The following is a 71540-nucleotide window of genomic DNA, read 5'->3' on the forward strand; positions in this document are numbered from 1 at the left end:
ATGTTGTTAGCATAAAATTACAACAAATGAAAAATAATAGCAAATTCTTTTCTGTTTTCCCCTAAAGGGACCTTTTAACCTCCTAAGACCTGAGCTTTGGTTGGGGTTGCATTTTAGATTTCTTCTAGTTATTTGGGATAAGAAGTTGCCAAAAAATATAATAATGGGATAATTTCTAATATCCGATTATTATATTTATGATATTTTATTTACATTATATTTATTATTGTTGTTGTTATTTTTGTATTAAAATAATTATCAATATTATCATGAACAATATGCTCTTTTTGAAAAAATATGATACGTGGACGCCACATCTTAGGAGGTATTTACAGCAAACAAAATGCTTTCCCAAGTTGTGATTTTTCACATCAGAGAGACAAGTAAATAATATTCAGCCCACATGCATTTTTGGTGAAATACTCCCTTAAATTTAATTTTACAGGTAGGAAAAAGGTTCATCACTTGAGAAACGAGCTTCATATCAACAAACAGTACCACCAACAACAGTCATGGCAAAATAATTACTATTATAATAAGATAAAAATAAGGGATCAGGACCACGCTAAAAGGAAGAGAAGGGTGAAGATTTGGTGTGACCTGAGAAAACTACATCCGTAGAAATACGACACAACTGTGTATAAATAAGGACTGACTGAACTTCATGTACATCTACAGCATCACCATGGCAACTGCATGGCTCCAGGGAGGAAGGAGAACAGGGTAATAGAGCCAACATGGCTGATGCTCACACCAAAACGTTTATGACACTGGTCAAACTCACAGGGAAGATACTTAGGAGGAGATATCTGACAACCTTCATCTCTATGTTGTGGGAGGTGGGATGTGATGCTTCTCAGTTCTTTACGAAGAACAACTAAAACAGCAGAACTGTGTCCAAGGAGAAGAAAAGGTCCGACTGCAACTGAGGGAGGGGAGGAAAAGAAGAAGAATGGAGTAAAGAAGGAGGAAGCAGACTAGGGAAACAGTCCTACGCGGTCATTTCGATGTGTACTGCGGTCTGTCCGGGGCTGGTGCAGTTAGCGCCCTCTGGCAGTGCCCCGGCAGTGCTGCAGCTCCGGATGCCATCTGTGGAGCCCACACTGGAAGCAGAGTGGGTCCTGGAGCGAACCAGTCGGGTCATACCAGCAGTGGGCACTGAGAGGCGACAGAGAACACACTGTTAGTAACAGCACAGATCAGTGTGGGGATGGCCAATGTGCACATGGAAGCTGGTATGATTTGAATCGTCCACACTGTGACTGAGCAGCTGGATTCAAATCTGATGATGGAGAGCCTCTGGCTCTGTTCCCACTGAGGCTACAAATATTTCTCATTTAAGCTCTACTGAGTAGTTTTTAGTATCTTATAGGAAGCAAAGAACAAAGGCTGCAAACGTAAATCTGCTTCATCAAATCTGAGCATCAACATTAAACCTATGGAACCACGCACGCACTAGGAAGTTTAAAAAACCTATTATCTTAAAAAATAATGTTAAAGAAATAATAATTTGACCGTTTTTTTAGAGCCAGAAACTGTAAAAACATCATTGTTGTACTTTCAGCTTTCTGACAGTACCTTGACACTAATCCCTTCAAAATTGTGATATTCATCATTTTATTCTGCAAAACAACAATCCTGCACTCCTCAGAATGAAGAGGCCATGAGTGATGCAGAGTTGACCAACAGATGACTGACAGCGTTGCATTAAGAACAAACAGCATCATTTATCAGAGTGAACTTGAAAGCATCAGTTTTAGACAAATTTGTGCAGCTTGTGTAAAGGTGTTCATTATCCGAAAAATATGTTGTTTCTGTTCTGGGAGGTAAAGCTGACATCTTCATTCTCCCTGTGACTACTACACTGTGTGCACAGAGAGGAGGGGCTGTTCATAGATATGTCAGCTGTCAACATGCTGTGACACAATGAAATACGATTTTACTCATTTTAAACTGCAAAAAAACAAAACAAGAAAGCAAGATTGCTGATAATAGGTGAGCCGCCACAAATAAATCAGCCTATAGGAAACACTGATCTGACACCATCAGACTCTTTTTCTAAACAGTGTTGGACACCTCTGCTAATATATCAGCAATCATTGTTGGAATGACGGAGGCTGGTTGGAAAATTTTAACTCATCGCTCAATCCTATGCTGCGCTTTCATAGGGTGACCATACGTCCTCTTTTGCCCGGACATGTCCTCTTTTGAGAGACTGTCCGGGCTGTCCGGCCGGGGTTTATAAAGTCCTTCAAATGTCCGGGTTTTTGATCTTGCCTAGCTTGAGCGCGTCACAGACCAGTGTATTTATCATCATGGTAGTGTCTACAGATACGGATCCGTACCCGTAGCCCGTGGCCTACGGATACGGCACCTTCCCTTGTCATAAATATTAATGAGCCGTACATAAATATTAATGAGCCGGCTGATGAACGCGCTTCGTGATTGGCTGGTAATCCGACGGACATAAATATTAATGAGCCGGTTACCATTCATGTTGAATGGTTCTTTTGGAAACACGCTCTGAGAGGCGGAGTTTGAGCCGAACCCCGGAACGCTCCACACTCACTCCTCGCAGGCTGACAGGCAGGTAGGCACACTGCGAGAGAACACTCGAACCGAAAGAAAATACCGAAACGCAAATGTCATTTCACTGATGAAATGCGAAAAAAGTACCCCTGTTTTCGTCCGGGTCGTGTCAAATGGGAGGCAGAATGTACAGTCTGCAAAGCTGGGACTTATGTCTCTGTAGCTAATAAGAAAAGGAAAAAGACGGAAAAAAAGGACTGTTCACTTGAGGCATTATTTCTATATGTTTTTCATTTGCCATTAGACACATTATTTTGAAGAATGGGCTAACTGAACATTGAAGAATAGGCTACCTCTCTTTTTTTCTTTTTGTTTAATATTTTGAGGCATTATTTCTATTTTTACATAATTGATAATTGGGAGGTTATTTTGAAGAATGGTACTCTACTTCACTTTTCCTAAATAAGGTGTAAGTGTCAGACTTAAGAGAGATGATTATTTCTTATTTTGTTAAACATCTGAATACATGTGTTCCTACACAACTTGAGTCAATAACTATTAAAGACTAGAGCATGCCATATTTGTATGTGACTGATTATATTGTTAAGGAGAATTGCTTTAAATTAATAAATATATTATTTATAAAGCAACTGTTTGTGAGTGTTTTGGGCTATTTTCTGTATATCCAGGTATAGTGTTCTTTCTGGGGAATTCAGAATATCTGTTTAACTGAGTTTGAAGCACAAAGCCCCCTGACCCATGGAAAACCCCTAAAAATGGGGGGGGGGGGGGACTGAAAATTTTCGCGCGCGAGCTGGAAGTGTGTCCTCTTTTCAGAGAAACAGAATATGGTCACCCTAGCTTTCATTCATTCCTGTTGTAGAAAATTCAAGTTAATTCCTTCTGTTAACGTTCCTCCTCTACTGGATTTCAGATCCTGATAGTGTTTTTGAGTTTTACATCCTCAATTTCCCAACTCTGAGCTCTGAGCAGCAGCTGAGAACTGAGCCTGAACGTCTGCAGTGTGAACAGAGCTGAAGAGTTGGCATGCAGCGCAGCCTGCTGGTCACTTCAGCTGCTGAGGAAAAGAACATTTCAGCTGATCCACAGCATGCAGACAGACACACAGAGACACACGAGGGGAAGGACTGATGAGAAATAACGGCAAACGAACAGACATGGAGGTGAAGGAAGGCAAGATGGAGGAGAGGTTTAGATTGTGGTCGAAATCCTGATACCTGATTGGCTGCTCAGGTGGTTTATTACAACATGAGGGACTGGAGGGAACAACAGGAGACAAAGAGAAAAACAAGAGCAGAGAGGAAGGAATGCATCGTAACACACACACATCACACAGCCCTGTAAGACAGTAGGTGTGTGTTAATCTGAAGGCAGGTCATGCTGTGCAGCGTATAAAACTGCAAACCGCTACTTACATCAGAGAATAGCTAGTGAAGCTACAGGCAAACAAGCACAGAGACACAGCTTTTGACTGCGAGAATCATACCAACTTCACTGTAAAGGCACCTAAAACTGTTAAACTGATACAAAATTGCACACCTGTTAATTGTTTTGTTGTGTGTATAAGACACTAGGTTGCTACTGGAGCCTAACAAGCACATTCTGTTTAACTGCAGTTCAAGTATGAATGTTTATTCACACAAGGTCTAGTGGTGCTACTGTGACAGCACAGGGCTTAATTTTGAGTTCTTTAGTTGTCAGTATATACCAGGTAAGCATGTCTAAAACTTCCAGTCTTAAGTTCTATTTCAGTAGCATCCACCACTCACCGCTCCCCCTTTCATGTATTGTTGTGATTTATGTCGCTATTTCAGCAGCTGCATTCTAACATGTAAATCAGCTATCAGGATATGAAACTGCTGTGAATAGTTAATAACACTGCAGGTTGTTTACTGTGGAAGACTGCTGCTCTTTTGCTGTGTTTAATGATTTGTATTCTGCCAGGATGATCACTGAACAGCATTTTTCAATAAAGTCGTTATTTCTCTGCCGTTTAATTTATGATTCAAGTAATCTGGTTGGAAGTATATTAGTTCTTCAAATTCCTATTTTCCCATTATCTTATTTCAGATTGATAACATGGCTGACTATCAGTTAAGGAAACTGTTTGGCATTTGCATTTCTAGTAGATTCTTGCTGTTGCTGACCTGGACCACCCCATGACTCAGCTTTGGTCCTGTAAGTACCTGTATCTGATGCTATGAGAACTGTTTACTTAACGTATAATATGTCAACACGGTCTCGTCAGTTTTTGTTTCGGTTTCGTGCGCACCAACACGATGTCGTCATGTTTTTCGTGCCGCTCACCACGAGCGAACCCCGCTGTGGTAATCACATCTGAAAGTGGTTTATACCGGCGGATTCATGACGATCTAAGCTGTCCATCGGCGTTTGCGGCCGCCGCTGCGGCCGCCGCTTCGGCCGCCGCACATTCTTTTAATTCCTATGCAAATTCGGCGGATTCATGACGATCTAAGCTGTCCATCGGAGTTTGCGGCCGCCATTGCGGCCGCCGGACATCCAGCCGCAACAGCCGCCGGATCACATCTGAAAGTGGTTTATACCGGCGGATTCATGACGATTTAAGCTGTCCATCGGTGTTTGCGGCCGCCTTAGCGGCCGCTGCTGCGGCCGCTGCTGCGGCCGGATGTCTGGCGGCCGCAAACGCCGATGGACAGCTTAAATCGTCATGAATCCGCCGAATTTGCATAGGAATTTAAAGAATGTCCGGCGGCCGAAGCGGCGGCCGCGGCGGCCGCAAACGCCGATGGACAGCTTAGATCGTCATGAATCCGCCGGTATAAACCACTTTCAGATGTGATTACCACAACGGGTTTCACTCGTGGTGAGCGGCACGAAAAACATGACGACATGTGTTGGTGCGCACGAAACCGAAACAAAAACTGACGTGACAGTCACGAATCCCCGTGAGACCGGGCTGAATATGTCGGGTCATAATGTTGTGGTGCATGTATAAACTCAGTCAAAAGGAGAATAAACATCGAGTATAAAATTGTCTTTGAGTTAAATTATGTTAAGCACTAGAAAAAGGTGTAATGCAATGTGATTAGTTTTTGGCCTCATGCTGTTACTCTCAAAATCACATTATCGACATTATCTGTAAAACCTAAGCAAGCAGTTGAACAACAAAGATCAAAATAACTCCAAATTCAGCATGGTCAGGACAGTGTTAACATCACAGCAGAAAGAACAAGAGACAAAGACAAACAGGAAGTCATAGATGTATACTGGAATCATAATCAACAAACAACTTGTTATTTGCAGTCACTTTAACCCTGTAAACCCCAGAACAAACGGTCAGGTTTCAAAGGCATGTTTGCTTTAAGGACAAAAACAAATTGCAGAAAACATATTTCCTTGAAGTACTCATCTGTGTCGAGTCATTCTGTTATTTAACCAATTAACCAAATCTAAGCTGTGAAGTCCTGATATTTCACAAATTTGTCAGTTAAAAAAAATTGCTAATAACTCAACTGTGTCTAAAAGTCAGGTCAAGTCAAAAGTTTAGTGATTTTTCATTTTAAACTGCTGTGTTTACTCAAACCAGATAGGAGACAAGTAGAAGAAGTAATTATTAATCAGATTGGGAGGGAAAAACATACTAATAAAATAAATGCAGCATGGATCTCAAACAATATACATAAGAGCAAGTTGTGAGCCAGTAGATTCAGCGTAGCAAAATATCTTCCCAAACTGATGTGCAGAGTAATGTGAAAAGTGGCAAGTTTGTGTAGACTGTGAAAACATAAGCTGGAAAATATCTGTAGAGACCCCATTTTATCTGGTATTGGTAACATTGGTAGACCCTTAATAAATCCAAGAAATGTTTTTCATCTTCATGATGTATGGCTTTATTAATGTGCGCTCAATTTAGACGGTCGCCAGGTCGCTGTGAGCGCCGGGAATGATAGGAGGCTGATGACATCATACAAAGAGGTTGATGACATCATACAAAGTGGCTGCCTCCATGAAGAAAACATGATACGCGGTTCAGTCCACTCGAGCGCTCGATTTGGACGGTCTCTGGGTCGCCATTTGCGACTAAAAACGTCGCAAATGGCGACCCGGCACTCGCAGCGACCTGGCGACCGTCTAAATCGAGCGTACACAATACATTTTTGAGCGCTCTTGTCTCAAAAGCTAAGGGGTCAGACGGTTAATGAAAGGATTTTTAAAAGCTGCAGAAGTGTGTGATCCAATTACATGTAAAAAATACTTACTGTAGCCCATCCCTTGGACGAAGTACTTGAAAGCCTCCGCTAGTTTTCCAGGCTTTTGGAAGAAAAACACACTCCTCAATTGAAACAGCTCACAGACAGTAAGATTCTCAAAATGTAAAGGAAATGTAGTGGTAGTGGCTAACAGTAATTAAAACAAAGTCATGCTATTTTCTTTATTTCTGAAGTAAGGGCATCCTAAAGGGGAAGGAACAACAATGGAGTGAAGAACTGACTCGTGAAGAAGATTTTACTCAGTTTTTAGGTCTTCACTGTGAGACAGCAGACGGCTGAAACTCACCTGAACCACCTGAGGAAGTCCTCCACAGTCTGCCATCTAGTGAAAAGTCAAAGGATAACAGATCATCTGGTGAAGAACATAAATTCTTACATACAATCAGAATTCATTGATGCAGTTTAGGGCTTAGCCACGAACAATATTCAAACTACAAACACAAACCAGGAGTTTTAAGTCCCTTTGGATACCACAAAGAATCCACATCATCAAAAAAGTAGACACAAAAAGCACAACAACTGAGTGAATTAATGAAAAATTTTAACACATTTTTGTCAGTACTTCCCTGCTGTATCTAACAATAATTGCTAGTTATATAACTCAGCTGCAGAGACAGTATTTGACCAGAACTCCATTAAACAGATCAGACAGCCTCCTGCAGCACAGTTCACTGCCACAACAATCCTACATATAGGATAACTATTAGATGTGTAACATCTCTTGACAAGCTACAACCACATAGAAAAAACTGACTATGTAGCTGCTTGCAGCAAGCAAGAAGAAAAAATTCAGAAGCATTTTCACAGATGATTATAGCATCTGACAACTGAAAAATAAAAATGCAGGGTTTGTGTTCTCAGGGAGACATTGAAGAGAATCCTTGGAAAAGTTGGAAATCAGTAACAGTGGTGAAGATCAGACATGAACTCATAATGCAAGGTCAATGATGCAAGATATTTATTACTTTTATACATGCATTGATCTGCAACAAAAAAACAACAAACAAACTTGCAGATCCTATAAATCCTGGAAGTCCATGTGAGGTTTCCATGGATCGGACTTGGTTTTCTAACACATTACACAGATGCTCGATCAGACTGAGACTGATTCAAAACCTGGAACTCTTGTCCAGTTCCTCCACTCATTACTGAACAATGTCTGCAGTGTGGCAGGGTGCAATATCCTGCTGAAAAAGGCCAAGCAACATCCACATGAATACAAGCACGTAAGGTTTCCAAGCAGAACACTGTCCGGAGCATCACACTGCTTCTACCATCTCTTCCCCAGCTAAAAAACACACCTGACTGTCCACATTATGTAAAAGAAAACATGATTAATTAGACCAGGCCAACTTCTTCCATTCAGTTCTGACACTTGCATGTCCACTGTGGGAGCTGACAGCAGCAGACAGGGGTCAGGGTGGATATTCTGTCCGTTCTACAGCTATGAAACATCGTATACTGCAAGCTGTGTGTTCTGATGCCTTTCTATCAAAGAAGCATTAGCTTTACCAAGAGTTCATGCAGCAGTAACCTCATAAAATAACAGCAATCTAAACTCTGTCACTGCCTGTATTGTAAAGGTCGGACAGTTCTCAAAACTGGTGGCACCACAGACAATTAAATCTGTTATTAATGACTCAGGGGTGCAGTTTAGGCCTAACTTCTCTGTGTAACCTATGCCACAAAATGAAAAGATAAAGAAGAAAATAATTAAATCATGTATATTTAAAGGGATATACTCAAAAGAAAGACAGTAACCAAGTCAAATGTAGTTTTGAGCAGCTCTTTCAGTCTCTTCAATAGTGTTCACCCAAACTTAAGAACAAGAGAAATCACAAATAATGTTTTCAAGAAAATGTTTCATCTCAAGATCAAAACAAACCGGTATCCTGTCTTCTTACGTATTCTTACGAAGTTCTTAGTTATAGCACAGTCTCTTAGGTGTCAGCTGTCAGAAGAGCAGGACTGTGAAGATTAAATAGATATTGTGCAACTACATTTACAAGAGCTTGTTAGCAACATTGTTTAACCCTAAGTAATTTTGCATTCATCCCCTGTTCATAATATATGCATTACTATAGTGCAAGCCCACAACCTACGGTGTTTCTTACTTTACTTTTAAAATGTGTATTGCTTTATGTGATTGTTATACAACAGAAAGAAAGAAACAGTGAGCAATCAGTTTTATAAGCTTACTGTGCAGACATCAGTGAATGGCACCAACCACCACAAATCATACAATTAACATTCAGCACTTACTGAGGGCATATAAACACACCAAAATAGTAAGACATCACTAATTAATTCTGTAATTTTAAGATCACACACTTATGACATCAGGCTGACAGGTGAGCAGGCACAGACAGACCTTGAGCAGGGATGTCTTGATGGGATTCATTCTGGAGTTACACTCCACCTGCAGAGCAAACACACAAACTGTTTTTACCACAACGTGACATCACATAGCAGGTTTCATGGAGACAGGGTAGACACTCACCACTGCATCGACGGCAGGTGACGCATCTCCGACCACCAGCAGAGCAGGACACCTAAAAACACAAGGTTAGACTGAGTAACAGATGACAATCAGACATATCAGCGATATAAAAAAAAGAAGAGCTGATACCTGGGTGTGGTGGCTACGGTTTCATTCAAACCAGGGACCGGCCGCTCCATCTGCAACTCAGTACGACTAACACAGACACACAGACAGACACACAGACACACACAAATAGATATTCACATCACCATTCCTGGCAGCCACTACAATATCAAAGTCCTTTTAAAAGATATTTGCACAAAACACTCAAGAATGTAAATGTGCAGACAATAAGGGATCTTATTTCAGCATTACAATGTCACAGCTGTTCACAGCAGCAGCAGGAATAATCAAGGGTTTTTGATGGAAAAATGTTGAAGACTGTATTATCTCCTGTTGAGACGTGTGTCAACTACTGTTGAGAATTCTGCTTACCTGTCTCATAGGAGGCCAAAGGTCTATGCCAGAGTGCATTAAAGGAATGTGTGGAGGAGCCTGAGAGGAGACAGTTAGACTCCCAACGGATTTTGGGTAGAGAGTGTTACACTCCTATGACAGTTCAGCAGAATTTACTGCTATGATACAACTGTATAAATACTGTTGTCCCTCTTGTTTGTGGAGCTCCTCTCCCATAACTTTGTGCTGTGTCAGATTTGGTGCAACGCTTGAATGTAGAGACACTGACTTCCACATCCTCCCAATTTTACTGAATGGTCCTTGTTTAGGCTAACATTATCTTATTGTGGCTATTGTAGCGGCTATATTATCTTTTTAGGCTAATGGTGTCTTATTCAGGATAACACAGTGCTACATTACCCTTTTCAGGCTAACATTTCCTTGTTTAGGCTAATAACATGTTGTTCAAGCCTTCCAGTCATTGTACAACCAAAGTGTGAGCTGTGTTTGTATTCTTGGCACAAAGTCAAACGCCTTTTCAGTGTCTGCTGGATTTCATAAATTGTGTCCCTTGTCTCCGATCCTCTTTGAGATCTCTGTTGCTTACAGATGACCTTCAGTACACACTGGGGTGGTTTACAGCTAAGTGTGAGGCAGTCAGGAGAAGAGACAGCCCCTCCAACTCTGAGGCCAGTGGTTTGCTCTTTTTTGGTTGAGGGTGAACTGCTGAGCCAAGCAAAAGAGTTGGGGTATCTTGGGATCTTGTTCACTTGTGATGTAAAAATGGAGTTTGAGATGGACAGATGGATTGGTGCAGCATCAGCATTAATGCTACAGTGTTGTGATGAAGAGGGTCTCAGCCAGAAGGCCAGGCTCTCGATTTACACACGGATCTACGTTCCAACCGTTAACTCTGTTCATGAGCTCTAGGTGGTAACTAAAAGAATGACATCTTGGACACTGGCCCACCTTACGGAGGAAACTACATAGAGAGGCTGAGCTCAGCCATATCGATAGGATGAGGAACTTGGACATCTGTAGGAAGCTCGGAGTAGAGTAGCTGCTCCTTGGTGTAAAAAAGGAGCCGTGGACGAGGTGGGTGGGTTGCATACTTGCTCATAACAGAAGGTAATATTTCATTTTACAGTGCCATGAGAGAGAGAGGTAGGGGGAAGATGACTAATCTGAAAGTAGCGTAAATACAGATCATGCAGCAGGGAAGTCTCTTCACCTACACAAAGTGATCGTGGCATAAATAAACTCTGTAGTTCAGACTGGATGTCTTAGCAGGCTACACATTTCCTATGCTCATTTCCACAAAATATTAAGGATAAATTCTGTGAAAAATTCAACTGGCAAGCTGCTTTTTAATGACAGTCAGGCTCTGCACTTTAGCGGTACACTGGAAGAGTGTGAAAAAAATATTTGGTTGCACCATTCATTGAGGTCTGTCCTAACACCTGGGTTGGCAAAACACACAGATGTGCTCCAACAGTAACAAAGCTTTTATCTTTCCTGGCTTATTCCTAGATATTAGTGTACAAAATATTCAGCAGAATATTAATAGCAGGAGCTTGTTATTTTTACTGGTTACAACAAACACTGCCAGAAGTATATAATAGCAGCTGTCAGCTTCATTATTTGTATCAAGTAGATTGTGAAAATAAGGGAGCCCAGTTTAGAAGGTTGTAGGTGGTATTTCAGTGTGTAGCATACATATTTAATCAACATTTTGGTCAATATAAGTAATGCATCAGACTCTGAAATGGTAGACACCAAATACAACACATAATGTAGGAGCTTAGCTTGTATTTAATTGTCAGTGTTATTGTACTAGACTTTGCTTACCTGTCATAGCTGCTGAAGAACATGGCCAGGTTATCCAGCGGTATATCCTGAGAGATGTGGAGTCTGTATGTCTGGACGATCTCCTTATTCTCCGTTAACTCATCCTGCTCTCACACACACAGTGGATATTATAGCGGAGGTTAGCAAATTGTTCTTATGAAGCTTACAACAAAGTACTGTCTCTGTCATCCTCACAGTGCTGAAATGATGTCCCATGATGGTGTCCACCAGGTTGCTCGTCCAGCCGCTCAGCTGCAGGAAGCATAAATATCTACTTTTATTCACCGAATGCTTGATTGTTATTTGACAATTTCACTTGTTTTCATCTGTTTCTGGTTGCCTGGCACCTTCCCTCTGTAGTGAATCTGTCCCGACCACGTCTCATTTATGTAAATTGGTAATAGACCAGCAGTCATTCCCATGCTTGTATCCGGTTTGAAAGTACACCTGATGTGTCAATCACAGTGGATGTGTTCTATTACTAGCACTTTGCTGCTGTGCCTCTCACTGTGACGTACGGTTCTGTTGGAAAACTTGACCAAATCTAAGCTGAGAACTGATACCAACGCTGGACAAAAAGAGTCAAGTGATTCATCTAAATCCCCCTATCACCATCTTTTACCACAGCTTGTGACTGAAGAGGAAAGTCAACATGTCTGATGAATTGTAAACAGTGCACTGCAAAACCATTTTAACAGTAAGTTTCCACACACATCCATCAAAGGGTTGTTATTAAAAGCGTGATGTGAATGCTGCTTATATCGTGGACAACTGATGTGACCCCAGAGGATTCTGTGAGGTTTTCTTTTTTAAACTACACTAGAAGGAGTGCTGCTGCCTTTGTGTTTTACTTTGGGTAAGACATTAAGTTGCTTTCTGTTGTTGTTAATTCAGCAAATTGGAGTACTGTTGTCTTTTGATTGAGCAACTCCCACAGGTCCTAATTTTCCTATGCTACACAACTTTAAGCCCAAAACAACTGGTTAAATGTCACTCCTCTTTACCCTAGTGGGGCTGGAATGGAGCACTTCTCTGTGTCAGTGTTGGTATGCAGTGTATGTATGTTACCTTAGAGGCAGCCCAGTCCATCCAGCCCTTAGCACAGGGGTCAATGTTGATCAGAACCAAACCCTCCACCAAGCTGGGCTCATTCAGCTGAAACAACAACAGCAATCATCATTCTCATCCACATCAACAAAAGCACACAGTGAGCTGCTGAGTCATGCTCCAGGTTGAAAGACCAGCAGTGTGTCCTGAAGAACACCTGACTGCAGCTCAGCTTGTTGGACACTTACAGCAAGTTTGGTGAGGATGTAGGCTCCAGCTCCCACACCGATACCAATCACACTTTTCACCCTGATAACACAGAATTACAGGCAATGCTGAGTTCATCAACAACCTGTCTGGAAGTTCCTACAAAAATACCCACAATATATTTAATTGTAAAGAAAACAACCCGCTTACTGAAGCTGTGTCAGGACGGATGGTAGAATTTCAGCCAGCTGGTCCATGGTAGGATACTGGTACCTGCATAAACAGTGTTTACATCACTTTAGAGGATATTACGTTTAGCTAACCTCACTCCAACTTGAACCGTCTAAATTTAAAACCTACAGCAGGCAGGTCTGACACAGGCATATTAATTTTTTATTTTTTAGAGGACTCATGCACAAATGTGTTTGTATACAACAGAGGATAGTGTGGATGTGTGTGTTACCCAGTGGGGAATACAGGAGCATTCTCCTGCTGTCCTGGAGCATCAACATGCACAACTGAGAAATGCTGTGTCACTTCCTGCATGTCCTCATAGTTAAAGAGGCTGTTGAAACAAGATTTATCTAGACACACACACACAGAAAAACAAATGATGTGTTAAGTATTTGCTTGGATATATTTTGTACCTCTGCTCTACTGTAACATCACTAAATGCACGTTTCACTCACGGTTGAGTCCGATGTCATGGTAGGTGAGGATTGTGGGTCGGTTGCCCTTAGCAACTCCCCTCATGGTAACGTGAAGCACACCGTGGGTTGTCTCCACATCGTGCTCCTGAACAGTGAGCAAACAACAAATAAATATCATCCTGTCAGCACCACCAACAACCATGTAAAGAGGAGCCTTGAGGGTAAATTAATTAAACTCATTTCATGCTGTAAAGTGAATTATCAGTGAAAGTGCACATGGGGCTTGCACCATGTTCTCTTTACAGCTCATGTTAAAACACCTGAATGCACACTTTATTCTACATGTCTCATTTAAAGATCTGACAATAATAAACCGGCTGTTGTAATCAAATTATGCAAACAATAAATGTGTTAATATGTAAAAAACAAAACATTCTGCAGACATCGATGCAATTGTGAAGTCACTAATGACTGTGACAGTCATGTGATGAAAATTTAAGAACTTCTACGATGAACTGTGCTTTGTGTTTACACAGAGCAGAAAGTAGACATGTACGGAAACATAATAAAAATGTAAACAGAAAAATATCTATAGTATATTGAGTAATCATTTTGCCCAATATTGTTAACACCTGTGTTGTAATGTTGCATATGTTGATTCCAGGTTCGCTGAATATTTACAAAATAAGTGATCAAAGAAATTCCACTTAATTTGTTTTCACATTTTTTGTGATTCATGGCATTATAACTGTGTCACTCTGCACACAAGATATTTTTGAGTTCTCTGTACTAGCCATGGTTGTGCAGCTTCCTTAGAGGTGTAGAGTTTTACAACGCTGTGGAGCAAAAAACATCCACAAACTGCTTAGAGTTCAAAGGGTTGAAAAACGATTTATTAGGTGGAGCATCATCAGCCAAGCGGAAAGAAGATGCTGTGTCACCTTCACGCGTGTTTGTATTTCCAGGCCATAAGCATTCAAATGTAGACACATTAGGACAGTACATCCACAGTGCACATGAGTGCACCTCATCATAAATCTGGGACATGGCTTGGCTGAGTCACTTGTTCAGAAATCGAAGTGTGGAGTGATCTGATTTCATGTGAAACAGCAGCATGGCACAGTTGGGCTCACAAGTTTTTATACTCGGGCAAAATACATGAAATATTGTTCATTTTAGTAGGAAAACATGTTTGATCAAAGTTTTTTATTATCATGCAATTGTTTTTGCTCTGATCATTCATGTTTTCAATAAAGAATGGTACATATTTTACAAATTCTGCCATAGTATGTAAACGTATGAGCACAACTGTACTAGTGGTCTGTGGATGTGGTTACAAGCAAAAACAGAGACAGATGAATGGCTTATTTGTTTACAGGCTGCAGTGTTGTCTAGTAATCTTATTAATGAATTGGCTGTGGCAAACACCTGTCAGATCCCATCATCGGATCTTAAGCTCTGCCACTCTCTTGCTCACACACGTGCATGTGCACACACTACAATATATTCTAGAGATGTCACAAAAATTCAGACTTAAGAGATGGTACCAAAACATGAGCATACCGGAGATAGTGATTTGTCTGCATGACATCATTTAGGAGTGTATGAATCATGGAATCTAATGAATCTGTGAGATTCACACTTAAGATGTTTCTCATAAACAATTGCTAAGAAGTCAACTGGAAATACAACATTTTAATTTTTAAACAGTCAGATTTTTGTATGCTGTTAAAGAAGGAAAAATTAAATGGCCCCTTTCTACCTAAAAAGAAAAAGAATTTGTAGGCATACATCCCACTGCATGATATAACAAAAAAAGCACTCAGAGAGCGCAGTACTCGCCAAGGCTGCTCAGTTGTTGTATGATTTCCAGCGGATGAAATCTTTAAAGAATTTGTGGTCCACAGCGGTTGATTTGTAAGAGGACTGCAATCATGTGATCGTAGTGTTCACTTGTAGTCATAGTTACAGTGACACCCTGCTGCTATCTCGCAATGATGCAGAAATCTTTAACAAACATGTGGATCCTGACTATAAGCCGCATCACTGCTAAAATCCAATCACTTGGTCCTTGTGTCATTTCTGACGTTCCCTGAAAATTTCATCCAATACCGTAACAGAAAAACAGACGGACTATACGTAAAAACTAGACGTGTCAAATTGCCATTTTCCAAAGACTTGTGTGGTTACTACAAAATGCATGACATACTTTTGAACTTAAAAACATGCAATCAACACATTTTTTATTACATATAAAACGTGATGCCTAATGAATTCAGCCACCTAAAGTCATTCACTACTTCAAGCTAAAGGAGAACATACTATACAAGTTTAAGAATATTCTCCTTGAAAAACATCAATTTCAACTAAGGAATTTTCCTTTTATAATCTTGTGTTAACAAATGTGTCAAACAAACCAACACTGATCGTCACACACGTTCCTTGGCAGAGTAATAATGATATCAAACAGGTACTGTTGAACAACAACATAATATGCATGTTCAGTAACATTAACTGAGACAGCAAAAACTTTGTAGGGGAGTAAATCTGGGTAAGTAATAGCCAAACTAAAGAGGTAACAAGTTTCATCTAAAAATCTTGTGGTTGAGTGAGGATAGCAACAAGACATTAGGTGGTTTCCTATATCAGCAGAGCTAGTCAGCCAATAAATATGGCTGCATCACAGGAAAGACACCAAGCGGACTTCCCTTAGAATGTGGAAGATGCCCAGCAGTGCCTCAAGCTCCGGACTGACAGACACAAGTGGGATGTTGATACAGGGATGTTGATACAGAAATCAGGTCAGAAGTGGTTGTAGTGCCAGTGACTGTGGCCGGTCCACCAAGCAATTCATTTTTGTTCTGGATTGAGGAGTCAAAATTTGAACTATGTGGCTCTAATAAAAGCCGCTTTGTCTGCCAAAGCACTGTACAACTACAAAGATGAATGTGTATAGCTAACAGTTAAGAATAACTGATGTTCACTGGAGGTTTGTAAATAATGCCAGGACATGTGGTGTTGAACGTGCATCCAATATCATGAAGGTCACGTCTTATCGGTCCGATATCACTTCTGCAATACAACAATGTGCCAAAACATAAAGGCTCATCTCATTTCACTAAATTTAGCCTCCTCGACTCCTCCTAGGAAGCAGTCTTGGTGAATCATCCCAAAGGACATACTTATTCCCAAATTGCATCTTGAGGAGAGAGGATCAAGGGTCAAGGAGGCGTGCTAGAGGAGCAATGAGTGAGGATGCACAGGTGTATCCTCACTGTGTCCTCGAAGAAGTCTTTTCTGCACCCGGGACATAAATGGTGTGAATCCTCAAGAATCGTGGTTTTCTAAGGTTACTCCACTTGTTACAAAGGTAATGAATCAATTTTAAAAAACCTTGGTACTTTTTATGACTACTTTTGCACAGCAATGCATGTAAACCTAAAGCACTACAAACTAATTGGCTGGAAAACAGCGAACTTCCTTCCAGCTAACAGGATGTAGATAAACAAGGTGAGGAGGCTACGTAATGAACTGGCAAACTCACCACCCCAACTCCTAAAGAACAAGAGATCTGGTGCAGATCCAGAGAGTCAGACATCCTGACAGAAGATGGGAGGAGGACAAGGAATAGCTTAAGAGAGTATCAAATTTAGATTTCATACACAGAAATAGAAAGAAAGGGAGGTCCGTCGTGCTGTTGTCCTTTAGCCTCCTACCTAGTGAAGAAGGAAAGAGAAAGTAGATGTGGTGTGATTGGATCAAGAGGAATAATCTCTGTGGTCATTGGCCAAGAGGTGGAAGGTCCTAATGCCGAAACAGCCAACCACTTGCTGCCCTCCGCCTTTCCTCCTACTAATCTTTATTTTCCCCTTCTCAGCTCGTCCCCTTACACAGAGAAGCTAAATCTCACAGCACACTCCTCCAAAAAATATGGTTAAAAATCAAATCGGAATCCTGTGAGAGGTGTGTGGTGCTTTATCTTTAAAGTTTTATCGACTGCTGTTCTCACTACTTGACTTACGATTTCCTGAAAATAACTATTTATAAAGTTTAACCCTTAGAACCCTACACAGTTTTACTCATTGTAGGCTCCTTATTCACGACAGTAAAATCTTACAATTCTATGGAAACAGCACAATCATGACTAGAAGTAGAGAGCAAAGTCTTCTGTATAGCATGAAACAGCTGTAAAAAATTTTAAAAGTTGACATTTTAAAAATATATGATAACAAAAAAACTGTATAAAACTGGAATCAACATGTAAAACCTTTTTTTCAAAGTCCTAACAGGTGTTAATAATAATACACTCAACAAAAATATAAACGCAACACTTGTTTTTAAAAGTTTTTCCACATACACAATATCACCATTTCTCTCAAATATTGTTCACAAATCTGCCTAAATCTGTGATAGTGAGCACTTCTCCTTTGCTGAGATAATCCATCCCACCTCACAGGTGTGCCATATCAAGATGCTGATTAGACACCATGATTAGTGCACAGGTGTGCCTTAGAATGCCCACAATAAAAGGCCATTCTGAAAGGTGCAGTTTTGTTTTATTGGAGGGGGGGTTTGTCCACTCCTCTTCAATGGCTGTGCGAAGTTGCTAGATATTGGTGGGAACTGGTACACGCTGTCGTATACGCTGATCCAGAGCATCCCAAACATGCTCAATGGGTGACATGTCTGGTGAGGATGCTGGCCATGCAAGAACTGGGACGTTTTCAGCTTCCAAGAATTGTGTACAGATCCTTGCAACATGGGGCCGTGCATTATCCTGCTGCAACATGAGGTGATGTTCTTGGATGTATGGCACAACAATGGGCCTCAGGATCTCGTCACGGTATCTCTGTGCATTCAAAATGCCATCAATAAAATGCACCTGTGTTCTTCATCCATAACAGATGCCTGTCCATACCATAACCCCACCGCCACCATGGGCCACTCCATCCACAACATTGACATCAGAAAACCGCTCACCCACACAACGCCACACACATTGTCTGCCATCTGCCCTGAACAGTGTAAACCGGGATTCATCCATGAAGAGAACACCTCTCCAACGTGTCAGAATGTGAGCATTTGCCCACTCAAGTCGGTTACGACCATGAACTGGAGTCAGGTGGAGACCCCGATGAGGACGACGAACATGCAGATGAGCTTCCCTGAGACAGTTTCTGACAGTTTGTGCAGAAATTCTTTGGTTATGCAAACCCATTGTTTCAGCAGCTGTCCGAGTGGCTGGTCTCAGACCATCTTGGAGGTGAACATGCTGGATGTGGAGGTCCTGGGCTGGTGTGGTTACACGTGGTCTGCGGTTGTGAGGCTGGTTGGATGTACTGCCAAATTCTCTGAAACGCCTTTGGAGACGGCTTATGGTAGAGAAATGAACATTCAATACACGAGCAACAGCTCTGGTTGACATTCCTGCTGTCAGCATGCCACATGTGTGGCATTGTGCTGTGTGATAAAACTGCACATTTCGGAGTGGCCTTTTATTGTGGGCAGTCTAAGGCACACCTGTGCACTAATCATGGTGTCTAATCAGCATCTTGATATGGCACACCTGTGAGGTGGGATGGATTATCTCAGCAAAGGAGAAGTGCTCACTATCACAGATTTAGACAGATTTTTGAACAATATTTGAGAGAAATGGTGATATTGAGTATGTGGAAAAAGTTTTAGATCTTTGAGTTCATCTCATAAAAAATGGGAGCAAAAACAAAAGTGGTGTCTTTATATTTTTGCTGAGTGTACAAACAAGGTTCAATACCTACAATAGTGTAGGTATTGAACTGTACATTTATAAAGCCTCTACAAACTCAGGATTTTGCTCACTGCTCTGCACATCAACTCTAGAAAGATATTTCACTGTGCTGAATGTATCTTTCCCACTGAAACACACATCAGAAATGATTTGTTCAATGACTGCAGCAAAGTTGAAAACTAGCTCAAAAACGTTCATCATGTCTTCTTGTTGATAAAAGTTGAAAACTGACAATTCTTTCAGTGATAGCACTTTCTGGCTCTGATAAATGGTGTAATGTTGGTGATGTTTTAAAGATAACTTTTCAATCTGCTATTGGGTTCTGGAGTTCAGGGGATTAACGCAAGACTTCATATATTTCATGAGACAAAAAGGCATGATGGGAAGTTCTAAACTCTCCATAAAATCCTGTGCTATTCCTGAACATTGTGTTCAGTACATCTGAGTAATAATCACGCTGGCACTATGTTACAGCCCATGTATAACAAAAAAGTTGTAGCATGATGAGCTGATGTTGATTTGCTTTAGTGAAAATTGCACTTCCTGCATGTGCACAACTTAGCGTCAATGCTGGTACAGTTGTGTAGCCCTATTTAAGATCCATATGTCTTATTTTTAAACTGGAACAAGCTTTGCGCTCCCTTTTGTGACATCATAAAGCTGTGTTTATCGATTTAGGCATTAAACTCTTTTACAGAATATGTTATTAGTGTTACTGTAATGCAAAAAAATGTAGGATCTACTTAATTTTCCTGCACATTTATCCAGTGAGGCTGGCAGTCTGCAGGCTGCTCTGTAAAACATTCATAGGATATTTTGGAGGCTGCACCTCAGTGCTCTAATTGAAATTATCTGTGATCAGAGTCATTGACACAAACTGACCTCCTGTACTGACATATGCCAGCAGTTAATCAATAACTGCTGATGATTATCACACCAATTTCAGCATCATGTTTGACTAGTGCAGTTTTCCCTCACACAATTTCTTCTGAATATGTCAGACTTATCCATTGGAATCTACTTTTTTCATACTGTAAAAACCTTTTTTGCCAGCCTCTATGCGAGGATGCTCTTGTTTCCATGTGGCAAATGATGATCAGTTAATCAGTCTCACATCAGCAGTATTTCACAGATTCCCATGCATGTTGTCACATGGTCAGTCTTCTTTCTAGGTCACGGTGTATGTGCCCTCTGCTGAATGCATGAATGAATTCACTTTCAAATATAGTGTCATGCACAGAACGATGGAAAGTCTAAATGGACTAACAAGACAACATGAAGCAATATAAGCCAGGACCAGAGTGCAGAGCTTAGATTTCCAAACAGCAGAGAAAGTCTCAAGATTAAGAAGCAGCTTGAGCATCTTTCACAATTAAATCTTCACATTAAAACAACACAAAAAAATGTAAATTAGAATAAGCACAAATTAATAATCCCTCTTGCCTTTTATTAGGTTCTTGATACATAAGCAGAAATCCTAAAACAGATCAAAATGTCAAAACTACGGATCATCAGTACATCAGAGTATCTTAGAATTTGTCAAACCATTTGATCAGAAATGAACTCCTAAACCATTCTCACAACTAGACAATAAAATCTGGATTGCACTATAATATCTACCATATATTCCTGCTCCCAAAAAAGGCAAATACATCTCTCTTAATCCAGTCAAAAGCCTTCTGAAAGTAAATCAAACATACATACAAATGTGTATTTGCCTTTTTCCAGTTCTCGTTCCAATTACAGCTGGCACTGAACGTAGTTAAACAACACAGGCTTGTATCTTTCTAATTTTCTAAATCAATTCTGCTCACCATGGTACCCTTTCAACACTAAACACTGTGCGAGTCTGTTCAGGGTGTTAATACAAGCAGCACATACTGTGTTATGAAGACTGCCTCTTTAATTAAGAAGTGCTCTGTATGACACAGTGATTCTGCTCCCTTCTCTGGAGATTAAGGTTATCAGACTTGTTCGACACTACTGAAATCACTGCTTTACAGTAAAGCCTGTTGCAGTGAAACCTGTATGGTCAGCCCTGTGCGTTACTGCAATATATTGTTATGAGAAAACTTCATCAAACACAACACTTTTAACTGGTTTTAACAGTTTTAACTAGGTCTGGTGTGGCCAGACGGACTTGTTGATTGATTGGTTGATACACTTTTCCGCGATCAAGTTCTCATTGGTTGGTCAATCACCGACATTGTTTTCATAAGAAGAAAATCAGAAAACCAACACTCTTCCAGGATTAATCCATTATTTGTGGGTTGTGAATTAACCAGATTCAAATGCTTTAAAACACTGCACATATGAGCATTTTATGTTTTATTTTAGAATTCAGTTTGGTTTGGTTGGATCTAGACGGAGTGCAGATTTTTGTGACCAATCACTTAGTTGATCTCAACCAAGATATTGGTTGAGATCTTGGTTGAACACAGAAAATCATTAGAGCACTAGTGAAGTGTTATTCTAATCTCTGTTGAATTGAGCTAAAGTGTTGTGTGTTGGTGCTGAACTTACCTGACAATCAAAGTCCTGGAGATTTCCCCCGTTCTGAAGAGACAGAGAGAAATATTTAGTGACTACCTCAATTATTAATGTGAAAGGAAAGTACGTATCCAGAATATGAAGCTGACAGTAAGTATTCATCATAGAAGCGGGGCTGATGAAGTCAGAAAGATGTAAATAAAAATTACATTATAAAACAAAGAGGAAATGCAAATTATTTCCTTGGACCCAATCGTGTACAAGTTTACAGTTTATGTTATTATAACCATGTGAACCCCAAAATCTACCAACAGGTTTGAAAGGCATAAAAAAAGATTAAATAAAATCCCAAAATGACACCATTTATTACATTTCCACATTTCTGACAGTGCTTTGACAACTCATCTGTGAAGCATCCTTCCATCCCAACTGTTAACCAAATCTAAGGTTAAATTTGGGACATTATATCAAGATAGATTTATTGTACTTCTTTCATTTAATCATTTTCTAAAAAAAAAAATCAATTTGCACCAGTTCCTGAAAAAAACACTGCATTTCTCACCACAACCACTGAATGATTAGTAACTCAGCTACAACCAGAAGACTTGTGACAAAAAAAGCAGGGACTTTTCAGCTGCACTGAACGCTGCGTTTACACAGAGCAGATAGAAGACAGGTATGGAAGCTAATTAAAAATGTAAGTAGGGAAATATCTATAGTATGTAATCATGTTTTTTCAGTATCGATGAAAAATGTCATACATAGTGATTTCAAGTTTTCTCAACTGTAAAAAGACTCAGCTTTTTTCTGCTTTTTATTGTTCATGGCATTATTACTGTGTCACACTGCAAAGAAGACATTTTGGAGATCCCTCTAGTTCTACTGATGGTAGTGCTGTTTCCAGAGAGGTGCAGGATTTTATACAATCTGAGCAAACTGTGATAGGAGCAAAGAATGCCCAGAAAGTGCTTTGGATTCAGATGGTTAAGTCTTCTACATCCAGCTTTCTCAGAAGCATGTGAATGCAGACAATTACTTGGGTCAGGCCCCACCCCCTCACCTGTCCTGTCAGCAGTGGTTTGATCTCAGTCAGCTGGACATCATGAAGTTCCTCCATCATAGGACTGATTTACTGCCACTTGACCTGATTAAAGACACCTTTGAGACAGACAGATGGAAGAAGACATAAAGAGTTAGTCTTACAGCCAATAGACAATATTAATAAATACATAAGGACAAAAGAGCAAATTATAACGTCGGACCTTCAGAGAAAGCACTGACAGAAGGCAGAGAAGCCAAAGACAGATACAGAGTTTGTGCCGAACCACATAAAATACAAAATATAAAATGCCAATAGCAGATGGAGTGAAAGACCTCATGTTTCTCTAGGGCCGCAAAAAAATCTTGTGCTAGTGATTGGCTGCAGGTTATTTTACACTGAAAAAATGACAACAAACTGAAAATACAATTGTCATTTGGCTATTGAGGAGTATAAAACAACCAAGTTGGTAAATTGTTTGTAGATTCCTTTGACATGGTGTCAGTTAGGTTGGAGTCAACTCCAAGTAAACGTTAAGCAAACATTAAAGATTTTAGATCAAGCAGGTTGGGTCAGTTCAAATTTGTGAAAAGGCAAGAGTGTTCTAAGGCAGTCTGTTAATTCTGCCACCAAAGTAATGGATCGCTCCTGGAAGGCTGTTGATATTGTGTTTTTCTTCTTATTAAACTAACACCGGTGACAGTGAGATTTCAGCTGAATGAGAGCCTATCCACCAACCAATCAACCCGGAAACTGCAGACCTGTATCTCTGAATAACATGTGTTTGCTAACTGGAGTGCTCAGAAACCAGTAAACTATGGTATGTAAACACCAAATTCATTTTTTTACCACTATCTTAGTAGTCTGTGAGCTTTCAATCTGCTAATTAAAGAATAAAGTGCTAAATGACGCAGTGATGGCCAATATCCAAAATAAATCATGTATTGGTTAATGCAGAGCAAAAATACTGTCACCTCTTATCAAAGAACAATACAAGAAGAAGCTTAGAAGAGGTGGCCAGACAACTAAACTAGACTGTGGAGACTATTTATCTGGTTTAAAATGAAAGCTGTAAAGACTCACAATCAGAAACCCGGTTTACATTACCAGAATGTAAACAGGAGGACAGGTATGAACAGGTCTGCACTCACTGCATTTAATTTAACTCCTTTATTTCGTGGCTAGCACTGGATAATAGGAGCAAAGATTTATGACAAAAATGAGCGATTTTGTGCAGTTACTGCTGGATTTACAATAATACTCTAACAGTGCATCTCCTGGTCTGTTCAGTGTGTACTCGATCTGTCTCTCCAGTCATTTGGTTATGTGTTTGGGTCTGAGCCAGATTGCCCACAGGAAACTCAACATCCATCCAAGCTACTCTGCTGAAACGCTGTTATCCAACCTGTCTGCCCACACACACTCACACACACACACACACGCGCGTGCACACACACATACACACACACACAAACACACATATAACTGGATGGCCTGCTGCCAATGAGAGATCACTGTTTCCATTAGATTCACACAGTTGGATAACACAATGTGACATGCCACACAGGTAGACGGTGAGAGAGGCAGACTGGCACATAGACAGAGTAGATTTGATTCTAGTTTCTAGGTAAACAACATTTTCAACTTAAACAATGTATTGTTGATGTGAACAGAATTGGTAGATTCTTAAAAAGTCTTTAAATGTCTAAAAAGCAGATGTATGTTCCACTAAATACATCATCTGGCTTTATTTCTATCTCTAATTGACAGAATTAGTTATTTTTCCACTACATGACAAAAGCAGCTAAATCTGGTGTTGCTCATTTTGCCTTTACAAAAGCAAACATGACATAGACGTGATCAGTGCTGCGACTAATGATCATTTCCATCGGTGACTAAGCTGTTAATTGTTCTGGGTAAATTGAATGTTGTTTGGTGTAGAAAATGCTGTGTTTACCAAAGCCTAAGATGAAAAATGTCTTGCTTTGCACACAACCCAAATACATTCAGTTTAGTGGCACTGAAGAGGAAAGAAAACAAAAAAATATTTGCATTGAAAATGCTGCAGTTAGAGAATTTAGACCTTTATTTCTGAAGAAATGACTCAAATGGATGAATCAATTATCAAAAGTTCAAGACTAATTCATTAGCTGAAAACTAATTGAGTAGTGAATTCATTTTGCAGCTCTACATGGAAGATCATTGTATTTTGACAGTCACATTCAGTCTTTATATAAAAAAAACACACTATTGACACACTGGACATTTTATAAATACAGAGTCGCTTAAGCAACTCCTTTTCCCCTTTTTGTGTATTTATAGGAATGATTCTAATCATCTCACAAAAACATTTAATAAATTAATTGGTCTGTCATCAATGGAGAAGATAGGAAGCATAAGGACAAACAAATGAAATGAATCTGCAGATAATCAATTAATCAGGTTGAGTAAAAATTTCTGAGAATAAAAGTTATTTTTTTCTGATTCCAACCTCTTAAAGGTACATTTTTTTCTTGTTTGTCTTCTTAGGCTGTGGAAAACACTGATGCACTTTTTTTTTTACTATTTACTGACACTTCAGAGACCAAACAACTAACCAAATAATTGAGAAAAATAATTGACAGATTAATTGAAAAAAAGCAAATATGTAGTTGCAGTCTTATGTTACACAATTATTTTCTTATTGTATTTTTGTATTTATTTATTTAAACCTTTATCCTACATGATTAAAAAAAAATCCCCCAAAAAGTTTGAAGTAATTTGTATCTTTTAGTTCTCATCTTTGCAACAGAAAAATGAGGAGTAAAGATGTTTTTAATGGTCTCATTTGAAATAATCCACAACAATACACAATAAATGTTGAACTAAAGCCTGACTTTGAATTATATTTTTAAAAATCTGTTAGAAAAATCGAAATTAGATATATTTTATAAGATGTTCTACCGTAATTGGAGTTATTTTGTGTCTCTTTCAGTCAGTCTTGCCTCAGGGGAGGGTGGGGGTCCTGTTTACATGTCTGAGCCCAGGAACCCATTGTTTCCTAATCCGTCCATGGTTCTGGGTATATAAACCTGACTAAATGAGATTCTGATCATAACAATGTATTAATTCCAGCTTTCAAATGGTGCCTAGCCGGTACGTTGTACCGAAATTAAAGTGGATTTGAATGCAGACTGCATTTTAGTAACTTTATAGTGCCATTTACCTAATTAATTCAAAATTTTAAAAATGAATGATTGATTTTTTTTTTTTTTAAATTGACTGCGATAATAATAAACATGACGGTGAGTTTCCAGGCTGAACTGAATGTACCGATGGCTCTGCTGTCCGCCCACACACACACACACACACGCACACACAAACACACGCACGCACACACAAACACACGCACGCACACACACACACACAGTGGCGATATAGGATGCAGAAAAGCAAACGTTAAACACTGCCTCATTAATGACGCTAATGTCAGCTCCAGACAGCTTAGGCTTCACCACAAACCGTAATAACGTGTTGCTTCCTTAGTGACCGACTGACGCGCGCGCGCGCGCGCACACACACACACACACACACACACACACACACACACCTGTAACCATTTCCACCTCCACCACGTCAGTCTGGTCTCAGCGCTAACACCTAGTGACCGTTAACAAGTCAATTAGCATAACAGCTCACTGAACCGTTAGCTGTTTATGCAGCTAACCAACCGTTACCAGGTTAGTAGTCGCTGCAGCAGAAGCGACCGTTAATCGCTGTTCGCTACTCACCGTCAGCCGTTAGATCCACAAGCAGTTTCGTTAAAATCCCAAAAGCTGGTTAGTTAGTAGGTTAGTTAACGGTAAACTGATCACCGTTGAAGCGCAGAGGAGTTGAGCTGGTCGCGAGCCTTCTCTCACTGACTGAACTCACAGCAGCACGCGGACAGAGCGGGGCGGAGCTACGTCACCGTAAACAACAGGTCACGAGGTCAGACACCAAATTCTCAACAGGTGTCAAAAGACACAACAGGTGTCCAACAGAAACAGTACGTATGTACATAATCTAGATAGACGTAACGACTGTCTGTGTGTGTGTGTGTGTGTGTGTGTGTGTGTGTGTGTGTGTGTGTATATAGCTGTAGAGAAAATAAAAGTAAGCACAAGCCTTAAGAATAACTCTGGGTAGTGCTGAAGGAGGCTTACTGAGATTTATCACAAGATTATTTAAGCAGTCACAGACTGCCTAACAAAGGTTTTTTTTAAGATATGCTACTAAAAACAAACAAAAGTTTTCAATTTTTATTATGTCACTTGCAAAGGTAAGACAGTCTTGGTTGATAAAATTCTCCCAAAAGCTCACAATTCTGACCTCTAACTCCATAGTTAATATAATATAATTAGTCATAGCAAGATCATTACCTCATTCAAAGTCATAGTAAGACGGCTAAATATGCCTAATTACACAGCTAGAGTAGCAAAACAGCTGTTTCAGCTACCTACACAACCTAAATCACAGCAAGACAGCAAATAATAGCTAACTGCATGGATAAAATCATAGCAAGGTAGTAAATTATGGGTAACTACACAGCTAAATTCTCAGAAACACTTTTTTGCCACAGCTAGCTATACAGGTACAGTTGTAGTAAGGTAGTTAATCATCAAAGTCTTATTAAAAGGAACTAGCATTGTAGAAGATGTGCTCCTACAGCATTGTAGAAGACATTTGTTAACTGACATGTATAGATTAAGGTGTAAATATGACTGGAGTAAAAGCAAGGTTTATTTTTCCACCATATCTAGAAACCATCATTTAAAGGAATTGAAATAAAGTTTCAATTCTCCTTAATTAAAGATCATTTATTCATCCCCTCAGCTCCAGAATACAGGTCAACTCTGATGTCATGTTTCACCCACATTCCTAAAGTGATTATATAGATAAATAACAGGGAACTCTTACGTGTAAAATCCCATATTTTACCGGAAATGGAAGAGAAACTGTAAGAACTGAAATCTGGCTTCAACAATCGAGCCTCTATTCAAATCAGCCTTTTTATCTCTGCGTTTGTAAGGGCCTAACATATCTAAAATTGCTTGAAAAAATAAAGTGTACATGTAGCTTTAAATGCAAAAGCAATGCTTCGCAAAGCTATGTTAGTGTTCAAATGATAAATTGCCAAGTAAATCCATATGTTCCAGCTCTGCGAGTGTTTGAGGGTATGTCTTTTTGCTCTCCGTGTTTTGTTTTGTTTTTTTACAATGCAGTGACATGAATTATCATTTAACTTGTATGTTCTCATCTAAAATCACAACCAGATCAACATTTAGTCATAGTATGTCTAAAAAAGTGACCCAGTTATATCTGAAATTACTTCACAAAAAGGTTCACCCAAAAATGTCTCATCCCTAAACTGTAGCATTAAACTACAAATTAATTTCAAACCATCTTTACAGAATAAAAAAAGCTTAGTTTTCTCTTTGTACAACTGAGATTATTATTATTGACTACCTTTATGTGGTTTGGGTTTACTACAATAATGTAGGAGTGATGAAAAGTTACGTCATGATGAAGCCAGATGGGATATTTTCAGTTGGATTCCACTTTCCTGGCAGGAACAGAACACAAATCCTGGCACTGTGTTGCAAATTAAAGGCAACTGAGTTATATCTTTTGTTCCTTTTGTGAAAACAGATACAATTTAAGGTTTCTATCTACATGTTGTCAACAGCAGCTTTCCACTCGTCTGAGGTGAAACTATCTAATGTCGGTTTCCACAGTGAAACAGTGGAAAATAAGATCCCCTGACTAACCAGTTGCACTAGTAATAATGTTATAATACTACTGATATTTGCAGGTTAACTCATGAACAGACGTATTCCTGTGATAGAACTACAGACCTGATGGCGGTGCTACAGATAGTCAGGGAAGACATAAGAGACAGCTTCTTTTACAAAAGACAAAGTTTTAAATCGGCATTAAAAACAAAACAAGGCTGCACAGTAGTTCAGCGGTTAGCACTGTTGCTGTGCAGCTAGAAGATCCCCTGTTCGCGTCCCGGCCTGGGATCTTTCTGCGTGGAGTTTGCATGTTCTCAATATGTATGCGTAGGTTTTTTTGCAGGTACTCCGGCTTTCTCCCACAGTCCAAAAACATACTGAGGTTAATTGGTAATTCCAAATTGTCCAGAATTGTGAATGTGAGTTTGTTTATCTCTACATAAAGCCCTGTGACAGACCTGTACAGGGTGTCTCCTGTCTTCACCCCAAGTCAGCTGAAATAGACTCAAGCCCCTCGTCACCCTAATGAGGATTAAGTGGTGTATGCATAACCGATGGATTAAAAACAAAACAGAACCAAAAACCAAGTCCAGTATGCTTACTTTGCACGTGTTACCACTGCATTGTGTCTTTGTTCTGTCACATCTACACTCACAGTAAGAACTATAGCTAAGTGCACAGCTAAACTCAGAGGAAGATTGCTAACAGCTAAATACACAGGTGAAGTCACAGCAAGGCAGCTAATTGCAGCATAATACACAGTTGAAGTTATTCAAAGATAGCTAACTACACAACTGAAGGCGTAGACTGCTAATTACACAGCTAGAGATCAGTGAAACATAGCTTACTACACAGACAAAGCCAAAGAAATAGAGCTAAATACAGTCAACTAAACAGAAGTCATAGCAGTACAGCTAATTACGGTTAATACTGTTAAGGGAAGAGCAAGTACTCTAAATGATTTCCTGGTAATCTTTTCAAATGAAAAAATCAGATTAATTACTGATGGTTATTTAGTTTGTAATTTCATATTATTAAATGAAACTGCCTAAATCAGTTCATAATGGAGACAAAAAAACCCACTCGCTTAACACTTGCTAACTTACCACCTCTCATCATTCTGACTCTAGAGAATGTCATGTTAATTGGTGTTTAAACTGCCTTTAAATCGCACTTCAGTTGATTTTATTTGTAGCATTGATTTGAATATAAATATGAATAGTACAGGAACAGAAACGCGGAAAAACTTGATTTATTGAAGCTGTGTATGCTGTAAAGAAAAGACACAGGAAATCATTCAGGTGGTGTGTTTTTGTGCAGATTTTTGATATTGTGGTACACTAATCAGCATAAAAAGACAAGTAAAACATAACCCTAATGCCAGACCTATGAACTGACCTGCACTGACATCCCAACAATCAAGGTTATAGCGATGGAATATATACATGCTTTTGAGGGCTGTTGCTCAGCGGACTGTGCTGTGTGGCACACTTAGTGACATTGTGCCAACAGGAAATGCCCTGGTGGTCTGTAAGCACACAGCGAGACCATCTGGCTGACTAAACCCAGCTCTATCATAACAACACGATACTACACTATGACTGTATACAGTGTATATACAGTAGCTATCTATCAAAGGACAAAGTCAAATCTTCAACACAGCCTCCGGTGTCAGCACATATCAGGACTGTAAACCCATTTACTCAACTAAGTAGAAATTTGATGTACTGTACTGAATTGTGAATACATCTAATTAATTACAAGTTTACTACTTACTCATCTAATACAGATTTAAGTGCTTATATAACACCATTTTTCACTGCTTCTCTTTTTAATTATTAGTAATTCTGAGGTTTGGGCTGCTAGCTTGACAAACACAAGCTTTGAGATGGTTTCAACTTAAGGCTCTGGGTAGCTGTCATGACATTTTCCTGGCATTCCTCCCATGCAGGTCAAATGTGTACCCTGCAGGTCCTGGGAAGAAATTCTGGGCTTCTGGTATCTGACGCTCTGCTCTGCAGCTGAATTTTCTGGGATCAGGTAGTCCTGGACATGTTTGTCTGAAATCTGTATCGTTTAGAGATGAGTTTCCTCGGTTGAATGATTATGATTTATTTATAATTAGCTTACTTGGAGATCTTACTTACACATATCCCCCCTCTATCCTGAAGACCTTTGAGAGCTCACCATGATGGTAATATGCACTTCAATACAAAATGAGAATAGAAGAGGCATGGCAAAAAAAATGTAATAATTACTTTGAAGGCAGAAGCCAATTCAGAGGAAATCTATGACATGAGAATCCTTTATGAACCTAAACAGTCTGAGATTCTTCTTGAAATGCAAAGTTTTATTTTTTCTTAAATATAAATAAAGCTATTATAAGGAAAATTCTCTCAAAACAAAAGTACTTTAATTCCAGTACTAGACAATAATGCAGATAGAACATTTACAGAAAATATAAAGTTAAATTAATAGATTAACTATGAAATGCCATTAATTACATATTTGATAATTTAAAAAATATTGAATTAGCAGTCATTACTTAAAACGGTTCTGCAGGGGAGATCTGAACTCATGACCTCTAATTCTGAAATTTTGAGTGTGACACATCCACATCGACGCAAATTCAGCTATTTCAATCAAAGCTGGAGCTGTTTCACAGAAAACATTTCCTGTGTTATAAATGGAGGAAAAAAGAAAGAAGAGAACTGAGGTGTGTCCCTATTAAATCACGTTTGGTGAACTTGATGCCACTGAAGGTTACACTAAAGTCAAATATTTCAACAAAGTCAAATTTATGCCTTGTTCCTGCTACAGCTTAAGAAAATTTCAACTTTTCTTTCCACTAACACCTCACTATAGATTCAAACCAATGTTACTCTCAAAATAAATCTACAGCTTCGTACAGTTTGCTTCTAATACATTTGTATAAAACATCCAGTTAGACAACTTTACATGTTAAAATGACAGAAAAGTTTATTAGAACACTAGCAAACTGTCATCTGACACAAAAGGTGATGCTAACAATACTAATAAACAACAGTTCTCTCCATATGTAATGAATTCTTTGTATATACAGAAGTGACTATGTACAGGAGTGTCTGGATCAAAGGAACAGAACTCTATAAACCAGCTGTTAGTGAAAAAACCCCCACTGTGGATTATTTTATTCTATTCTTGAAGGTTCAAAAGGAACATCCATGCTTACGAGGCTCAACAGTTTTCTTTGTAAAGAAACGTTTTGTAGAAAAAAACCACTGATATAACTCTAGAAAAGATAAAACTTTATAGACAAATATCAAACGAAGGAGGAGAAAATCTTGCACTGAAATCTGCTCCAACAAAGCCTGAAGCTTCTCTGAAGCGATAGAGTCCTTAATAAATCATTTGTATCTGCCTGTGTTGTTTGAAATAAGCTGTAAACTCAACACAGCAACTTTCCTTTTTCTTGACTTAATATGGATGACCACTTGCTGTTCAAAGGGGAATATCACACACAAGGTTCAGAATTCAGGTGCAAAATTTTCATTCCTCCCTCACCCCGTCTTGTCACTTGCACTAAACCAGCATTCAAAACTTTGCTGCAAAACCCTTTCATATATTCACACGGATTTCTCGTATTATCGGCATTAAATCTGGCCAGCTTTTCACATCACATTGCTGTTAATAAAGCTGCGATATCGGTGTTGATATTTGAGAGTAGCTGTGTCGACATTTGTTGAAGCTTGAAGTCACAGTGTAGGTGATGCAACCAACGATGATGGAACAATCACAACTTTTAAACCCTTCAGAGCCACCATCTTATTACTAAAAAAATGCAAAAAAAACCCCACAAAACATGGAGGCATATCATTCATTGGATTCCCTTAAGATGGAAACAGAACACAGCGCATAGCAATTCAATATTTATGTGCCCCTGTGGATGACAGTGGTAAAATAGGGAACTACTGTTGCTGTTGTGTTCTTGAAACAGTTTGTAACTGAAACTGGACTGTGAGATTTTGTGCTTTCAGTGTATAGCTTGCAAAATCTGATTTAGAATGAATAAAATAGGATCAAATCACAGCAAAAGAATTGTCATTGCATGTTTGGTAATTTAGGTGGATCAATTAGCAGAAATAAAATACATTTATATCAAGAAAAGCACTCCAAGAGCGCAGTACTCCACCAAGGCTGTTCATTCACCCATATGGCATTCTCAGAAATGCAGCACTTGTTTATTAGTTACCGATGACCAGAAATGACAGCAACATAGAACGTGGCCTTTCAATACAGATCTACCCACAAACAAAATGACCTTGCACTGAGCACAGGTGTGTGTGTTGCATGTGTACATTGTGTATGGATACCAAACTGTGTGACCTAAATATGTAGCGGGTGGCAGGAATCGATGGAACTCAGGAAACACCCCCATAATTTCATCAATTGTTTCTTGTATCATTTTCGACGTATAAGTCCAAGTAAGTCCACAGTGGTGGATCTGTGGTAGGACTGCAGTCATGTGATTGTCAGCAGGCACATGACTTGGCGTTCACTTGTCATAGTTACAGTGACGATGTGCTGCTATCTTGCAATGATACAGAAATCTTTGACAAATCCGTGGATTCAGACTATAAACCGCATCACTGCCAAAATCTAATCACTTGGTCCTGAAAATTTAATCTAAATCCGTTAGTCTGTTTTTGAATAATGTTGTGCATGGACAGACAGATTCACGTACGGAGAAATTATGTTTTCATTTGTGTAGAATCAATACTAATTATTAATGGTTGTTTTTGACAGCTTTGAATGAGTCCTTTATATTTGCAGAGGGAACAGGTCTTCTTTTGCAACATGGCTGAAGTGCATCATAGTCATAAATGTGGAACATATGCGAGCCATAACTGTGTGGCAACAAAACTTAACAAAATGCCTGGTCACAGCACAGTGATGATGCAGGAGTTTCTAGAACAGAGCAACACACCCATCAGGCTCCACCCGCCCTACTCACACAGTTGAGGAGATTCAGCACACACCAAAGATAGTGGTTAATACATTTACACAATGACACAACTGATGCAGGAGTGCTTGGAGCGGTGTATTGCTGCATAAGGAGACCACTTCAACTAAAAGCAAGCCAAATTTAAAGCGGGTACAGTCTTTGATTTTAATTGGAAAAGCTGCTGAATGCTTGTAACCACACCTCATACAGCAGCCCAGAATGGAGAAACTAACACTGTCTCTATGCAGAGCCTTTCAAAAGAGGTATTTATTTTGCTGCAATCTGGAACTTTCACCACTAGTTGTCAATGAATCCTACATACTGGACTTTCAAAGGCTGACTAAACTGTACAAACTTCATGTCAAATTAGGGGCCAAGCTAACTAGGCCGCTAACTGTAGGGATGCAACTTAGAATTACTTTCATTGTCGATTAATCTCTATATTATTTTCCTCATTAATCTATGAGTTGTTTGGTCTATAAAATGTAAGAAAATGGTAAAAAATATCTTTTAGTGTTTTACCTCAAACCTGTTTCGTCCACAAAACAAAGATATACAGCTTACTGTCATAAATGAGGAAAGAAACCAGTAAATTTTTCACATTTAAGTAACTGGAATCAGAGATCAATGAATATAATTTTTTTCCTTAAAAAATTACTCAAAACTACAGACCCCCCCTGGTGACATGGTAAAAAAATAAATAAATTGTGGCCACGATATAGCTATAACGTGCGCACGAAATACTACTTTGTTCACACAAAAGACTAATTCGTTCGCACAAAATACTACTTCGTTCCCACGAAATACTAATTTGTGGCCACGAAATAGGTATAACGTGCACACGAAATACTAACTAATAATATTAATATCATTCCTGGACAGCTGGGTAAGCAAATCGAGCACACCTTCTCTACAACCTGCAGTAATCTGTGTACGGGCCGTACCTACGTGATGTTCCTAGGATGAGTTTTTCTTAGCTGTGCTAGTCCATATAGTCCCGTACACAGATTATTGCAGGTTGCAGAGAAGGTGTGCTCGATTTGCTTACCCAGCTGTCCATAAATGATATTAATAGTATTAGTATTTCATGTGCACGTTATACCCATTTCGTGGCCTCAAACTAGTATTTTGTGTGAACGAATTAGTATTTCGTGGGAATGAAGTAGTATTTTGTTCGCACATTATGGCTATATCGTGGCCATAATTTATTCATTTTTTTTACCATGTCACCAGAGGGGTTCCGTACAAATCTGTTAAGCGATTATCAAAATATTTGGTGATTATCGTAATAGTTGACAACAAAATGAGTAATTGCTGTAGCTTGAGTTAACTGTTGGCAATTAGCTAGTTAGCTTGGACAGCTTCACCCCGCTTTGCAAACTTCTCAGTTAATGAAATAAACCTGAAAACAAGCTACTGTGTCTAACTAGCGCTAGTCCGGCTGGTGGTTAGCGGTCACCAAACTTTTAGAAACATCTATTTCGTGAAATAAAACTGTGTTCTGGTACGAGCAGAACTCAAAACCTCTCAGAAAGCTTCTATTTTTTTCTGTAAAAATAGAAAAAAAATTTGTTAGTACTAACATTAGTACAATTACAACATCTCTGCCTTGAGAACCATCCAATGTATAACAGCATTGCTCGTGTGATTGTTAGTAATCATATTTTGATGCCTGCTGCGATAAGATGATAAATGGCAACATTCAGTAATGACACTTGCTTTGCATCAGTTCAGTTTCTAATGTTAACAAGCCTCGAAACCGGTAGAAATTATTCTGTCCTGACAGCAGCTCATCAAAATCCAAATCAATATTCACACCTGTCATGTGGCTGGACATAGTCTGAAGTCCTGCTAGAGGCTGTTTGGAAAACACTCTTCTTGGATTTTGACAGAAGAAAATCACCTGCTCATTTTATGAAAAATGTCATGATGCTCCTCATACTGTAGAGCAGTTTTTCTCCACCAGAGGGGGCGGTGACCCGCAACGGAGCAGAAACAAACCACAGTTTTCCGTCCAACTACGGAGCGTCATGCACTTCGGCTCACCCTAAGCTAGTCTTTCTCATCAGTCAGTTGGTCACTTTTCTCCTTCAGGCTAGCGGGGTCAAAAGTCAAGGGTTTAAGGAGCAAAGAGTCAGCGGCAGACTGATAGCCGTCTCACGATGCACAAGTCGCACAGCAGACGCCTGATTCGCTGTTTCAGCTGCGGGAGGCGGGACAAAGGGTCAGGAGGCTCAAGCTCGCCCGAGTGGTCCAACCAGGACTCTAATACTGGAGAGATGGAGGGCAAGGAAGAGAAAGGGAGACAATGTTGTGATTTTTGAAAAACATTAAAAAAGACAATAAAGAAACAAATTGGAAGTATAATTGTTTTTTAAAGTTTTGTGATAAATTCTTACGAGTTATATTTAGGTATGGATACCAAAACCTGTTATTAAATAAGCTCTGGGGTAAAGTCATTACTCATTTTTATGATTTCTTGCATTATAACAGTGTCATACTACACAGAAGCCATTTCCCCCCCATTCTCTCTGTCCTTTTAGTCATGGCTGTGCTGTAACAGAAGCAATAAAACAACCAGAAACTGCTGGAAATTCAGACAGTTAATGTGCACCAGGTTTCCTAAACTTAACAGAAAACAATATTTCAGTGCTGTAGTTTCACTGCCCCACAAGGGCAAAAAGTCTGTGCAGTTTGTATTTCTTTCTCGTGTATATAAACTGGCTCTGTTACCATCCAGCTCTCGCTCTATCAGGTCCATCCTGGCACTGATCTGGTGGTGAAGAGACTCGACGTGGTCCAGCAGGTTGAGTTGACACTCAGCTACAGATGCTGAACGAGGTTCCGGTGTGTACATCTGAGTGTGTGCGTGTTCAACACCTTCTGGGTGTGCAGCGTTCTCTCTTTCTATGCTTCCATCGTTGTGTGCATCTGTGTGTGTCACAATACTTGAGTTTGCAGAGAAGTCGACTGGTGTTTTGTTGATGTCTTCAGGTTTTGTTTCCTACAGAAACAGAAGCAAAGATGGCTGCCATCATGAGAGTTTTACTTTTGGCTAAAATTCATGCTTACTACGTCCGTACTTCTGCAAGGTTATGCATGATGGGAATGACTTCAATCACCTAGGTCCTCTGCAGACATCCGCATATGGCTTAAAATTTGTGATCAATTTGTGTTTGTCGACAATGCAAACACAGCGACTGCCAGGAAACAGAGGGAGCTTAAAACAAACGCTTGTGTTGACAAGAGACAGTACAAGGAGATTGTCCATCATCCACACCTGTATAATTCATAAATAAAAGAGTTGCAATTAAGACAGTCACTGCTGGAGAGGTTTTGACTTTTACATCAACAGTGCCCAAACACAGTAGGAAGTTTTAAATTCTGGAGAAATGCTATGTCAGTCCACTGTGCTCCACAAATCTCTCAAAAAAAATCATTGGCACAGTGCCACGGCCCCAGTCTGTGAGCAGCTGCTGTGTACTGTATAGAGTACAAAATGACAGCACTTCAAAAGCATCAACGTGAGCATTGCGCTTTCCTGTTTTTGATATGAGGGATCAGTTGATTTTTCCATTAATTTGTCACCTGCCTGTATGTATAGGTTGATCGGTGGTGAAAGTTCCATAAAATGATGTTCCTAAATAAACATGTTCCTACTAAAGACAATCTTAATGGTAAAAGTATGAAAACCTCCACTTTTTCCATTCCAATATGTATATCTGTCACAGTTTGAACAAAACCACAAGCAGGTCTGCATCGATCATGCAGAAATTTTGCCATTAGAATTCAAAATAATATTCAGGTAGCTCATCAAATTGCACTGAGAAGTTGTTACATCTATGTAGGACACACTCGCCAAATAACTACCAGCACCTCACCGGTGTCAGTACAGTATAGTGCTGTCATACTATAAATAATGTGTCACTCTTGTATTTCTCGTAAAAAAAGACACACTGGACAAATTCTGCCTTTCTCGTTACTGCAAATGCTTTAGTCGCACAAAGCTACACTTACTTATGAGACTTTTTCAAACTGATGTTTTGACAGACTTTGTTGTTTTTGTTAATTTTATGTAATTTTGGTAACTTGTTTTAATGGTTTAAATGTTCAGCATTTTTGTCGTTTTTGTCTTTACTTGCCACAAACAGATCAAGTGATAAATCTATCAAGAAAAGAGCAGCCTTTAAGATCTGGTAGTGCTATTTCTGAGAGAAGACTAGTTTTGTTGTTAGATCTTAAAACATTGTCTTTCGGTGCCTTCTTCTAAGCCCTCACACTTGCAGAGCAGCAGCAGGTAAAAATAGTTCCACATTCACCAGAATGAGCCTGAAACTGGCTGTCAGTGGTCTCATAGCAACAGCAGGAGCTTAGCGCTGCGAGTACAAGCTGCAGCTGCTACTAACGGTCTTTGTTTTCTATCCCTCCTTCAACATGCATAATGTGTACTTCTTATTACTAATGCAGATGCCCAGTTTAGTTTATTGTCACATGTGACATCAAAAGCATCAAATCTTTATATCTGAGACACTGGAAACAGGAAATAAATTATATTTTTATTTAAATAATTAAAATATTTAATTATTTGTGATTTGCAGCTCAAACAAGGATTAATATTTAATATATAATATTAATATTTAATAAATATTGATATTTTTGGTGGCTGGAGGACCAGGGGTCATTCAGGGTTCACTCCTCAGGTCACTTTTGCTTTTAATAGATGTGCTACCTCAAGGACTTTTAAGAGCACACAAAATTGTTTTTATGGAGGCGATACCCAATTCTATTTTAGCTGCAGCCTGAATGGAATTCTCTTCCTTTAAAACTATACTGAAGACATCCAAAAAATAGATGGCTGTTATAGTTTTTACAATTAAACCCATAAAACCTGACAACTTCTTACTGGTGCTTATATTACCAACCTGAAAATCACAACAAAAAAATCTAGGCTTATTCTAGATCTGTGGCATGAGGGTCGACTAGTTAACTGGTTGGTTAGTACATTCTCAGCTGACCAAATTTTCATTGGTTCAACAATCCAATGTTATCTGTTACTTTCACAAAGAGAAATGCACTATTTTAACAGTCATGCAGCCATCCAGTTTGAAATCTGGGAGCACACAGGTCATTGGTGTAGCACTCATACAATCAGTGTTTACTGTGGAAGAGTGAAGCCTGTATGGGTCTCATGCTTGCAGCAGAGCACTTGTCCATCTGCTCTGCTGTATACCCTTTCAGTGTCCAATGCTGGGAAGCTGCAGAACCCCTCGCGTCCACAAACACGGCTCAGGACACATACTGTGTCAAATGTAACATTAACAAAACATTTCTTTGGATTCCTCTCAAAACTAAATGAAATCACGTCAACAAACCCATCTGTGTGTCCGCATTTTGTTCGAACTGACGGACAAAACTTTGAGTGTGTTAACTTTGCGCACTTTAGTTACTACATTACAGCTCTACAGCCAACATCACAGATCATCTATAAAAAGCAGGCTAACTCGTCTGTGTTACATTCCTCAAAAGTTCTTGTGCTGGAATCATCAGTTGATATTGTTCTTTTTAAAATTCATATCGTCATATGAATACGTGTAGCTGCACACCACATGTGTGCTCCACATCTGCTGTTATCATTTCAGTTAAAAATGAACCAGGTTTAATATATTTAATATTCTGTAAATATACGGGTTATATGTCGATATAGAATTCCCTTTGGTTAATAGCGCTAGCAGGTGGAGTACACTTATTGCACTATGCCACATTTATTTAATCTATAGATAAAACACAGATTATTTTCGCCTGATTGGTTGTAAAGTAAAAATTAAACTAAAAAAATACTATTTCAGTCCACCAAGATTTACTTTGCTTGAGTGCAGCCCTTATACACACGTGGACAAAATTGTTGGTACCCCTCAGTTAAAGAAGGAAAAACCCACAATTCTCACTGAAATCACTTGAAACTCACAAAAGTAACAATAAATAAAAATTTATTGAAAATTAAATAATCAAAAACAGCCATTACTTTTGAATTGTTGATTAACATAATTATTTTAAAAAACAAACTAATGAAACAGGCCTGGACAAAAATGATGGTACCTCTATAAAAGATTGAAAACTATTTGACCAGAGTGACATGATTAACTCAGGTGTGTCATTTAATTGACATGACAGGTGTTTCCAAACTCATAATCAGTCAGTCTGCCTATTTAAAGGGAGACAAGTAGTCACCCTGCTGTTTGGTGAAAAGATGTGTACCACACTGAACATGGACAACAGAAAGCGAAGGAGAGAATTGTACCAGGACATCCGAAAAAAAATTATAGACAAACATCTTAAAGGTAAAGGCTATAAGACCATCTCTAAACAGCTTGAAGTTCCTGTGACAACAGTGGCTCATATTATTCAGAAGTTCAAGACCCACGGGACAGTAGCCAACCTCCCTGGATGTGGCCGCAAGAGGAAAATTGATGACAAATTGAAGAGACGGATCGTTGGAATTGTATCCAAAGAGCCCAGAGCAACCTCCAAAGAAATTAAAGGTGAACTCCAAGGCCAAGATACATCAGTGTCAGATCGCACCATTCGTCGTTGTTTGAGCCAAAGTGGACTTCATGGGAGACGACCAAGGAGGACACCACTGCTGAAAAAAACTCATAAAAAAGCCAGACTGGAATTTGCAAAAATGCATGTTGACAAGCCACAAAGCTTCTGGGAGAATGTCCTTTGGACAGATGAGACCAAACTGGAGCTTTTTGGTAAGGCACATCAACTCTATGGTCATAGACTCAAAAACCAAGCATACGAAGAAAAGAACACTGTCCCTACGGTGAAACATGGAGGAGGCTCAGTAATGTTTTGGGGCTGCTTTGCTGCATCTGGCACAGGGTGTCTTGAAAGTGTGCAAGGTACGATGAAATCTGAAGACTATCAAGGCATTCTGGAGAGAAATGTGCTGCCTAGTGTCAGAAAGCTTGGTCTCAGTCGCAGGTCATGGGTCTTCCAACAGGACAACGATCCAAAACACACAGCCAAAAACACCCAAGAATGGCTGAGAGAAAAGCGTTGGACTATTCTAAAGTGGCCTTCTATGAGCCCAGATCTGAATCCCATTGAACATATGTGGAAGGAGCTGAAACATGCCATTTGGAGAAGACACCCATCAAACCTGAGACAACTGGAGCTGTTTGCTCATGAGGAGTGGGCCAAAATACCTGTTGACAGCTGCAGAACGCTCACTGACAAATACAGAAATCGTTTAATTGCAGTGATTGCCTCAAAAGGTTGTGCAACAAAATATTAAGTTATGGGTACCATCATTTTTGTCCAGCCCTATTTCATTAGTTTGTTTTTTTAAATAATTATCTTAATCAACAATTCAAAAGTGATGGCTGATTTTGATTATTTAATTTTCAATAAATTTTTATTTATTGTTACTTTTGTGAGTTTCAAGTGATTTCAGTGAGAATTGTGGGTTTTTCCTTCATTAACTGAGGGGTACCAACAATTTTGTCCACGTGTGTAAATGGCATGGAGTATAACTCAATGTATGTGTCTTGACACTGAGAGTGGTGCAGTCATTTAAATCCAACAACTTTTAACAGTTAAAAATCTGTATAACTGTCAAGTTTCTACCTTCTCTTCCGTGTCGTGTTCCTGCTTTACTGCAACCGCTAGACTTTCCTTGTCCTCAGCTTTTTCCCATGATGCTCCGGGCTTCTGATAGCAGTGCTCGCTGCTGACGTAAGAGATGGTTGGCTCTCCTTTTGGGCTTGACATCAGCCTTGTCCCCTCTTCCTGTCTCCATGGTAACTTCCACAGGTGCAGGTCGGGGTGGGATTGGGAGCTGTACAGACAGACAGACAGACAGGCACCCTGAGCTCTGCGGACTAAAACAGACAAACCAAGTCGCTGATGTAACTTCACTCACTGTAGCAGGCTGATTTTGAGCTGCAGCCCATTGAGGACCTGATTGAGGTTGTGCGTGTGCGCCAGCAGACGGCCGGTGTGTGAAATCTTGGAGGCGTTGATCTCGGAATAGTTCTCCTTTACACATGACAGGCCGAACATGTGACCAGATATCAGGACATCAGGTTCTGACAGGACACGCTGAGCTCGTCTCCAACCTGAGAGTTACAAAGAGGATGAAGGGACATGTGCACACACTGTAAGAAAATGATGTAGCTGCTAGCATTCTACAACTAACAAAAAAATCTTAATTCATCAAAGCTGGGCGGGTTTTCTGTACAAAAGTTGCTTAATTTAAGATGTTTACTCAAAAGATTACTTTAGTTTGAGTCACTGGTTTTGACACCAGAGGAATTAAAGGCTCAGGTTTTAAACTTGTATAGAAAATATCTCACTTTTTAGAAATACTGATTAATTGTTTAAACCTACTTATGATTAACATACAGTGATTTCTGTCATCTTAAGTGCAGTTATATGAAATGTAATAATCAAAGCCAGGTACACAGAGTGTAAATCATACTTGCGGTTTGTCTGCAGTAGTAGCAGATGTAGTTGTGGGGGACGTTGTCTTCATATAAACCCATACAGGTACCATGCTGCCAGCACAGACATGACTCGCACTACAGAGGGACACATAGAGACAGATGGGCGGGATTAAAACAAATATCACAAATCAAATTAGTCATCGGATGTGCATATGAGCATGTCTGAAGTGTTTTCTGACAGATTGGTGAAAATCTTCTCCTTCCTTTAATAAAGCTACAGTTCTAAAAAATATCATTATGGTTGTGCAAATGAAAATTAAAATGGGTTGTGTATACTGTACACTGGCATACAGTATGTACATGTGATGAGGAAAGCGTGGGCACTCCTCGTGACGTTTTACACCCTCCCTATGGACGATATAAGTTGTTAGGATCAGGATGGAGGTACAGGGTTATGATTCTACAATGCACCATCCAGTACAGCTCTGTCGTGGTTGAATATAGCTAATAGTTGCTACAAATGCAAAGAGAATTTCTTCAAGATTGATGAATGAAATTAATAAAATTAACTATAAAGTTCATATCCATTAGTACATTGTCATTGCAGTGGAGAAAACAAAAGAAACCCAGTAAATTTCACTTTTTTTAATAAAACCATTCCAAAGTGTGTCACTGACCATAATCAAATGAAAAACAGAACAAAACTATGAGCCGTGAGGCAGCTCTCAGGGTAATTTCACTACCTTCATTTTTAGTGAAGGTAGTGAAAGCGAGTAAGGTAACAATCTTTGAGCACCAGTCATACATGCTGCAGCTTTTTCCAGAATAGTCGGGGCAATCCAGATCATTCAGCATAATAATACTTATTATGAAATTGTTACATTTTTATACCATAAAATGGTGGCAGTACAGAAATACAGTATGTCATAATTGTGTAGACAAGACAGTCTGGCAAAATCTATATTATGGTGGTGAGATACTGTATATAAAAATATGTGCCTAGTGCCTAACAGAAATAATTCATTATTTTAGTCAGTGGCCTGCTCATATACAGCAGTCTATTTACAGAAGTGCCAAACCAGGTTAATGTTAGCCAGCAAAACTTGAAAATCATCTGTGCGCTGGATTTGTAATAATGTTGTATTGCAGAAGTTTGATTTGTCTTTAACACCTAAGTATGTACAAATATGTAAAGAGCATGATTACAGAGATCCAATTAAGCTCTTTTTTAGTGATACATTTACATATCATTGTACAAATATTAACATATGTATGCAACGTTGAGCTCGAGAGTAATTCAAACCAGAGGTATATAGGGAAGAAGAGCTGTATCTAGGTTGTAAATTCTAAATAATTTCTCTTGTGTCGCAACTGGCATTATTGGAAAGGTCAAATTATGAAGTTTCATTTGGTATGCTTTAAACCTCGCTGCAGGAAATACCTTGGGAGCAATTCAACCATGGAGGTGGAATGTAAATTTGGATGTAAAATGCGTCTGTCAGTTTCTAAAGGTTAAAACTCCCATCACAATGTCAACTTCAGAACTGTACAACGATTGAGTGAACCGAAAGTTTGGAGTTTCTGTTCCAGGGGGAGTGTGTGTGTGTGTGTGTGTGTGTGTGTGTGTGTGTGTGTGTGTGTGTGTGTGTGTGTGTTACCTGTATCATGAAGTCGTTCTCCTCGTCCACTTCACACACACACCTCACCACCTCGCACTCCTCCGTCTCCATAGCGACAGGCCAAGAGGGCGTGTCTTCTCCACTCTCTGCTGTTAGCGTAGACCAATCGCTGCCATCTTCAACTGAAGGGAGGGAGGGAGGAAAAACACAACGTGATGCATTTTCATATCATGTCATTTTATTTTTAATTAGTGTGCGTATATGTGTGTGTGTGTGTGTGTGTGTGTGTGTGTGTGTGTGTGTGTGTGTGTGTGTGTGTGTGTGAGAGAGAGACAGAGTGAGTTCCCACTTTGTGTGCTGGGATGTCCAGCTGTCAGCTTCAGAGTGATGGGAGGCCTGTCTGAGTTCTCATCATCGCTGCTGCCGAGTCCTGAGAAAATAAAGAAACAACACAATAAGAAGTCGCACCGCAATTAATAGATTCACAGATTTATCAGCTACAGAGGACGATTTCAAACTGAGAGCCATTAAGGAGGATGGAAGGAGTGTGACAAAAACACAAACTGTGTGTAGTTTGATAATTAAACACAAAAAACTCCCTAAATTCATTACAGTAAAGATGAATCCTAAAGTATCAGGTCAGTTCTTACTGACAATGACTCCTACCTGGCTGAGTTCTCTTCTTCTTCTTCTTCTTTTTCTTCTTCTTTAGTTTCACTCTCAGGAAGTTCTTTCTCTCCTTTCGATCCTGTCCTCCTGACTTCTCCTTCCCTCCTTCCTTCTTCACTTCTGCCAACAGATATGAAGTTGATGATGCTTCTGGCTGTTATATTTTACAGATAATTTTAAACTGAGCCTGCCTACCCGTTCCCGCAATGCTGGGCTCTCTGTCATCACGGTGACAGCTGCTGTTCAGGTTCTCACTCTTCCTGTCTGAAATGAAGTCGCCTCCCTCAGAAGAAGACCGCTTCCTTCTACAACAACCAAAACAACAAGCTCGGTCAGAGTCTAAAATTCCTGCTGACTCTGTACAGGTCATGTTGAGGGATTTGAACTGACCTCACTGCCTCCTGATCGCTGCCTCGCTGCTCATCCAGCTGCTGGTCTGTGTGGTAGTACTTGATGTGGTAGTGCAGCAGACTGGCCTTCCTGAAGGACTTGGTGCAGCCGGGAGACGGGCATTTGAAGGGATTGTGGTCCAACTCAATGGAGAGAATAGGAGGAGGCTGGTTCTTTATGACCCGGTACACTGAGAAAGAACAGAAGTGACATGAGGTCTGGATAGTATGTTTGAAAAGTGAGAATTAAAACCGTGCCTTGTGCTTATTAATGTCTACAGAAGTAGCAAGTAAACTGAGAAGCAGGATTTTCAACTGTAACTACTACTGAGGACGAGAAGAAAAATACTCACTCCCACTTCAAGCTGGATTAAAGTTATTGACCAAAGGAGGCGATAAATTAAACTACCCCACCTTCTCCAGAACAGTAACTGCAATCTGATAAGGGCTTTACAGTACATAAGGCAGGGGCAACACAACATGCATAAAAGCTGACGTTGTGATTTTTATTTTCTCTTTACTATATCATGTGGTGTGAAAAAATAAAAGTTATTTTAACTGGGTAACTCAAATAATCCTATGTGTACAGTGTACATCTGCATCAAAAATACATTATTTTAAATTTTTAGAAAGCTGAAAAAGGCTTTCTAGAGGCTTTTTCATTTGGTGCAGCACAGGCAAAGGTACTCAAAATAGTTTGTTGCTTTGGATGGCATTCAGATCCGGCTTTGCACTCATCATAGAGACCATGTTTCTAGTTAAAATTATCCTTTCTGTAGCCTTTCCATACAACTGAAGTTGTGTTTGTTTTTGCAACGAAATGTTCCTGTAAAGTGTTTCTCTCCTGGTCCTCACTCATTTTGCTGACTACATATGGAGTTTGCATGTAAATAAATTCTTGTGATTTTTTTTTACAAAACCCAGTGTGTGCAAGAGGTCTTTAATCAGATTAAAAGACGTTCTATCACACAGACTTCCTTTGTTGACTTGTAGTCATGAAAAATGAAAACTGTGCAAGTTTTTGCTTTCTATCAAGCAGCAAAAAGTTGTAACACAACGTGTCTGACTCTATCTATTTCGTTTCACATCACACTTCCTGCAATGTGACTGTTGCACATATCGCAATGGCGATGCTAAACTGATTTCTAGTGCAGCTTTTATTTATTAGCTACTTAAGCCTTCTATTAAAACGATCACTCCGGTATGCATGGGTATATTAAGGCACTTACATGGTTCTCTGCTGAACTTATGTGTGGTGGGCAGGTGAGCCTGACGTTCCAACAGGACATCTGAGAAACAGAGAGAAGCAGTATTAGAGCTGCTAAAAATTAAGATCAGCAAGAGCAATGTTACTTCTCTACTGGCCTAAATGTAGGCATTTACAAAACAAACATTGTAGAAGTCTGGGGCTGTGCAGGTTAACAGTTAGAAATGTTACTGTAGTGCCCTGTTATATATATATATATACACACACACACACACACACACACACACACACACACAATAACAACAATATATAATAAATCAGTAATTTTACTGATAAACCTTGTAAACTCCAAGCATTTTCTCATTTTTATTCACGCTGGTCATATTTTTACTCTGTCTTTATAGCAAGAGCACAACCATGGCTAGAGGCTCTTTAAATTCTCTATGTATTGTGCTGCCACAGTGTTTAAACCTTATGGCCACAGCAGTTAACTGAATATTAATTACAAGCACAATTTTGTCTTCCCATATTCAAATGAACAAGACTGATGTTTAACATGTCCACTCGTAATAAAATTCTGCTTGTAGAAACAGTCGATGTAGATAAAATCATTTGATTTAATCTTGGGTAAATCCGCAGCATCTCATGTCATCATTTTCAAAGAAATTTTTGGTCACACGCCTGTCTGAACACTTGTGCTGCAGTAAGTGAGTGGAGACAACAGGGTTCTTAGTGTACAGTTCACTAGCTTGCATCTACTGTTGCTTGCATGTGAGGCATTTAGGGAACATCAGTAAATTGTTGTGTTTGTGGACATCCGACACAGGAGGCAGATGTGCCTCCTCCCTGAGTCTGCTTCTGCTGAAAGTTTTTCTCCAAGCTGTTTGTTCAATGGGAAATCATTGGTTTTCTCTCTGTAACACTGCTGTATTTTGGTACTACATCAATGAAACTAAATTGAGTTTACCTCTGTCGATGTGGGCAGAGTTTGGAGGAAGTGGCATGGTGGAGTCAGCCATGATTGGCTGACTCTGAGGTCCACTGCCTCTGCCTGACAGAGAAGACATCATTTAGCTTTTGCAATATGAAAGCTACAATGCACTTCAACACTCCATTAGTATCAGTGACACGTATCTGAACAGACCTGCTGTATGCTAACAAACAATGGATGCTTTGGGACGGCGGTGACATGACTTACTGTCATCTGTTTTCTTCTTCGTTGGTGGATGGGATGAACATTCAGCCTTCCTCTTCCTCTCCTCCCTTTCCTCTTCCACTCCTTCACTGTCCTCCACCTTCTCCTCTGCCTCTTCCCCCTTTTTCTCCTTTTCCTCCTCCTCCTCTCTAACCACACCTTCCTCGTCCTCCTCCTCGCTCTCCCCTTCCTCCCATCCCTCGCTTCCCACAGCACTCTTCTCTGATCTGGACTTCTGACACAAAACAACACACATTTAGAATCGAGGGAACTGTGATAGGGTAAAACAATCAGATAACGACTAATCAGAGTGAAGCATTTCTTACTTCCTGGAAGGGTTTGACCTTGGTCGGCTTCACAGTTCGAACCACACCATCGTAGAAACGCACTGTGTAGGACTCTGACACACAATTACAAAGACACACACTAAGTTTAACTTACTTAACCCTCTGAACCACCACATTCCTAAACTACTTATCTGTGGTGCACTATTTCAGCAGTCAGGCTATTCAATTCAAAATTAAACAGATAAGAACCCTGACAACTGAATTTCCCTTCAGGGAAGAATAAAGTGATTCTATTCTATTCTATTTTAGCAGAAACCAGATGAAATGCAAACTTAAATTGTGATATTTCCTGTTTTATTTAAAATTTCACCAAATACACTGTTTGCTCCTGATTACATAAAAAATTAGAAATTCTCTGGTGCTCATTGCAACTAGGAAGTCATTATTGAGTCAGCCTCTACCAACACTCACACACAATAAATATTTGTTGACTTTCAGCTAAACTGGGCTGATGTGCAGGCTGTGTGTCTCACACAGAACAAAGTGGAGAAAAGAATGAAAAGTAATTAAAAATGTAAATAGCAAATTATCTTAAGTATACAGTCATTATTTTTTCCAATAACGGGAAAACCTGCAGACCTTGATTTTTTTTTAAATTAACTTTCCTTAGTTTATTTTAAGGATTTTTTTTGCATTATAAATGTGTTACACTGCATAAATTAATTTATTAAATTAATTTAATTACTCTCTACTCCTGACTAGAGAAGTACAGAACTTTATATTACAGTGGAAAATGAACCCAATGTGAATAAAAATGAGACAGGAACAAAAAATGCCCAGAGACTGCTGAGGGTTCAGACAACTATGGAAGAAACCGAGGTGTTCTGTCTACAGGTTAAATCATAATATTAATTTATTTTACAAGCAAATATGCAAAAAAAAAAAAACTTGTATCAACTGCAGGTCTTTATCAGCGTCTGACAAACCTGTAGCGCTAATGTGCAGTGAGATAACATCAACGGTAAAAGGTCACAGTTTAGCCTCACCGTCCTTGTTGACTCTGAGGATTTTGGCCGGATAGAAACGACAGTCTGTCCAACAGGCCAGAACCTTTGAACCTGAAACAAACATCTGAGACAAAGAAACAAAGGAAAATGAAGTAATCAAAGTAAACAACACTGACACAACACAATGGACATTCTTTTTACATTATCCCCAAGAATGTTATGATTGAATGAACAAATGCTTGAAGAGAAATACAGTAACCTAAAGATGTCACTCAGCTAACCTAAACATGATTGTTATTATGTTAGCCTAAACAAGATAATGTCATTTGCTGCAAGAAATGCTATTTTCAAAGTAACAACAGTCTAATGAAGATGATGTTATTCATTATTTTAGCGTAAACGCTATCACGTTAACCTAAGAGACACAATGATTCACTACTTTAGCCTAAACAAGAAATTGTTAGTCTAAGCAAAACCATGTAGCTGCTTTAGTAGCCTAAACAAGATGTTTCCTGCTACATTAGCCGAAGGAATCTATTATTATCCTAAAGAGGCAATAATTAGCTTGAACAAGATAATGTTAGCATCAAGTAAATAATGTAGCCACTGCATTAACTTAACAAAAATAACAAAGCAACTGGTAGTTTTCAATTAAACTTTGACTATGACCATGTGACTCCTAATTTGATGTCATCACCTTGACTGTAGTTCTTAGTGTTTTTATGTTTCAAAAAAATATATTAACTGACATTAAAACATTTTTCCAGTGTAATGACAAGTATCAACAGTGTCCCTGTCATGACGTTGACATTAATGCATAAATCTGAGGTTATAGTTAATGTACCGGTTGAGATCGTGGCGGGTTCAGGCCCTGCCTCCTCAGACTGACTCGCTCAAGCGGCCGAAGGTACGGCGAGTTCCACTGAAACCATTCATCATGGCGCCGGCTCCACTGTTTGTAGTGGATCAGGACTTGCTCTTTGTCGTAGTCGATTTTCTCGATCGTGGCTGTGTACCTGGCATGAAGGAAAAGATTTAAATTCTCAAATTCTAAACATGAACCTCTTTGAAGCTTCAAACAAATTTAGACAGAAATATCTTTATTCAACTGCATAATCACCATGGACATGAATGTGTTGGACTACCTAAATATTTTTTAAGTTATATCTAGCATTTTTAAAATAATTTCCAATAATATTTTCAGTTTCCTCATTAAAAATTAGCTGGTGTTTGACTGTGAATTGAAGGCCATTTCCAAGAAAGTACTGGAAAATGTGACGCCAACTATAAAAGGAAAGTTGTCACAGTTAATAGGGAGCTGCTCACTGTATTTCAGGTTTTCAGGAAAAACTTAAAAGATGACTTTGAGCTGCTGTAAATAAAACTTACTTCATGCTACAAAACTTCCCTCACTCCACTGACAAAACGATTTCCACTGTAAAACAAAGTGCCTGAGTGTGGCTTGTTATCTATCTGATCGACCATTTACTGATTTTTCTCTAAAGCAAAGTTTCCATTAAATTATCTGTAAAAAATATGATCTGCAATATGAACCAAGATGGTTTTGTTATTTTGCCGTGTGTGTGTGTGTGTGTGTGTCTCTGTGTGTGTGTGTCTCTGTGTGTTTGCGTCCAGACCAGGTTTTCTGACGGTCTCGGGCTTCTAGCTGAGCTCCAACTTCAAAAGTGATTCCCGATCTGTCAGGAGGAGTCTTCATCTGGCAGAAATGGTTGAAAAAAAACAGTAAATATTCACTTTGCCTGTTTGTTTGACCATAACTAAGATGCCATCAACAATATACTGCCTGTTGCATTGCTTTTTTTCAGCTAAGTACAGAACAATGTTAACTCTGCATTCTTTGTGTAACCAGTGCCACCAGGTATTTCTCCACTGTCTGCTTTTGATTGGGAGAGGAGGTTAAGTGAAGAAAGGTTAAGTGAATAAAGAAAGTTAAGTGACTGTGGAGACTGCCTGTTCTTTTCTGTGGGAGTCTAGAGAAGATGCTAAGCCTCACACCTTCCTCAGGGATTTCTGTGCCATCACACAACTTCGAATGAAGAATTAACTTTTTTGTTTTGAATGAGTGATGTTGATGTAGCAGGCATGGTAAATGGTAAATGGTCTGTATTTATATAGTGCTTTACTATACCTGCAAGGTACCCAAAGCGCTTTACATGATACACCCATTCACACACACATTCACACACTGATGGCGGAAGCTGCCATGCAAGGCGCTAACCACGACCCATCAGGAGCAATTAGGGGTTAGGTGTCTTGCTCAGGGACACCTCGACATGAGCGTGACGGGATCGAACCGGCAACCCTCCAGTTGCAAGACGGCCACTCTACCCACTGAGTCATGCCGCCCCAAGGCATGTAAGAATAATGCAGTACAGGTTCATTGTGATTTTAAGGGATGCTTCCCAAAAACTTCAGGTTGGAAATGTTTAATCATTAGTCTATTTGTTGATTTTGTCTATTGTCTGTGCTTTTAAAAGTGATTGCATAGCATACTAACTCTGTTTCCTGCTGTTTGATTCACAGATTTGCTTGCTTTACTAGTTTATGTGCATAAATCTGCATGGATTGCAAATGAATACAACATGTAGTATGTCTTGCTGGGGCAGAGTAACTCCTTTTATTATTGTTAATTGTGCTGCTTGTTTGTGTTAGTTGTATCCACAAGTGAATTTACTGTAGTTATTTTGATATGCAGTATGACAATTTAGAAAGCAGTGGCTTATGATTTGACACCCCTACTTCCCTTATTAGATTCTCAGTTGCAATTATGGTATTAGTAAAGTAAATGATGAGCCAATTACTTGTTTATTACCAGTACTACAGCCATATTTTTCTTCTCCATGACATAAACTACTGTTTTGCCTGTAATGTAAAGCTTTGCATTTATTTTTAATATAATAAGCTTTATAATCATTTTTTGGTTAGTGTAAGTCAGGCAAACATGCTAAATAAAGAACACGCTGACAGCTTTCAAGCAATGTGCTAATAATTTGGCCTATGACTGTGTTATTTACCCCAATCATTCCTGTTCATCAGTGACCAAAGCCAGTAAGAAAGCATCATCTCATAGTTTTATTTCACACATGACAGCAGACAAAGCTGTAATAGAGCTTAAATAGGTAGGAACAAAGACATTTTACTAATAGAACAACATAAACACAGCACACAGTTGTTTCGTGGTTAACGGTGACGTGTGTATGTTCAGTACGTTACACTGATGACAGCAGACATTCAGTGACGTCGCTAATGTCTCCAATAACGGTCGCAGCCAGACTTTGTAGTTTAGTTTAAATGCTTTCACGTATGCAGTCTGAACTATAAGAATAGAGAAGAATAACTGAAGCAGCGTGTGATGAATGAAAGAAACTCTGCTGAGGAATTTTTGACATTTCTGTCTGTTTTGTTTTGTCAGTGTTCTTGGTGAAAGAAGCTGATTGGCGCTCCAGATTGGCCCTCCGAACTCTCATTAGGCATTTTCGCTGTCAGTTACAACAGTGTCCCGCCTCTAGGGAGACGGGGCAGCTATTTGACAGCGGCTAAAATGCTAATGCTATCTGTTAAGTGTTAGCTTCAACTAGCAAAATGCGCAGGACGCTTTAAAGTCACACGCGGGTGAAGTGCAGCTCTGTTGGAAAAGAACCAAATGTTTCACTGAGGCCGTGCAGTTGAACAGAGTTGTATCTGCTTTCCATTGACTGTGAACACATAAGCTAACGCAGCTAACTGTTAGCCTGCTGAGGTGAACTAGCTCAGGCTGAAAAGTCACAGTAACCGCTGCAAGCGGTTGCAAGTTTCATGTCGGCCGGTGAGCTGTCGTGGAAAAGGAGGCCTCAATACACCTGACGCCGTTGTTAAAATGTAATTCAGAGCGTTGAATGTCAAATGAGCGACATAAAAGCTTGTTTACCTCTGGCAAGAAGTCTGCGCTGCACTCCTCATACTGTGGTGACTGTAAAGCGCATGCGCGACAGCTGAAATTCAGCTGTTGGTAGGTTTGTCTGTCTGTTTATGTCATGAAGCTAAGACGAAAAAATAAAACTCTGTGGAACCAGTAACACAGCAGAAACTGTCAAAAAAGGGTGCATATTTAATATCATAATATGTCACTGCTTCTTAATGCAGTTTTTATCTAGGTTTTATAGAGAACCACTGAAGAAATTATTGGGTTATTAAGTGGGTATTACTCACTGACCAACAGATGAATTTATTAATGTTTAATAGGTCATTTACTGCTTCTTCATGGATCAGTCACACGCTATTAAAATGTATAATATGCAAAATTATGTAAATATAATAATATAATGTGTGTGTGTGTGTGTGTGTGTGTGTGTGTGTGTGTGTGTGTGTGTGTGTGTGTGTGTGTGTGTGTGTGTGTGTGTGAATGGTAATAAGGATAAAAACATGGGGAATCCAGTTTATGAATAGAGAAACATTTTATTTATTCACTGTTGGTAAACACATCATAAACTACAATGAGACTGATTGAGGAGCACCAAATAGTTGTAGATGAGATGATTGTTTGCTGCTGGTGTTTTTTGTCCATTTAGTATGTTTTATCTTGTTTTGCATTTATGGCCTTTTTTAAAATATTCATTAGACATTTGATTGTTTAGATGTTGTGTGGTGTACTCTCATTAACAAAGCGATGGCCGCGCAGGTGAGGAGCGAGTCGAGGGTCCCGCTGTAGGTTCTGATCGAAAGCCCTGTATTTGTCATCAGCTGCTTCCTTGCATCTGGAACAAACAGACGCATGTCAGTTAACACGCATACACATCCTTCCAACAAAGAATTTGCTGTAACAGCAGCCAAGCATCGCTAAGTGAATGGATGAATGGATTTGAAAATACTGATGAAGTGTGTGTGAAGGTGTACATACTTGCTGAGCCGTTTCTGGATGGCAGATATTTGGATTGTTTTCTCATTGCAGTAGGTCTGGTAATTGTCCTTCTCTTGTTTGGTCAGTTTAAGCTGGTTCTCCTGGTACCACTGCTGTTTCACCTGCAGCCTCTGTGTTACCTAAACACACCGTTTTGGGATCATGTTAGCACGGCCATATGAATTTCCAGTGTTTTTAGGTGTTTCAGTGTTTCTTCACTCTAAGGATAAGGTTTGTGGTCTTTGGCTTAACTGATCGACTAGTTGGTTGATTTGCTCACTCATCAGGAGAGAAGCACTACATCGACAACTTTCCAGGATTAATGCATCATTTTAGGCTGCAGAAAGAACAGGAGTTCCTTAGGGTTCACTGGGAGGTCCACTTCAGTTCAAATAAACACGCTACTTCAAGATTTAGGCACAATTTCAGTCCACTCAGATTTTCTTTGTTGTACTACAGCCCTAATATGGATAAGGGACTCTCTTTTCTCCTCAGTAATTTCTTTCAAATCACTTCGAAAAACCCACTTGTATAGACTTGCTTTTATGTGAAGTTTATTTTTAGCTTTATTTAGTTTTAATGTTTTATTCTGTATTAATCCCTGTTTATCTTAGATGTTCTCTCTTGTCCTGTTTTACTTTTAGCTGCCTGGTTCTTTGGTGTGATGTCATCTCTCTATTTCTGTAATTCTCTAATTTGTTTGATTTTCGATTAACTTCAATCCTCAATGTTATTCTTTAATTTTCAAACCGTCCCATTTGCTTTACATGAGTGCTAATCTAGCTAATTATTCATTCAATTTATTATCAATTTAAATATTTATTTTCATTGATTGCTCTGACTTGGTTCCTTATGTCTTGCTTGATTGTCTGTGTTGCATGTTTTAACTGTCAAAGCAAAGCTGTTCTTAAGAGCACTATACACACGTGGACAAAATTGTTGGTACCCCTCAGTTAAAGAAGGAAAAACCCACAATTCTCACTGAAATCACTTGAAACTCACAAAAGTAACAATAAATAAAAATTTATTGAAAATTAAATAATCAAAAACAGCCATTACTTTTGAATTGTTGATTAACATAATTATTTAAAAAAAACAAACTAATGAAACAGGCCTGGACAAAAATGGTGGTACCTCTATAAAAGATTGAAAACTATTTGACCAGAGTGACATGATTAACTCAGGTGTGTCATTTAATTGACATCACAGGTGTTTCCAAACTCATAATCAGTCAGTCTGCCTATTTAAAGGGAGACAAGTAGTCACCCTGCTGTTTGGTGAAAAGGTGTGTACCACACTGAACATGGACAACAGAAAGCGAAGGAGAGAATTGTCCCAGGACATCCGAAAAAAAATTATAGACAAACATCTTAAAGGTAAAGGCTATAAGACCATCTCTAAACAGCTTGAAGTTCCTGTGACAACAGTGGCTCATATTATTCAGAAGTTCAAGACCCACGGGACAGTAGCCAACCTCCCTGGACGTGGCCGCAAGAGGAAAATTGATGACAAATTGAAGAGACGGATCGTTGGAATTGTATCCAAAGAGCCCAGAGCAACCTCCAAAGAAATTAAAGGTGAACTCCAAGGCCAAGGTACATCAGTGTCAGATCGCACCATTCGTCGTTGTTTGAGCCAAAGTGGACTTCATGGGAGACGACCAAGGAGGACACCACTGCTGAAAAAAACTCATAAAAAAGCCAGACTGGAATTTGCAAAAATGCATGTTGACAAGCCACAAAGCTTCTGGGAGAATGTCCTTTGGACAGATGAGACCAAACTGGAGCTTTTTGGTAAGGCACATCAACTCTATGTTCATAGACTCAAAAACCAAGCATACGAAGAAAAGAACACTGTCCCTACGGTGAAACATGGAGGAGGCTCAGTAATGTTTTGGGGCTGCTTTGCTGCATCTGGCACAGGGTGTCTTGAAAGTGTGCAAGGTACGATGAAATCTGAAGACTATCAAGGCATTCTGGAGAGAAATGTGCTGCCTAGTGTCAGAAAGCTTGGTCTCAGTCGCAGGTCATGGGTCTTCCAACAGGACAACGATCCAAAACACACAGCCAAAAACACCCAAGAATGGCTGAGAGAAAAGCGTTGGACTATTCTAAAGTGGCCTTCTATGAGCCCAGATCTGAATCCCATTGAACATATGTGGAAGGAGCTGAAACATGCCATTTGGAGAAGACACCCATCAAACCTGAGACAACTGGAGCTGTTTGCTCATGAGGAGTGGGCCAAAATACCTGTTGACAGCTGCAGAACGCTCACTGACAAATACAGAAATCGTTTAATTGCAGTGATTGCCTCAAAAGGTTGTGCAACAAAATATTAAGTTATGGGTACCATCATTTTTGTCCAGCCCTATTTCATTAGTTTGTTTTTTTAAATAATTATGTTAATCAACAATTCAAAAGTAATGGCTGATTTTGATTATTTAATTTTCAATCAATTTTTATTTATTGTTACTTTTGTGAGTTTCAAGTGATTTCAGTGATAATTGTGGGTTTTTCCTTCTTTAACTGAGGGGTACCAACAATTTTGTCCACGTGTGTACAAGTAAAGTTACTATTATTATTATTATTAATAATAATACCCTTTGTGTGCTTTGAAGAGAGAAAAGAATTTAAAAAAAAGCTCTCTGATGTTTTTGAGCCTACAAAAAATTCTAAACTCTGCCGCATTTAAGATAACAGATATAAGCCATAACAATACTGCATTGATTTTAGTAATAGCAGAATCCACTGCAGGCCATTTTTAGCAAAGTATGCAAGAAGACACCAACAGGGCCAGATGGCTTGCTGCTAAAAATCGCATATCACAACTCCCTGCTTCAGTGTGTCCAGTTACAGTGGAAATTGGTTCCAAATGCAGATTAACAGCCTCTTTGATTACTAGTAATTAGTACTGGCCCTAAAAAAAAATGACGATTCAACTCCGTAGAGTTGATGTATTAATGGAACTTGGAGTTGGTACCATGCTCAGAGTGCCACAGTTTAGTTTCAGAGCAGAGGAAAGGTGGAATGTGACACTGGCTATGATTCATGACAAGCAAACCTGTGCTGTACCTTTTCATAGCGTTTCTGAATGAGGTTGGCCTGCGTCACTAGTCTGTTTCTCATCTCAGCAAGACAGTCCTGGTAGATCTTTGTGGCATCCTCAGGACTCAGATCATCCCTTTTGTCAAGTTGGATCAGGAAGGGAGCCAGGACGTCCTTCTTCTGCTCTTGCAGCCACCTCTCATGCTCTGCAGCCAGATGCTCCTGCAGTCACACAAAAAAGATTTTATCCGTTTACCCCTTAAATGCAGAAGCTGGTTTTCTGCTACTATTTCATTTATACAACAGCAAATCCAAACACTAAAATCCTTGTGGATACTAGACTACTTTTCAGACTGTAACATTGACAAAAGTATGTCCTGTCATATTTTCAAATGACTCAGTGGGTTGGTGGTATGGGATCTTGACATTATGACTAACCAAGTACAATTTTCAGTGTGTGTGCATGCGTGTGTGTGTAAGTGCATTTGTGCGTCTCACCATTTTTTGTCTCTCCCTGATGGCCTGAGCAGTTACTGTCTGAAGTTCGATATTTTTCTCATCCTGCTCTCTGCAGGTCAGAATGTATTTCACCTGCTCACACAGTGAAAGAAGTATTCACATGTTAAAGTTAAGTAAAAGCAGCAGTATCACAGTTTACCATCTTAAAAGTACATAGTCCTTTATCATTGTGTTTTCTTAGTTTCCTCATTTCGTTAGTGGCTCATGAGCGAACACCTTGCGAGTGATTAACAGGAAAATTCTCAACTTGGGAATTTCGCAGACTTTCTTTTTGAATTTTAGTTTTGGACTACAGCTACAGTGACCATTTGTTATACTAAAACATCCTCTTCTTTGCTATTTTTCCAGTTGACTGACATAAAATTGCATCACAGCCAAAGCCTTTCAAGGACGGACAGTCAGCTGACCCAATCATTATTTCAGGGTTGTGTGACATCATCTGGCAAAATCAGCACAAATTAAAGCTAACAATAACAGTAGATCTGTGTTGAAATTTATCTTTTGAGTGGCTGTGCCACACACAGAGTCCATGAAGCTTCCTGCTTTGAATCTTCACAAGTGGGCAGCACTGTAATGAGCCTTTATATTGTCAAATCGCTTGATCGTGGGGTTTGTTTGGGGTTTTTTTGCCACTACATCGAGTTTCTATGTGTACTTCAAATGATGGCAGCTAGAACAGAGGTCTGAGAAGATACACAGATAGGTTGAGCCTTCAAACCTAGAAGCTGCATATAGCTACACTGGCACAGTATTGTCTAATGCAATTCCATTATGAGCGAGCCAGACACAATTACAGCCTGTTACATATTACCCTTTGTTTCACAGAAGCATTATTTCTGCACATATCAATGCAGCCGCTAAACATGGCACATTACTATAAGCAAATCAATCATAGTTGTAGCGAACAGTTACATTTCTGATAAGTCAACACGGAAGAATAAATTCAGCTATCCTCTGCCTAGTTTCAGCCTGTTGCACCTATATTCAGTGTCCTGCTCTCTGTGGTCACCTGCACTGTATTTTAAGGCAGCTGAATTCACTATATACTTGTTCTGAGTTTATAGAAACTTTCTCTGTCTACTGTCAGTCAGTTGAAGAAGTATGAAGCTGGAGAGAGCCTCAAAACAGCAGCAGAAACTCTCACAATGAGCTGAAATGAAACAAGTCCACATTGATCAATTAAATAACATGTATAACATACTTTAAACAATTGTTTGTTTTGCACTTTTCAACCACATGAGAGGTTTCTCTTTGTTTCTAAGCACAGAGAGGCCCAGCAGTATCAAGGAAAAGGACTAATGCATTAACATATACTAACATGCTGTCAAAACATAGAACAGAGAAGTTTGGGTTGCAACACTTATTTAATAATTAACTGATTATTCACGGCAGCTCTACTGTGGTTACCTCTTCCACTGACTTTCTGATTTGTCTAGTCACATCCGCCTCGTGCTCCTTCAGGGCCACCAGCATGTCATACAGAGCCAGAGTCCCCAGGGGCTTCTCAGATAAATCTACCTGAAGCACCGCCACACACACACACACAAACAACCAACAGAGGTAAACAGATGCGAATACAGATATTATTGTAGTGTACGATGACATTTTAAAGTGTGTCGCGGTGTGTTTGCTGAGTGTACCTGGAAGGTGCAGACCAAATCAGCTGAGAAGTTCTGCGTTGTCGGTACGTTGAAGGTCCTCCTTGAAGGGATAAACCTGTAATCTATTAAGTGGTAGGTCACCTCAATCTGTCTCTGTGCCACTAGGAAGATTCGGCGGGCCACATCGTTGTTGGCTGGTTTGGATTTGTTCCTGTGGAAATGCTCCACAATCCTCTGAAAGACACACACAAGGATCCTGTGAGGTTTAACAAGCCGATAAGGCAAACAAACCAACACTTCAGTACAAAATAAAGGGAAATGGACAGACGACAACATCATCTACATGCCCCTTTTAGTCACTATCAGACCTCACTCTGATTTTCAATGTCACAACAACAAAACAGAAAAGACAATGACATTTTCTGTTGTGTTATTGTGTTTTGGCTAATGTTGTTGGGTTTCACACCTCAGCATCGATGTACTACAAGAAAAAAAAAAGTCTCCTTCTCACCCATCCTTGTTTCAAAAAGTTTTGTTGTTTTCTAAAATCTTGTTGTGTTTTATTGTTGTGTTAGTTGTTTTTTTTGTTGTTGTTGTATGTTTTTTAAATGTGTTTTTTTGTTGTGTCAGACGCAATGTTGTTGCATTTCGTAAGATGTCATCGTGGTTTCCGTTTCATTGTGTTTTTTGAAATGTTGTGGTTTCTGTTTTGCTGTTTTGTTTTCTGAGCACATGCTACAAAGCAAGATTATTAGTTTAGCATGTATGTTGAGCCCAAAGTTAGCGTTTATAGTGTCATGAAGGTGGCCTCTCTTTCAACCTGCAAAGTCACCATGGTAACTGATGCTGCACAGGTTGTCATGAGAATCTACATGCATTCAATTGGTGATGGAGAAAACACATGAAAAGTTTTTATACGTAGTGCTATTTGCTGCTAAGTCAGTTTTACACTGCTGGTACTGAAGTTAATAGAGCATAAATTTAATATTGATTAGCCTGTTTGTCAAAAAATAAAGTGATTTCTACATGTTTGTCAGACCTAAATGCACGCCTTGACTATCAAGTTAAATGTATGAATTTTAGAATTCAAGACCTCTAATAGGCAGTCTTGTTAGAAAAACTACCGGCTTTGTCAAACTTTCCTCATCGTACACTCGTGTGTTCTGCCATGTTTTCTGTTTTGTTTTTCTTCCAAATGTGTTGTGTTGTTCAAAAAAAGTCCTTGTGTTTGTTTGCTTTCTTGTTTTGCGAAATGTTCTTGAGTTTTCTGCTTTGTTGTTCTGTTGTTTGTCTTTTTGTTGTGCTTATAAAATGTGTTTGGTAAAATTGATGGGTTTTCTGTTTTGGTGTCGCACAGCTGGCATTTCTGTTAATCAGATGGTAAGAAATAACAAGAAAATACATTGGTTTAAATCAAATAAGATAACACAGTCGGCCAAAAATCCTGATATTACACGAGTTAACCAATGCATTACTATTGTCAAGGACGAATGACTACCAAAACCTAAAATGACTCAGCTATCTTGAGCTTGTCATATAATTGATAGGTTGTCTCATTTACATACATTTATAGGAAGAGGTTGGTCATCTTGAAATTCTGAAAGCTGAACAGGCTGACTGAAGAAGACGTGTCGGTAATAAAGGAAGTCATTCCGGCCCTCAAACATCTCAATCATTTCATGTGGTGTCAGCCTCCTCCGCACCAGTTCATCAGAGCGAGTGTTGCTGAACTCCATCTCTTGCTCGGTGCCGGTGGTCAGGGATCTGCACCTGAGGACTGAGCAGAGCAAACACACAGTCATCTCAGACTCGTCACCGAAGACGTTTCACTGGTAAGATTAAAGATCAGTGCTTCCTGTTCACTAGGTTTCCTTCAAATCTGGTTGGGACGAGGCTCAGACGATATAACAAACAATTCATCAACAGCAATAAGAAAATTGTCTGATTGAATGTTTTGAATGCATTAAGGTGGAATCATTCTTGCATTGTTATTACTCCATCAAAGAATGCCGCAGAGGTATCGATCAGTGTACGTTTGTCCGTCTGTTCGTCCGTGCACAGTATTACTCATAAACGGACAAAGGGATTTGGATGAAATTTTCAGGGAAGGTCAGAAATGACACAAGAATCACCTCATTAGATTTTGGTAGTGGTGCAGCTTAGAGTCTGGATCCATGGAATTGTTAAAGCTTTCTGTATCATTGCAAGATAGCGGCACTGTAACTAAGACAACAATGAACACTACGCCAGCTGCCTTCTAACAATCACATGATTGCAGTCGTACTAGAAATCAACCGCTGTGGACTTATCAGGACTTATCTGTCGGAAATCATATAACGACTGAGCAGCCTTTGCTGAGTACTACGCTCTCTGAGTGCTTCTCTTGTTTATTTATTATTTAATTGTTTTTCATAGCTATGTTAACATTAAAGCAGACATACGTTCTTCTACTTACGTAAAAGGTGGAATGTTGTTTTATGTTTGAAGCGTTCTGTCGTTGAGTTGTCGTCCTTGTTGATCTCTCTCTCCTCCAGGCAGTCGTTTCTGTCTTGGTACCACTCCTTCACCATGGCGACCTTGGTGCCTTCAACAAACACACACATACAACCACAGCTTAGCTGTTTTGCACAAACAAATTCAAGCACCGCATTCAGTGCTTTGCTGGCGCTCACAATTAAAACACACAGAGGAAGGTGTTTGCCGTCTTCTCCACATGATAACAGAATAATAAAAGCTGAATTCATTTTGAAGAATTGTTCCAACACTCACAGTCCAGGTCTTTGTATGTGGTCAGTTGTGTGATGAGGCCATCGGGACTCAGACCTGGTGCAAACCTCTCCAGCTTTGCTTTCCTGTAGCGGATCACCTTCGTCCCTCCAGGGCAGCGGGTCTCCAGATCTGAAAAACAACAGAGAGCAGACAGTTTGTGGAGGTTAGACTGTAGCTGAACATCACCACTGACCTCTGTAAGCATCTTTTCACTCTGATTTCTGCACTTTCTTTAAATCACAAGCTCTATTACAAGGCAGTGGATGATAACCAGTATATCTATGTGAAATTCAAGGGAGCTTGCAAAAAAAACAAACAAACAAATAAATACATTTTTAAAATCCACATTTCTGTCAAATATATTTCATTGATCGGTCCAATCACAGTTAGCTCACTGATTCCCAACAAAGGCTACTGTCAAAGGGCGACCAGAATGATTTGCTTAACTAATTTGAAACAAAAATAATGGAAACTAGGTGGCAATAAAAGCAGAAAAGTGTAACCAGTTCGCTAAGCAATGAATAAATGGTTAAAGTCATAAGGTAAAAGGAGATATAGTCAGCTGTCATTAAGTCACTGTTATTTATACAGCACATGTTGAGCCAATGTGCTTTCCAGAAGAGAAATAGGATTCATGATTGTCAATAAAAGGAACAAGTCCCTTTCAATGGGAAGAGACCTCTGGCAGAACCAGGTTCGGGTAAAGCAGCTGTCTGCCTCATTTGATTGGCGTTAGTATAAAGGGAATTAAGAAAATGGAACATGTGGTTTTATAAAACTAATAAGTAGTTACATGAAAATAAAACAGGTACATTATGTAGCTAAATATTGGATAAAAAGTGTGTGGAAGGTCTTTTAGCGCACCACTGTTTGAACTTCTCATCTTCATGGGCTTTTATTTCTTGGATTTCTGAAAGATAGTTCTTTGCCTAAGCTGAATTTTATCTTGGCTTGAAAACTGTTAGCAAACCTTGCATTTAGGTATTGAATGTGTTGTCAGTATTTTACCCATATTTCTGTAAAACGAATGACAATACTATTACCCTGAAAAAAAGAACACGTAAAGAGTATCCATGTAATGTATAGCGTTAGTATCAGATAAATAATGCTCACATGTACCTTGTTCTGTGATATTGATGTAACTAACCCAGGATCTCGGCATCTCAAAAACTCTGGACTGTTCCTCCTCCTTAAAAACAAACAACGATCAGTTTATAATTGACTTCATTCAAGGTAATATCACATCTAACTGTGAATAAAAGTGTTAGTTATAATTTTCACTATGCATGGCTTAAATCAGTGTTTCTAAATGACAAACAAGAGGTCAATTTTACAATTTTACAATACTGTACACACACAAAAGCACACATATGAGCTACATCATATGAGCTCCTCTCTTGTTTCTTCTACACGGCAAAACTTACCTGCTTTTTGCTGGTTGCACCATACAACACTGGCTCCCAGATCTTTAAATCCTCCAGGTCAAACACCATCTCCTACACACACACGAAAAACAGAGAAGACAGGCGCACAGTATTTACCATCAGAGGTCATGTGCTGTCTCGACTGGTTATGATTCTGACAGTATATTATGTCTGGAGGTGTTGTGGACTCACCGCACAGCCGTTACTGCAGTCCTGCATGTTAACATAGTAGTTGAGGTTGTTCCACACGCTCTCAATGCCCAGGAAGTTGTCACTGTCAGTAGGGTAGCTGTTCCCAGTCAGAGGGTCAATAAAGAAGTTCTCCTGGACTCTCCGACTCCCCGCCAGCACCAGCACCCAGCAGTGCACCCGCAGTCCTCGCAGAGGGTCGGCAGGCCGCTGCTCGCTCTCCTGCTCAGGGAGGGAAAGACCTCAATGTCTCGCTTTATGCTTCACTTCTCATGTAAGGCGTGTGAGGTGATGATTCGTCAGACAACACACAGTTTCTACTGGGTTTCAGTTCGTCTACCAATGCATGCTAATACTGATTCATTATTTTAAATCGGGCTTCATATATGATCCAATCATTGTTGTTCCTGATCGTGAAACACAATCTTGCTGCAGTGTATATGAATCTACATACGACAGACTAGACCAGACTAGAGCAGATGGTGACATTTGACAGGATATACCAATTATTTGTATGGCATCTTCCACACAGTCTAGTCCAGTTCACAGCATTATGCAATTCAATAAAGACAGAAGTAGAATGAAATTAAACTCTAAAAATGTTCAATCCTGGTTACTAGAAAAGTATTGCAACAGCCTGCCATCAAAAGCAATACTATGCTCCATGTTATTAGTATCGCTACTCAGCCCTTTAAGCGACAATCAACCAGAAGCTGTAAAATTAGAAAAAATTCTAATGTTTTTAACTTTTTGATGGTCCTCAAACTAATTTGTCACAAAATAGTTCCAGAGAAAAACTGAACCAAATCTTAAGCTTTAGATTTGATATTTAACCAAAGTCTCTTTATTCTTCATGGATGCTTTAAAATTTTGACAAAAATAAAATGTTTGCTCTCACCAGATTCTGAAAAGAAAAAAAAAAAATCTGCACTCCTCAGCCCAACTAGAAAACGAACGATCAGTTCTCAGAGTTTTCAGCTAACTGTGTCCTTTGTTAGCTCAGAGCAGAAGAAGAGGTGTGTGGAATCAAATTAAAAATGTAAATCACTATGCACAGTCTTCTTCTTTTCCAGTACAAGACAGCAGGACAAACACAGTATTGCATTATTTCACTTGCAGACAACAGTAAATACAATTCCCACTGATTGTTTTACTGCTTCTGTCACATTCTTCACCTTGCACTGGCACTGTCAAAACATTTCACGTTTTCCTCTTTTTAAATAAAATAAATGAATAAAAACTCATGTTCCATCATCTATTATTCCGTCACTCATCCTGTCGTTTTAAGTTTGTGCTCTGATATTGTTTCAGTTTTGGATCGAAGTCAGAATTTTGGTGTTGTAACAACACTAGCTTACACTGTTGCCAAACAACCAGAGGACTCAAAAACTGTACATTACATAGCTACTACCAAAAAATCCTTGAAACAAACCACTTTGTTCTATATGATAAAAATCTTCTGAATAAAAACGGAATGTATTAAAATTCTGAGTTTTGCCTTTATAAAACAGAAAGTAGTGTAAAAGACAGAAGCAGAGAAGAGAGAAGGAGGTGTAATGACATGCATCAGCAGTCCTGATGTGGCAGATATCAGCTACCTTTATTTATTTAAATGTATTAAGTTCATAGAGACAGTCTATTCTCTGTCCTCTGTGTACAATAAAACTACAGCTGCTGCTGCACTGTGTTGATTTCACACTTCAGATCACATTACCTCCTCTAGTTTCTGTCTCTGAAGTAACGGAGCTTCAGCCTCCTGCTTCTTTTTCTCTTGCTGGGTCAAAAAGCGACTCTCCAGGTCCCTCAGGGGCTTCACTGCGTACTTCTTCTCAGGTTGCTGCTGCTCAGAGATCACACTCTGCACATGCAAATGAAAAGCAAGCATGCAGATTTTGAACCAGCATGTTAAACCGTGCTCTCCATCACCATCATTAAAACACCAAATAAAAGAATATTTGTTGGAGGACTGTTGTTTCAGAATTCCAGAGACTTGCAGAATCCCATGTGGTCACTTGCCTTTGCCTCAGTGTCCAGCAGGGGGCACTTCTGCAGGCTCTGATCCAGCAGACACATCTCCTTGACAGCATAGCCGCTGACACAGTAGGCGTCGTAATTGCCGCCCAGCAGCAGGCTGCACAGCAGAGTGGAGAATTCAAAACAGGTAGCCCTCTGTCTCTTTAGCACCGTGGTGGAGGAGAACATGTGCCGGGGCTGGGATGGGACACACACACAAAACGTTGCACATGTTGATTCCAGGTTTTCTCGTTTTTGTAAAATAAATAGGCGAAGAATTCAACTTTCGTTCTTTCTTTTGTATGATTACTTGAACCATAAGTGGAGCAAACTGCACAGGGAGGCTTTAGAATGTTTAACACACATTTGAGAGCATTTTACACAAGTTTTATATTACACCAGTTTTAAAATATTTTACACCACTTTTACAATGTTTTACGTGAGTTTTACAACGTTTGGTTGGAGTCTTAGAAGGTTTTACAGCAGTTTTAGAACAAGACAATTTTCACCAGTTATTTTTAAAACTAATAATATTTTTCACTACTTTTATCATGTTCCTGACACGACTTAACATGTTACACTATTTTTTGAAGATTTTTCACCAGTTTTGGAACATTTTGCAACATTTTTTTAATGGTTTACACCAGATAACACATCATTTTGTCATGTACCCGAGTAGTTTTAGCCAGTACCAAAGGAAAATCATCAAAACGAAGAAAAAAAACAGAATAAAAATAGTAATTTAAGTTTTAATCAATTTTGTTGACTTGGGCTTTATTCACTAAAATATTATAGACTTTTTTGTTCATCAAATGGTCAGAAATACGAAAAAATGCACAGTTTTCTGTCAAATAAGATAACTCAGACTTGTGCTTTTACTGCGCATGCATAGCTACTGTTACTGTTATGCATAGGTGCCTCCAAAATGCCCATTCTGAGTATAGAAAATCCCTGAATAAAACACACAGTACAGGAAACAGTAGCATTTTCAGCTTTTCAGAACGACAGTTACACATCATCTCTGAGACTTGGACTTGTGAACATCAGACTGCTCAGGCCAGTTTCAACAGCGCACATATTTGGGCAGCTTTCCAGGTACGTCACATATGTTTCTTAAAATTTGAGGTTATTAATCAAAATTACAACTTACAAATCAGAAACTGCTAGTTCCGCTATCTCTAACATGATCTATTACCACACCAGCATAAGTCACTTACTCTACCTGGATGTTAAAACGATACATATGGCATCCAAACAGCTTCTAAGATATGTGAATGAAACTATTTTCTTTGTGTTAGAGTTTCATTTCTTACCGGATCCACAGGCGGCTCCAAAAGCTCCAGGTTCAGGAAGCTGGCCACAAAGGAGGCACAGCCCTGCCAGGTCACAAGCTCATGGTGAACCATAGTTGTGGGCTTGAGTGTCGTCGACACAAATTTCTGAATGTCAGGAAATACACACAGAAAATACGGGACCGTGATGCACGCAGTGTTTAGGCTGCTTTTTGTAAATGTACTAGTTAATTATAATGTTACCTTCATGCCACATTCGTTGACGGGGCAGAGCAGCAGCGGTTTGCGGTCAGGAAATAAGTGTGAGTACTGACGCTGGAAGTTGTCAGCGATTGCCAGCAGCTGAATCTCGCTGTGAGAGTTTGTCTTGTAGGAATCAGGGCTGGTGGAGGACAGTGGGGGAAACACTGAATTATTACAGTCACCACACTTTTTACCCACCCTCTCACTAAGACATCTGCAATTTTTAACAATCAATATAACAGTGACTCAACAATTATCCAAAATGACTTCAAATTAGTCTACTAATGACTTAAAAATGATCCATAAATGACACAAAGTTTATTCAAAATGACTCCAAACTTGTCCAAAGCAGTTTAATGATGGCATGACTCAAAAGTATGCAAAAATGACTCAGATACCTATGATTATGACAAATATTTTTTTCAGCGGCAGATACTACGATTCCGTTTAATGATATCTTTAATTCCTCTCAATTCACCAAATCAATGTTTTCAATTAAATTTGAGCTGGTCAGAACAATGTCAAAAATGATCTCAAACTGAAAGTCTGCTTCCTTAAATGTAATAACAAATATCTAGAATTTGTAACCTTGCAGATTTATGTAGATATGTCAAAGACTACAGCGAAAGCGTCCCTCTTTTGAACTTTATTGTAGTCCTGCAACTGGATACATCAATCTTTTTTAGCAGCCTGAGGTCAAAGTTTCAACCACAAATCTATGATGAATGAAGCTTTTGATTGCCACAAACTCTTAGCTGATGAGCATCTCCTATTTTGCAGGATTTTCTAACGCATTATCTATCACAGCAGCTGCTACTACTTCTGCTAGCACTGTTCAAATGCTTTGCTTGACATGTTTCCAAAGCGAAGCCTCACATGAGTAGCACACCGGTTCAGACGAGGCACAATGATGTTGTCTGCAGCTATTATTTTGACCGGTCAGCACTGAATTACACATATTTCTGTCGTTTCTACTGGTCCAAGTGGTATAGATACCTGGAATAAAAATTCTGACTTGTCACAGTGTTTAAAAAAAATGACACTGTTGAAGTCTAAGTTTAATGTGAGAAACTCTGCTATTAAAGTTTATACAAAGGCTTACCATAGTTTCCAGTTGTATAAAACAGGATAATGCCTTCAGTCTGTTCTATGTCTAAAAGGATTGTTTCTGCCTTACATTCATTCAAGGACACAGAGTGATACTAGTTAACTGAAGAATAATTTAGATCATAATGTTCACATTACTTCCTCAAGTTTTGACTGTTTGACACCTCTTTGCTGCTGTATTTTCCCGTGTGTGCTTTGGATGTAAGTGTGAGGCTCACAGGTGTTGCAGCTGTGTCAGCTCTGTTCTGGCCTCCTCCTCCTCCTCCTTCCTCTGCTGGATCTCTTCATTTCTGGTTCTCTCCTCACCACCTGATTCCAGTGCAGCTGCCATCCTTTACACAAGAAATAACTGTAAGTACATGCACATGTTTACACACACACAGAAAAAACAGTCAGAAACACAGATGTTGTCAGTCAAGTTTGTAAAGCTGTTTCAGATAATTCCTCTCTTGTACAGGCATGACATAAAGGCTCTAAAGATATTTAAGATCATTCACATATCATCACTACTCACAAGAACGGTTCTAGAGGAATTTAGTTCATACAAGGAAACAGAAAAATGCTTACTGAGAACAGAATATAAGCAGAGGGAAAAAAGACAAAAAAAATGGAATTAGAGAATCGCAATTCAGACATTAATATATTAAAGAAGGATTTTTTTTAACATATTCTGCTGCTAAATTATTTCAGGGACCAGTAACTGGTAAAGTTTGGTAATCGTGGAAATTGTGCTAATATATAGCTTTAGCGAAATTGGTCAATCATTCTATGATTGTGATATAATTTCATGCTCTACGTAGTATACGTGGAAGACTGCTTGGCTACATACAGTAATTACATCTTAAGTAAGGAAAGATAATTCATTTTATTTTAAGTTGAGTCCTATAAATTTTGCCATTATTTTGATTCTGGATACATTTAGAATATTTCAGTTAATTCAGACCAATATTTTTCATTTTGGGCCAATTTTGTGTCATTACAGGCAGATTTTGATTAATAGTGGACATTTTATTCCATTTTCTGGATAAATATTGAGCCATTTAGAAAACATTTTAGTCGTGTTTTGACAAATATTAGTCATTTTAGACATGTTTGGAGTCCTGTTGAACAGGTTTTGGTAATTGCAACCTGTTTTGATTCATTTTGGACAACATATGCATCTTATATTATCATTTTGCACATTTTTTTAGTCATTGAAAACGTGTTTTTCGTCATTTTAGACAGATTTTAAAAATACTGTATAAATCTTGATACAACTGGAAAAGATTTGAAACATTTTGGTTTTGGCAATTTTGGACAAGTTTCGGGGTATTATTGGTCCGTTTTAACGTATTTGAGACAGAAATCTTCAAAGTGATACGACCTGTGACTGTCCTCCTCCCGGTCCACAGCTGAACCACCACCAGTTATCCGCCTAACTTTGACAAACGGAAACAAACCTGACGATGAGTAAGTATATCGATGAGTGTAACGTGCTAACGTTACATTTAGCTAACGGTTCAGTCACTGTTCCAGCTTTGACATTCATTTGAACAAGTCGAAGTTCACTTACTCATAAATTCATCGATTTTATAGGAGAATCTGCTCGCTTCAAACGTTAACGTTATTCCTGCTCAACTGTTTAAACATGAAGAGTTACGCTTGCACTGTGTCCACGGTAACAGCAAGATGACGTAACGAGGTTGCTTTCAGGTACCGTCCGAGAGATACTGGAATTTTAAACGGAACGCCGCTTTTAAAACTCATGCAAACGACCTGATGTGGCATTCACGGACTAAACATCATAAAGACTGTTTTTTAAAATAAAAATCCCGAGTTCCTTCACGAGTGTAGCACACCTGTTAAAGTTTCATTTCCAAAAACTAAACACATCATTTCAGTTAAACAATATTTTATTAATACAATGAGCAGTTTCCAGTCCAGCCTGGTGCAACCCAAGAGTACTTTATGAATGTAAAAACTTAAAGTGCATTCCAAAAATACCCAACAAAGAGCAACCCCATGTTAATTATTAACAATTACTAACTGGATTTGATTGGGATCAGCATTTGGTGTGATGCTACAAAACTGAGCTTGTAATTTTGCTAAAGAGTAGTTTGCATCTGGATTATTTGTTATAACAGCAAAACTCACAGAAAGCAAGAGATCACTTATATATAATATCTTGTAATTAATATTAAATAGCTTCTACATCCCCTTTCATTTGTATTCCAACTATGTGCAGCATGTGGTCATTGAAGGGCATATAAAAATCATGAACATTTATGAATATTGTATAATAGATCAATAACAAAATGATCAATGTTTCATAATGTGGCATATGACTCACACAGGATGAGTTTCTTATTTTATATACCAGAAATTGGTTGTAAAATAACTCTTTAATGCTCTGAATTTCAAAAACAAGCAAAAGCAGAATAACATGAAATAAAATGTTAATGACCCTTCTCAACATGGGACTGCATCATTTTTAATCCAACACTTCGGCTGTCTATCCAATCAAACAGTATGACCACTACAAATTCTTCTTGTCTTCTATCTTACCTTGTACTATCCTGTCTTATCCTAAATATCTTAAAGAACGTTGCTTCAAACCATTCTTACTAAATAGATAACAATTATTAGCTGCAAAACTCTTTTACTGACCAAAAACCAAAGGTAATAAGTGTACTGCTGTGTAATGACAAAAAAGCAAATCTTCACATTTCAGAGTCTGCAACCAGCAAATATTTGTCTTATTTCTTGAATAATGACAAAAAGGATTCATTAATTACCAAAAGTTGCAAGTATCTGCTTAACAGAATAATAATTTCACATCATTCACTAAATCTAAAGCCTGCAGCAGACAAATGCATCTCTCTGAATTATTATCAATTTGGCAGTTAAAAATAAAGCAAATTAGAAGTTATTATGAGCTGCTGTTTTTTTGTTATCAGTAACAATACCTTTTAAACCCCCTTAATTTTTTAAACAGAGTAAAACATGAACATTGAAGGCTATTTAGTGGCTTTAAAAGCTCAGTGTATACTTTGTTTAACAGCATAAAAATAGTTTATTGTTATAGCAACAAGAAAAAAAATACTTTTTTTTATTAATTTTCCTCTTTCAAAATGTGTTTCTTGTCATTTTCTTCTACTTCAGTTGTTAAGAAGTAACAATCCCGGGCTTCCGGTTTGGCAGTAGATGGAGTAGGTACGGAGTTCGCTAGCTCCCACGACCTTGAAAGATTTTTGTGTAAAAACAACCCGTTTATTGGTTCATAATGTCCTCATTTTCTATCGGCAAGATTTTTTAGCAGCTTTGACTCATTTTTTGGAATGTCGAAGTCTGGGAAGCAGTCAAAGAAGGACCCGCACGCGGTCACCTCGTTGGATACTAGCAGCAGCATGGCTAGCTTAACGGTTCAGCAGATCACTGAGCTCCTGGAGCAGCACCGGGCATCTCTGGCTACCGATTTTAAGACTTCATTCGCCTCATTTGAAGAGAAGCTTGATCAGATCCAAGCCGTGGTTTCTGATCATGGTAAGCGCATCGCGGACTTGGAGGCTGACGCGGGGGACGTCGGCAGCCGTTTGGACCGCAGCGAAGCCGCCTGCGCCTCTCTCCAGGAGGAGACCAAATGGCTGCGGTCCAGGCTGGCTGAGCTGGAGGGCCGCAGCCGGAGACAAAACATCCGCATCGTCGGCCTACCTGAAGATACCGAGGACGGTCACCCCACTGCCTTCTTCTCCCAGCTCCTCGTGGATGTCCTCGGTGATGGCGTGCTCTCCTCGGCCCCGGAGCTGGACCGCGCCCATCGCAGCCCTGTCGCCAAGCCTGGTCCGGGCTCGAGGCCGCGCGCGGTAATAATCCGTTTTCATCGCTACCAGGTCAAAGACGCGGTCATCAGGGAGGCACGTAAGCGTGGTAGCCTGGAGTACGCCGGCCATAAGATCCGGATCTACGAAGACTACACCGCGGATGTCCTGAAACAACGCTCCGAGTACAAGGAGGTCATGGCTGAACTTTACAAGCGCGGTCTCCGTCCATCTCTCCTCTACCCCGCGAGGCTGCGCATCACGCTGTCTGGTGGTGAGAGGAGATGGCTTCC

At 39.3% G+C, this 71540-nt stretch overlaps 3 protein-coding genes across 10 annotated transcripts in view; all 3 read right to left on the reverse strand.

Moving 5' to 3' along the window:
• Positions 1-404: 404 nt before the first annotated feature.
• LOC110952976 (protein NDRG3-like) lies at positions 405-26731 on the reverse strand. Of its 2 annotated transcripts, XM_022196753.2 has the most exons (17): positions 26560-26731; positions 22811-22908; positions 21784-21816; positions 13533-13638; positions 13307-13427; positions 13054-13116; positions 12885-12945; positions 12658-12744; positions 11785-11841; positions 11590-11693; positions 9433-9498; positions 9304-9355; positions 9175-9222; positions 7090-7125; positions 6792-6843; positions 3768-3806; positions 405-1158 (listed from the first exon to the last, which is right to left on the reverse strand). In XM_022196753.2, the coding sequence occupies exons 2-17, from the start codon at positions 22868-22870 to the stop codon at positions 992-994; spliced, it is 1152 nt and encodes a 383-aa protein (XP_022052445.2). In that variant the 5' UTR covers positions 22871-22908; positions 26560-26731; the 3' UTR covers positions 405-991. The 2 variants fall into 2 exon arrangements, with proteins under 2 accessions (XP_022052445.2, XP_022052447.2); XM_022196755.2 differs by lacking the exon at positions 3768-3806 and having other exon boundaries at positions 26560-26729.
• Positions 26732-31506: 4775 nt separating this feature from the next.
• On the reverse strand, positions 31507-52385 carry LOC110952979 (PHD finger protein 20-like). Of its 2 annotated transcripts, none has more exons than XM_051949802.1 (18): positions 52281-52385; positions 49990-50069; positions 49197-49368; positions 48392-48476; positions 47385-47458; positions 47062-47290; positions 46831-46914; positions 45886-45945; positions 44658-44847; positions 44463-44572; positions 44265-44387; positions 43948-44028; positions 43638-43780; positions 42015-42114; positions 41457-41652; positions 41162-41372; positions 36263-36533; positions 31507-35800 (listed from the first exon to the last, which is right to left on the reverse strand). In XM_051949802.1, the coding sequence occupies exons 2-18, from the start codon at positions 50067-50069 to the stop codon at positions 35664-35666; spliced, it is 2346 nt and encodes a 781-aa protein (XP_051805762.1). In that variant the 5' UTR covers positions 52281-52385; the 3' UTR covers positions 31507-35663. The 2 variants fall into 2 exon arrangements, with proteins under 2 accessions (XP_051805762.1, XP_051805761.1); XM_051949801.1 differs by having other exon boundaries at positions 47062-47293.
• A 397-nt stretch (positions 52386-52782) lies between these two features.
• Positions 52783-71540, reverse strand: part of ccdc135 (coiled-coil domain containing 135) — a 74895-nt gene continuing 56137 nt past the window's right edge. For 2 of the 6 annotated variants that reach the window (XM_051949797.1, XM_051949796.1), the window contains exons 2-19: positions 68814-68868; positions 67669-67782; positions 66344-66482; positions 66122-66247; positions 64812-65006; positions 64510-64653; positions 62799-63017; positions 62607-62678; positions 62302-62371; positions 61183-61311; positions 60869-60997; positions 59979-60190; positions 58453-58647; positions 58220-58330; positions 56792-56884; positions 56321-56515; positions 53250-53389; positions 52783-53106 (exon numbers count right to left, since the gene is read on the reverse strand). In XM_051949797.1, the coding sequence (XP_051805757.1) occupies positions 52983-53106; positions 53250-53389; positions 56321-56515; positions 56792-56884; positions 58220-58330; positions 58453-58647; positions 59979-60190; positions 60869-60997; positions 61183-61311; positions 62302-62371; positions 62607-62678; positions 62799-63017; positions 64510-64653; positions 64812-65006; positions 66122-66247; positions 66344-66482; positions 67669-67782; positions 68814-68868 (2462 nt within the window). In that variant the 3' untranslated portion in view covers positions 52783-52982. Of the gene's footprint in view, positions 53107-53249; positions 53390-56320; positions 56516-56791; positions 56885-58219; positions 58331-58452; positions 58648-59978; positions 60191-60868; positions 60998-61182; positions 61312-62301; positions 62372-62606; positions 62679-62798; positions 63018-64509; positions 64654-64811; positions 65007-66121; positions 66248-66343; positions 66483-67668; positions 67783-68813; positions 68869-69002; positions 69138-71540 lie in introns of those variants that run through there. The other 4 variants (XM_051949799.1, XM_051949798.1, XM_051949795.1 and 1 more) reach the window with 3 other exon arrangements.

Source organism: Acanthochromis polyacanthus, chromosome 6 (genome assembly GCF_021347895.1).
Source record: "Acanthochromis polyacanthus isolate Apoly-LR-REF ecotype Palm Island chromosome 6, KAUST_Apoly_ChrSc, whole genome shotgun sequence".
NCBI classification, from domain to species: domain Eukaryota; kingdom Metazoa; phylum Chordata; class Actinopteri; family Pomacentridae; genus Acanthochromis; species Acanthochromis polyacanthus.

What these genes read in the sequence shown, in the direction of transcription:
- LOC110952976 (XM_022196753.2), bottom strand. Translation starts at nt 22,870, where the DNA reads ATGATGGAGGAACTTCATGATGTCCAGCTGACTGAGATCAAACCACTG. An exon ending in CCATGACATCGGACTCAACC is followed by an intron (nt 13,428 to 13,532) that starts GTGAGTGAAACG and finishes GTGTGTGTCTAG; the next exon opens with ATAAATCTTGTTTCAACAGC. An exon ending in TTCTTCAGCAGCTATGACAG is followed by an intron (nt 9,499 to 11,589) that starts GTAAGCAAAGTC and finishes TGTCTGTGTTAG; the next exon opens with TCGTACTGAGTTGCAGATGG.
- LOC110952979 (XM_051949801.1), bottom strand. Translation starts at nt 50,069, where the DNA reads ATGAAGACTCCTCCTGACAGATCGGGAATCACTTTTGAAGTTGGAGCT. An exon ending in CGAGACCGTCAGAAAACCTG is followed by an intron (nt 49,369 to 49,989) that starts GTCTGGACGCAA and finishes CCTTCATGCCAG; the next exon opens with GTACACAGCCACGATCGAGA. An exon ending in TAAGTTCAGCAGAGAACCAT is followed by an intron (nt 44,848 to 45,885) that starts GTAAGTGCCTTA and finishes GTTCTTTCTCAG; the next exon opens with TGTACCGGGTCATAAAGAAC.